The 71,643-nt window shown below is 47.1% G+C and overlaps 1 protein-coding gene and 1 pseudogene across 3 annotated transcripts; one reads left to right on the forward strand and one right to left on the reverse strand.

The window, feature by feature from the left end:
* Nucleotides 1-3,228: 3,228 nt before the first annotated feature.
* Nucleotides 3,229-4,255, forward strand: LOC129138239 (prothymosin alpha-like; annotated as a pseudogene).
* Nucleotides 4,256-14,820: 10,565 nt separating this feature from the next.
* On the reverse strand, nt 14,821-49,461 carry OVOL2 (ovo like zinc finger 2). 3 transcript variants are annotated; one of them, XM_009436858.4, is made up of 4 exons: nt 47,770-48,653; nt 46,891-47,111; nt 31,731-31,920; nt 14,821-15,510 (listed from the first exon to the last, which is right to left on the reverse strand). In XM_009436858.4, the coding sequence occupies exons 1-4, from the start codon at nt 47,867-47,869 to the stop codon at nt 15,194-15,196; spliced, it is 828 nt and encodes a 275-aa protein (XP_009435133.2). In that variant the 5' UTR covers nt 47,870-48,653; the 3' UTR covers nt 14,821-15,193. The 3 variants fall into 3 exon arrangements, with proteins under 3 accessions (XP_009435133.2, XP_016792988.1, XP_063659223.1); XM_016937499.3 differs by lacking the exons at nt 46,891-47,111; nt 47,770-48,653 and adding an exon at nt 49,124-49,461; XM_063803153.1 differs by lacking the exons at nt 46,891-47,111; nt 47,770-48,653 and adding an exon at nt 49,314-49,447.
* Between the last annotated feature and the right edge of the window lie 22,182 nt (nt 49,462-71,643).

Genomic DNA, 71,643 nt, shown 5'->3' on the forward strand with positions numbered 1-71,643 from the left:
ACTTGGGAGAGTGAGGCAGGAGAATGTTTTGAACCTGGGAGGTGGAGGTTGCAGTGAGCCAAGATTGCACCATCACACTCCAGCCTGGGCGACAGAGCCAGACTCTGTCAAAAAAAAAAAAAAAAAAAAAAAAAAAGGGAAGAAGAAAAGCAAAGGAAAGAAAATGCAATTTGAGTATTTGAGTTTGGGTGGCCAGGGAAGGTGTTCCAGTCATCTCACTGCATGCTAAGCCACCTCAAGACTAAGTGACTTGAAACAACAATCATTTGCTTATCTCTCATGATTCTGTGGACTAACTGGGCTCAGTTCAGCAGTTCTTTTGTTCTATGCAGATTTTCTCTGCAGCTACAGTCCACTGGCGCTTGGCCAGGCTGGAACGGCCGGGATGCCTCACTTACATGTTTGGTGTCCTGGCAGGGATGGCTGGGGGGATGGGCTCAGTGGGGGTGTTTGGTCAACTGGGGTCCCCTTCCAGGTAGTCTCAGCACCTTTCCCTCTCCACAAGGCCTGTCTATGTGGCCTCTCACATGGTCTCTCCATTTGGCCTTTCCAGCAAAGCAGCCAGACTTCTTTACATGACAGCTCGGGGCTCCTGAAATTCAGAAGCAGAAGCTGCCAGGCTGTGTCAAGGCTTAGGCCTGGAATTGGCAGGGCATCACACCTGCCACGTCCTGTTTAGTTGAAGCCAGGACCGGCTGAGATCCCATGTGGGAGGCGGCCACACAAGGGAAGGGGTGCTGGGAGGCCTGGCTCCTTGCGGGCTGGCCACCCATGCCTCCCTGACCATGCGCTGGCTAAGCAGAGACCAGGACAGAGGAAGGAGTGGGCCCTGCAGCGCTGAGGGGACACGCAAAGTCCCCGAGTCAGGGCTGTGCTGCAGGAGCAGCAAGGAAAGAAACAGGCCACTGTGGCGGGAGCTGAACAGCAGAGAGGAGAGATAAACGACGAGGTCAGGAGGCAGCCAGGGACCAGACTGTCCCGGCCACAGGCCACGGAGAGGGATTCAGGAGTTATTCCTAGTGGGATGAGAAGCACTGGACCTGCCTTGATCCATAACTGGTGGGTTCTGAAGCTGGGGACATCTCCGCCCCATCCCCACTGCTGGGTTCGCATGCTGCCCAGAACGGCCCTGTTTCAACTGCAGCCCCTGCTCTCAGCACCTTCCAGCTGCCTCTCTGCCTGATGGTCTCTCTGTGGCACTCGGCACCACTGCATGCCTGATATTTTACTGATGTCCCTATTGTCTTGTTTACCTTCTCACTCTAGAATGTAAACCTGAAACACGTCTGTTTCATCCGTAGGCCCACAACCATTAAATAGTATTTGTTGTACCAATGAACTAACCAGCCCATCTCTGTAACCCCAGTTGGTGCTAACACTATGTTGGGCCTCTAGCAAAAACTGCATGACTGAATTAATGCAACAACAACAACAACAAACACATATATATATATATATATATGTATATATATATATATATATATATTTTTTTTTTTTTTTTTTAAGAGACGGAGTCTCTCTTTGTCGCCCAGGCTGGAGTGCAGTGGCGTGATCTTGGCTCACCGCAAGCTCCATCTCCTGGATTCACGCCATTCTGCTGCCTCAGCCTCCCGAGTAGCTGGGACTACAGGTGCCTGCTACCACGCCCGGCTAATTTTTGTATTTTTAGTAGAGACAGGGTTTCACCATGTTAGCCAGGATGGTCTTGATCTCCTGACCTCATGGTCCGCCCCCCCTCGGCCTCCCAAAGTGCTGAGATTACAGGTGTGAGCCACCGTGCCCAGCCAAAAAAATAATTTTTATAGTTCCAGTCAACTTATCCAAAAGTTGCTTTCAAATAAGCAATTATCCAGGGAAAATGAAGAAGCAAAAAAAAGCCTTCAAAGTAGCCCATGCCATGACTGACAGTCACAGGACAGCCTCTCATTCACCTATGATCCTGGTGTACTTGGTAAGTCAGTTACCAAGCAGTCATAGCCTGGCGAGCCCTGGATTAAAGGAGGAGAGGCCTGGAACAAGAAGGAAAATGCCAGCTGTCAGTGAGGGGAGGACAGAAAACTCAAAACGCAAATGTGGTCGGGTCAGCAGGGCGATGTTTCAGAGCAGAGCCATCTAGGGCTGCATGGCAGGGACAAGCTGGCCCATGGGCCTCAGCAGCTCTCCAAGCTGTGCCAGCAAACCACCTGACAACAGGCGATATCTGTAACAATCCTTACAACACTTTTCTTTTTTTTTTTTTTTTTCAAGAAACAGGGTCTCATATGCTGCCCAGGCTAGACTTGAACTCCAGGGCTCAAGTGATCCTACAGCCTCAGCCTCCCAAGTAGCTGGGATTACAGGTTAGTGACAGGTGCCTGGCTAATTTTAAAACTATTTTGTAGAGACAGGGTCTTGCTATATTGCCCAGGCTGGTCTCAAATTCTTGGCCTCAAGCAATCCTCCTGCCTTGGCCTCCCAAAGTGCTGGGATTACTGGTGTGAACCACCACGCCGGTCTGGAGTCATTCTTGGCTCCTCTCTTTTTCTCAGTACTAGGGTGACTGTATAATTCATTATATAAACCTGAACTTCCCCAGACAAATAAGTTGTATGGTGTATCCATTAACCCACTCCAATCCATCAGCAAATCCAGTTAGCTCTATTATAAGAGACATATCCAGCATCCGGCCATTTCTCACCTCCTCCACTATCATCCTGGTCCAAGCATTCATCGTGTCCTGCCTTTATCTTTGCAATGGCCTCCTAGTTGATCCCCCACTTCTAGACTTGCCTTTTACCCCCAAATCTGTTTTCACAGCAGCCAGAGTAAGCCCGTTAAAAATAAGTGAGATCAGTTACTCCTCTGCTGAAAATACTCGGCAGTTCAGAGGAAAATCAAAAGTCTTTAAAATGGCCTACAGCAGCAATCTGTTTCCTGCAACCGCTCTGACCTCATTCACATGTTCCCCATCTCTTCTCACTCCACGTAAGCTACACCAGTTCTCGCGCTCTCCAGGTAAGTCAAGCACACTCCCACTTCAGCCTGGCCTTTGACTTTGCTCTTCCCTCTGCCTGGAATGCTTCCCACATAAGGACAGGGCTTCTTCTTTCACTCCTTTCTGGTCACAGGTCCCTGACTCCTGTATAAAAAAATGACATCACCCACTGGCTGCTCTGAAAAGCCATCTTTGCATTGTTCCTTGTCCGGCTCCTTGCTCGCCGCAGCTGCCTTTACCGCTGCGGACTCCGGACACTTTATCACCAGAGTCCCTGAACTGTCGCTTTCTTTTTAATCCCCTGCATCGGATCACTGGCGTGCCGGACCATGTCAGACGCAGCCATAGACACCAGCTCCGAAATCACCACCAAGGACTTAAAGAAGGAGGAAGCTGTGGAAGAAGCGGAAAATGGAAGAGACACCCCTGCTAATGGGAAGGCTAATGAGGAAAATGGGGAGCAGGAAGCTGACAGTGAAGTAGATGAGGAAGAGGAAGAAGGTGGGGAGGAAGACGAGGAGGAAGAAGAAGGCGATGGTGAGGAAGAGGATGGTGATGAAGACGAGGAAGCTGAGTCTGCAAGGTCAAGCGGGCAGCTGACGATGATGAGAGTGATGATGCCTATACCAAGAAGCAGAAGACCAACGAGGATGACTAGACAGCAGAAAAGGAAATGTTAGGAGAGTGACCTATTCACCCTCCACTTCCCATCTCAGAATCTACATGTGGTCACCTTTGAGTATTGAGGCCCGTTCACCCACCCACTGCGGGCAGTGCCACCCGCAGATGACACGGCCCACCCGCCCACCGAGGGCAGTGCCACCCGCAGATGACATGCGCTCTCCACCACCCAACCCAAACCATGAGAATTTGCAACAGGGGAGGAAAAAAGAACCAAAACTTCCCAAGGCCCTGCTTTTTTCCTTAAAAATAATTTAAAAAGGAAATTTGTATTTTTTAATTTACATTTTATATTTTTGTACATATTGTTAGGGTCAGCCATTTTTAATGATCTCAGATGACCAAACCAGCCTTCAGAGTGTTCTCTGTCCTGCTTCTAACTTCACTTGTGGTGTGACCATGTTCGTTATAATCTCAAAGGAGAAAAAAACCTTGTAAGACAAGCAAAAACGACAACAGAAAAACAATCTTATTCTGAGCATTCCAGTAACTTTTTTGTGTGTACGTACTTAGCTGTACTATAAGTTGTTGGTTTGTATGAGATGGTTAAAAGGGCCAAAGATAAAAGGTTTCTTTTTTTTCCTTTTCTGTCTATGAAGTTGCTGTTTATTTATTTATTTATTTTTGCCTATTTGAGGTATGTGTGAAACAATGTTGTCCAACAATAAACAGGAATTTTATTTTCCTGAGTTGTTCTAACAACAACAAAAATGACATCAGCTGGGCACGGTAGCCCATGCCTGTAATCACAGCACTTCGTGAGGCTGTGGCAAGAGGATTGCCTGAGGCCAAGAATTCAAGACCAGTCTGGACAACATATCAAGACCCCATCTCTCCAAAAAATACATACAAATTAGCTGGGCATGGTGGTGCATACCTGTAGTTCTAGCCACTCGGGAGGCTGAGGCAGGAGGATCCTTTGAGCCCAGGAGTTCAAAGCTGCGGTGAGCTACGTTTGCACCACTGCACTCCAGCCTGGGCAACAGACCAAGACCCTGTCTCAAAAAAATCAAAACAAATTGACACCGATCTCTATCAACATCACCTCCACCTCATCCCAGCTCTCCTTCTCTTACGTGGTAAATTAAATTTTCTAACAATGGCTACAGTTACGTATGTTCCCACAAGTTCTTCTAGAACCATTCCTCCCATCAAGAGAGTTTTCTTTTTTTTTTCTTTTTTTGAGACAGGGTCTCACTCTGTCACCCAGGCTGGAGTGCGGTGGTGCAATCTCATTTCACTGCAACCTCCATCTTCCGGTTCAAGCAATTCTCGTGCCTCAGCCTTCTGAGTAGCTGGGACTACAGGCACGTACCACCACACCCAGCTAAGTTTTGTATTTTTGGTAGAGATGGGGTTTCACCATGTTGGCCAGGCTGGTCTTGAATCCTGGCCTCAAGCCATCCACCTGCCTTGGCCTCCCAAAGTGCTGGGATTACAGGCATGAGCCACCACACCTGGCCAGGAGAGTTTTCTTTCTCTTGCCTTGAATATGAACCAGCCTTTAGTAACTGGCTTCTAATAAGCAAACTGTGACAGAAGCAACGCTGCAGGACTTTTGAGGCCCGCTCTTAATTTGTGACACAGCCTCCACCTGACTCTTCCTCTTAGGACCTTCTCCTTTGGAACCTACCATGTCCTTGGAGCCCAAACCAGCCCACACAGAGAGGAGACCATAAGGAGAGGTCCATGTGGAGAGGAATTGAGGCCCCTAGCCAACCACCAGCATGAACTACCAGGTTCACGAGAGAATGGGCCTTCAGATGAAGCCCAGGCCCCAGCCTTTGAGTCTTTCAGCTGAGGTCCCAGCCATGGTGGGGCAGGGAAAGCTGCTCCTGTTCCCCTATGCTAGGCCCTGTCCAAATCTTTGACCCACAGAATCCATAAGTTTGGGCCCATCTAGTTGCACAGTCATAGTAACCAGAACACCTCATTTAATTTTTCTCTATAGAGTCTAACATAATGTGTATTGACTTGCTTCTCTATTGTCTACCCACACCCCCCTCCAAGAGAACGTGAGTTCCTTGAAGGCAGAAACTTTTGTCTATTTTTTCTAGCCTCAGTATCTAGAAAAGTACCTAGCACACAGTGGGCACTTGAAAAATATTTGTTGAACAAATGAATTAAAGAAAACTGCTAATTAAAGAAAACTGCTCCTTACTATAATTCGCAACACCTTCTGCTGAGGCATGTGACCTTTTCCTGAAGAAAGTGTTCTCTGGTGTGTTTTGGACCAGCTCCCTGCTAAAAAATATCTCTTGTCAGCCATCTGGAAAATGATAAAGTTGGATCCATACCTCCCACTATACACCAGGAAATAGTCCAAGCGGATCAAAGATTTATACATGGTAAAATGAAGCCATTCAAGTCCTAGAAAAAAGCCCCGTAGCATTCTGGTGTCGCCTTGGAGTAGGAAAGCCTTTCTAGCTACGACTCAGTCTCCAGCAGCCATTAAAGAAAAAGATGGGCTGGGTGCAGTGGCTCACACCTGTCACCCCAGCCCTTTGAGAGGCCGAGGCAGGCCAATTGCTTGAGCTCAGGAGTTCGAGACCAACCTGGGCAACATAGCAAGACATCTCTACTCAAAGAAAAAAAAGAAAGAAAGGAAGAAAGAAAGAAAAAGACGGATCAACTCAAAGTATATAAAAATAAAAAACTTCTGCTTGGTCACAACAACAACAACAACAACAAAACAGAATGAGCAAAATCAGGCCGGGTGCGGTGGCTCACGCCTGTAATCCCAGCACTTTGGGAGGCCGAGGCGGGCGGATCACGAGGTCAGGAGTTTGAGACCAGCCTGGCCAACAGGGTGAAACTCTATCTCTACTAAAAATACAAAAATTAGCCAGGCGTGGTGGCGGGCACCTGTAATCCTAGCTACTTGGGAGACTGAGGCAGGAGAATTGCTTGAACCTGGGAGGCGGAGGTTGCAGTGAGCCGAGACCACGCCATTGCACTCCAGCCTGGGCGACAGAACGAGACTCCATCTCAAAAAAAAAACAAAAACAAAAACAGAAAAACCAAAGAAACAAAAAACTTCTGGAGATTAGGCAGAAAAAAAAGACCAAGCTAGGCAGAAACCCAGTGGGAAAATGGACATTCAGGCAGGCAGTTCACAGAAAAGGGGACTATAAAGTCAGCCCTCTGTATCCAAGAGTTCTACATTGTGGATTCAACCAACGACAGGTTGAAAATATTTGGGGTCAGGAGCAGTGGCTCATGCCTGTAATCCTAGCACTTTGGGAGGCCGAGGTCGGAGAACTGCTTGAGACCAGCCTGGGTAACATAGTGAGACCCTGTCTCTACAAAATATTAACTGGGCGTAATGGCACATGCTTGTAGTCCCAACTTCTCAGGAGGCTGAGGTAGGAGGATCACCTGAGCCTGGGAGGTCAAGGCTGCAGTGAGCCAAGATTATGCCACTACACTCCAGCCTGGACAACAGAATGAGATCCTGTCTCAAAAAAAAAAAAAAAAAAAAAAAAAAGGAAAAAACCTAATAAAAATAATATAAATAAAAAACAACAAAGCATAACTACTATTTATATAGCATTTACATAGTATTAGCTATTATAAGTAATGTAGAAATGATTTAAAGTATATGGAATGGCTGGAAGTGGTGGCTTATGCCTGTAATCCTAGCACTTTGGGAGGCCGGGGCGAGAGGATCACTTGAGTTCAGGAGTTTGAGACAAGCCTGGACCACATAGTGAGACCTCATCTTTAAAAATACACATATGTATGTGTGTGTGTGTGTGTGTGTGTGTGGTGTGTGTGTATCTATGTATGTCTATATCTATATCTATATCTATATCTATCTATCTATAATTAGGCCATATCTATCAACATTATAAAAACCAGCAACTTACATCATAATGGGCCAAACTTCCTGATATATTTTGAAAAGATCCCCAAAACTCCTAGAAGTTTTATATATATATATAATCTCCATATATATATATATAGATAGATAGATGTATATATATACACACACACATATATATATGGAAGGATGTGTGTAGGTTATATGCAAATACTATACCTTTTTTTTTTTTTTTGAGATGGGGTCTCACTCTGTCACCCAGGTTGGAGTACAGTGGAGCAATCTTGGCTCACTGCAACCTCTGCCTCCCAGGCTCAAGCGATCCTCCCACCTCAGCCTCCCGAGTAGCTGGGACTACAGGCCTGTGCCACCAGCCTGGAAAATTTTTTGTGTTTTTGGTAGAGGTAGGGTTTTCCCATGTTGCCCAGGCTGGTCTTGAACTCCTGAGCTCAAGTGATCTGCCCGCCTTGGCCTCCCAAAGTGCGGGGGTTACAGGTGTGAGCCACGGTGCCCAGCCAGTACTACACCATTTTACATCAGGGACTTGAACATCTGTGGATTTTGGTATCTGTAGCGGTCCTGGAACCAATCCCACGCACATAGACTGTACAAATGGCCCTTAATCATATGAAAAAACATTAACTCTCTCTCAAATATAACAAAAATATAAAATTATACTGAAAACCTATTTCTTCCATATCAGATTGGCAGACATCCCAAACCATAGCAAGACAACACTGGCAGGGTGGTGAGGTCACAGGCACTCTCACACATCACAAACAATACAACCTCTGGGTAGGGTAATTGGGCTGTATCTATCAACATTATAAAAACCAGTAGCTTACATCATAATGGGCCAAACTTCCTGATATATTTGGAAAAAACCCAAAACTCCTAGAAGTTAGGCAGAGAAAAAGACCAACACCCCAGTGGAAAAAGGGGCATTAAAGCAGTTCACAGAAGAAGGAACTACAAATGACCCTTAATTGTATGAAATTGTTAGCTCTAACCATTGCATTTCTGGGAATTTATCCCACAGATATATTTGCACCTATATGAAATGACATATGTATATTACTCATTGTAGCATTCTCCATAGTAGCAAAATATTGGAAATAATGTTACTACCTATCAATAGAAGACTGATAGCCTAAATTATGGCACATCCATATAATACAATACCAGATAGCTGTAAAGAAGAATGAAAACACTTTTTTTTTTTTTTTTTTGCGATGGAGTCCACTCTGTTGCCCAGGCTGGAGTGCAGTGTCACAGTCTTGGCTCACTCCAACCCCTGCCTCCCAGTTTCAAGCGATTCTCTTGCCTCAGCCTCCCAAGTAGCTGGGATTACAGGTACACACCACCATGCCCGGCTAATTTTTTTGTATGAGAACACTTTTTTGTACTATTTTGGAAAGAACCACTAGATGTACTGTTAAAAGAAAAATGCATATACACCTACTATGTACCCACAACACTTAAAATTTAAAATTAAAAAAAAGAAAAATGCAAAGTGCCAAACAGTATGTATAATATGCTATCTGCTAATTAAAATGCTAAAAGAAGAAGAAACAGTGGACAGCAAGAATACACACATTCATGTTTGCTTATATATGGGTAAAGAAACTCAGGAAAGTTACAGGAGGAGCTAATAACAGTGGTTAATTACAATGGTAGAGGAGAGGCTTGGCAGATAAGGGACTCGTTTGCAGATATGACTTTCCTTTGTGTACATTTCTATATATTATTTTACTTCTTCTGAAAATGCCACATAATTTGCAATAAATGATTCACTCCTTAGCTCCAAAAGCAAGTCCTTTATCAAAATGCAAATGTTCCAGAGGGATGTAGCCAGATTCTGTGGACCGCCGTCTTTTTCACCCCTAAGAATCCGTCGCTATGATTTCTCTTCCTCTGCTTGGAGACCTTTAGAGAGCCAGCCTGCAGCTGCTCAGAGCATTGACTACTAAACAGCTCACAGTTGCTATTGCTGAAAATGCCCGGTGGTTATGCCTTGCCTGACCAGGGGTAGCCCACAGCTGATGACGGGCCCCCTTGCCTCAAGGTGGGACAACTTCGGTGGTGCCATTCATATCCAGAGCTGCCTGGAATCAGGCCGAGGCTGGACATCAGCCGACCCCGCATCTTTGTGAGTTTCTTCCTCTGCTGTACCTCCCTCGCTTCCCTCGCCTCCTTCTTGGTTTCTCCTGAGAGCCTCCCTCAATAAATCACTTACCCCAGAATCCTTGTCTCAGACTCCGCTTCTAGGACCCAACTTAAGACATTCACAAAATAAATCACATTGATGGAAAACAGATCCCATTCTCCAAAATGAATAACCAGTAGGCACTTGTGACTAGCACAAGCATCAGCATATCCACATGGTGCTAAACTAACACCAACCCAAAGCAGATAGTGCTGGGTGGACTCGGTACAGGTTAATAGCTCATGGGTCTCCATCCCCAACACCTTCAGACCCAAGGCTCCAGGGCTGCCAGCCTGAGAACCCTAAGTCATGATTTTGGGCACTTTGGCTGGATTTCCTAGCAACTGGCTGAGAGCAGGACAGGTAAATAGAGTTGGGAGGAGGAAGCAAAAAAGGCTAGAGTGGACATCAGTTGACTTTGCCTGCCATGGTAGAGACTTTCAGTCATCCACCATAATCCATCCCCATTCTGCTGCACAGAAGTATTGTGGCTGAGACGCCTGCTTTTCTCCACCCCTCTAGTTAATGTGACTAAATTCTCCCTATGGAATGGGAATGGAAGGGCCATACCCAGGCCAGTGTCTTCAGGTAGGGGCTGTGACCCTTCCACACCTGTACCAGACACAATCATCATCTCACTGGGTTTTGCCAGCTTTCAGGTCTATGTGCTGAAAGCTGCTTACAGCTAACCTCTGCAGATTTTCCTGGCACAGGAGGCATGCTTGGCCAGTGCACAGGGCAAGTTGGAAGGGCCCTAATGTCAGCAGCCTTCAACCAATGATGGATGGAAAGTTGCAGACAGTGTCCTACGCATCTGCAGTGGGATAACTCTGAGACGTGTGCTGTACTGCCTCCTAGAGGGCCCAGGGTGATTAAGCACCAGTTACCCACAGCAGTAACTTCCTTGATTCTGTTCCCCACATGGGCACTTTTCTTCCTGTCACACCTCCCCAATCCCCTGCAGATACTTTCTGGGATTGCTTCCTAAACAATCCACTTGAACTTTTTTTTTTTTCTTTTTTTTGACATGGAGTCTTGCTCTTGTTGCCCAGGTTGGAGTGCAATGGCACGATCTTGGCTCACTGCAACTTCCGCTTCCTGGGTTCAAGCAATTCTCCTGCCTCAGCCTCCTGAGTAGCTGGGATTACAGGCGCCTGCCATCACGCCTGGCTAATTTTTGTATTTTCAGTAGAGACGGGGTTTCGCCATGTTGGCCACGCTGGTCTCAAACTCCTGACCTCGTGATCTGCCCGCCTCGGCCTCCCAAAGTGCTGGGATTACCGGCGTGAGCCACCGTGCCCAGCCCCACTTGAACTTTAATCCTTGCCTCGGAATTGGCTTCTGGGGAAACCAAAAATATATTAAAAAAAGAGAGACCAGGACCTTAAAAAGAGCCCAAGTTGTTGAGCTCCCTGCCAAGTCACCCCCAGGTATCTCTGCCCACCAGCTTGCATGAGCCAGATCCTCAGTGCAGGTTTTTCCAATCAGTCATTTGTTCTTCCACCCAACGCTCAAGATTTGCTTCTTCAAGACAACTCTCTGATCAGCTGAGACCCATAGACACCCAGCTTCTACCACACATATGATGGCATTATCCTAGGGCATGGCAGAGCAACGCAAGGGAAAACTCTGGGCCCCCAAGTGATGTCATGGAGGAGAACTCTCAACCCAGAACTACTACGTGAGAAACAACGCTCTCTCTTCTTTAAGCCATAGGTGTGTTGGGAATCTTTGTTACAGCAGCCATGCCTGATCTTTTGTTTTGTTTTGTTTTAGAGATGGAGTCTTGCTCTTTCGCCAGGCTGGAGTGCAGTGGTGCGATCTTGGCTCACCATGTTGGTCAGGCTGGTTTCAAATCCCTGACCTCAAGTGATCCTCCCACCTTGGCCTCCCAAAGTGCTGGGATTACAGGTGTGAGCCACCGCACCCGGCCCAGCCATGCCTTGTCTTAACTAGCACAGCCGCCCAACGTCCACTTCTTTTGGCCATGGTGTCCTGATTCTGCTGGAGAATCCCTTTCCCACTGCTCCCAGACCAGGGGTGTAGCTGACCTGCGCTCTCTCCACTCAATTCAGGGGAGGGAGGGGTTTAGGCCTGGGCTAAGAGAGCTGCACATTTCCCAGGGCACAGTGATTAGTTGAGGGTGGGTCCCAGAGCCAAATCTGCCCAAGATCTTAGCCTGAAAGAGAAGCCCTCCTGCTGAGTGACTGCACTGTGAGGCAGAAGTCCAGAGCTGTGGGTGGCCATCCAGCCTCCATTTGCGCCTGCCTGAGAAAGAAGCCACCATGGGGGAAATCGAGCTAAAAGACGGAGAGGGAGGTAAGAGAGGATGACATCACATAAGCACCAGATCTGGCCACCCCTGAAACTGGAACAACCCTAAGCTTTTCAGCTACTACATTCCCTTTTCTGCTGAAGTTGTTTTACACTGGGTTTCTGTCTCTTGCAACCAAGAGCTCTGTTAAATAAAAACCTGACCCTAAGGAGGACGTTAGCTGGTTCACAATTCCCTGCGCAAAACAGGCACAGGTCAGCTGCCCCAGCCTGTCGTTTGGATATTCCTTTCTAAGAACGCTCACTTTTGTTGTCTACATGACCCAGATAACCAAGGAGAAAGCAAATCAACCGCCTTCCAGCGGCGCCTTCCTTGGCAGCAAGTGCTAAGAGAGAACACAATGTGAGTACTCTGCCCTCTGGAGTCAGGGTTGATCCTCAGCACTTGATGTCCTGGGAGGCTGCACCTGTGACACTTGAGTGCCAGGTTCAACCCCTACTGCTGCTGCTGCTGCCTGAATGGGGCCATTTAGACTGTTGAGTGCTACAGCCTCAGCCCAGGAACCCGGAGCTTCAGATGAGGCAGAGCAGGGCCCCAGGGTCCCTGAAACTTGCCAGTTCAAACAGCGGAGGGGTGAGGACTCCCCAGTCAGCCCTGGTCTCATACCTGCCTCTGCATGGTCCCAGTCCAGCCTGAGGCCTTTGCTTTCTTTTTTGAAGGGAAGGTGAGGAGAGAGGGGGAAAATAGAGGTGTTCTGACTAGACTTAGGATTCCTGGCCTCTGCCTCTGACCGCCAGAGGACAGCCTCTGCAGTTGTCTCATCTACTCATGGAAACAGGCCTGTGACCCCAGGGGTGCTCTGAGGATTCTTCCAGAAAACATCTGCCCAGCGAGGACTACCTAGCTCACTGCCCAAAAAGGGTTCATTTCCTTTCCTTCTGAAACAAAAGCGCTTAATTGGAAGAGAAGCGTTGACTCAAGCTATAGGATATGCCACTTAAAATGTCCAGATCTTGGCACAAGGCCTGGCGCACAGTGTGGGAGAGAAGGAGAGAAGAAGGTGGAAGGAAAGGAGGGAGGGGAAAGGGAAGGGAGGAAGCAGGGAGAGAGAAAATAAGACAAGGGCCTCCTCATCTGGATGCTTCCCTAGACCAAGAAGTGGCCCAGGTGGTGCCCAGGGGACAGGGAGTGGGCAATAAAAGACAATGGGGTGTAGGTGATAGGGTGTAGGTGATCAGGGTATAGGTGATCAGGATGTAGGTGATGGGGTGTAGATGACTGGAGTATAGATGATCGAGGTGTAGGTGATGGGGTATAGATGATCGGGGTGTAGGTGATGGGGTATAGATGATTGAGGTATAGGTGATGGGGGTCAAGGTGATCAAGGTGTAGGTGATGGGGTGTTGGTGATTGGGGTGTAGGTGATCAGGGTGTAAGTGATGAGGCATACGTGATGCGGTGTAGGTGATCAGGGTATAGGTGATGAGGTGTAGGTGATGGAGTGTAGGTGATGGAGTGTAGATGACTGAGGTGTAGGTGATGGGGTATAGGTGATTGGGGTGTAGGCAATGGGGTGTAGGTGATCAGGGTCAAGGTGATAGAGGTGTAGGTGATGGGGTGTTGGTGATTGGGGTGTAGGTGATCAGGGTGTAGGTGATGGGGTATAGGTGATTGGGGTATAGGCAATGGGGTGTAGGTGATTGGGGTCAAGGTGATAGAGGTGTAGGTGATGGGGTGTTGGTGATTGGGGTGTAGGTGACCAGGGTGTAGGTGATCAGGGTGTAGGTGATCGGGGTGTAGGTGATGGGATGTAGGTGATCAGGGTCAAGGTGATTGAGGTGTAGGTGATGGGATGTTGGCAACCAGGGTGCAGGTGATCAGGATGTAGGTGATGGGGTGTAGATGATCAGGGTGTAGGTGATGGGCTGTTGCTGACCAGGGTGTAGGTGATCAGGGTGTAGGTGATACGAACTTCCTACTCAATTCAGGCAACAGCTCCCAGCCTGAGGCAAATACCCCCCGAGGCAGTCAGGGTCTCACCTCCCATGGCTCTGACGCAGGCCTCCAAGGTGAGGAGATGGAGGTAGCAGAGGTCACTGCACTCAGCTGTCACACACCCTGAGGGAACTCCTGGCACTGTTATCCCACCTGCAAGTGAGGAGCCAGCATTTCTCATGCTCCAGGGTTGGCCCCAGAGCCCATTCAAGGGAGGGAGAAGAGCCTTCGGCCAGCGCATCCTAACTGCAGAAAGCCAAGACCTCTGCAGAAAAAGAGACCAGGCCCATAAAAAGACATCCATGAGTTGAGTTCCCTGCCATGCTACCCCCCAGGCATCTCTGCCCACCAGCCTGCATGAGCCAGCCCCTCAGTGCAGGTTTTTCCAATTGGCCGTTTGTTCTTCCACCCAACACTCAAGATTTGCTTCTCAGCCTGGACAACATAGCAAAACCCCATCTCTACAAAAAATACAAAAATTAGCTGGGCATAGTGGCACACACCTATAGTCCCAGCTACTCGGGAGGCTGAAGTGGGAAGATTACCTGAGCCTGGGAGGTCAAGGTTGCAGTGAGCCATGATCATGCCACTGTACTCCAGCCTGGGTGACAGAGTGAGAACTTGTCTCAAAAACAAAAAAAGAGAGGAAGATCTGCTTCTTCAAACCCACACAACTAATATAAAGTAATCAACCTCCCCACCTCAATAACCTGAAGTTAAACATCACACAATAAGCCCTGAACAGAGAGCTGTAGGTCAATGTTCCATTTTGCTTTTAAAAGCTTCACAAGAACATTTCATTTATTAAAATAGTTTCTGTAAACTCTTTCAGAATAACAAAATTCACTTGCCTTGCTTAAACAGCATTTCAAGTAGAAGTATTTTTATTTCAAGGCACCATAAAATGATGATCTCTCTAAGAAATACCTCTCCTTCCGTGTGTGAAAATCCTTGGGGGAAAAAAAAATCCCACACGGTGTTCTTGGCCATCAGGATCATGAAAATAAACTTTGGTGAATGTGAGCAACTGTGCCAGACAGGACACAGGTTACAGGGCCTGACGTCACTACGGTAACTGACAATCTTGGAATGGACCCTACTGCTGATGTTTCAAAAGGACACAGAGGTGAACTGGTCACTTCTAATTAAGAACAGCCAGTGGGGTGGGGGACGCTGAAAACCAAAAATCCACGTAGACATATGTGGCAGTGTGAACATCTGTCCTCCCCTTCCTTCTCCTCACTTCCTCTCCTCCTCCTCACTCAGGCTGGTATTCTCCTGGTGTGTGGATGTCAGCTTGCCCTGCAGAAGGGCTGCCAGTTTTTTAGATGTCTTTTTGAGAAACGAGCTGCCCGGATGGGCACTGTTCACGTGCAGGTACAGGTCCTCCTGGGTGGGGCCCGTGTAGCCGCAATCCTCGCAGACATAGAGCTTGTCCCGCCGTTGCTTATAGGCGTACTGCTGCTGCACCCCGTGGATTTTCTTCAGGTGGGACTCCAGAGAGCAGCGCTGGGTGAAGGCTTTATTGCAGACATTGCATTTGTAGGGACGAATGCCTGCAAGGATGAGGGACAGACACAGCATCGGTTGGTCATGGCCAAGCCAGAACCACCCAACTATGAAGCCAGTAAAAGTCATCCTGACCAAGGATTCATGGCAGCATGAGGACAATGGTTACAGCAGGAGAGAAAACTGTCTACAAAAAATCATAGCATCCACCTGAGCAAACCTAACACAAACAGATGCCAACATAGAAAACAAACAAACAAACAAACAAAACCACCACCTGCTTTAGGGAGGAAGATTTTTATTCTTCCAACTCACATACCTTAATGTTTTCATATTATTGTGAGCAAAGTAAACTTTTAAAAAAAAATTAATTCGGGCCAGGTGCAGTGGCTCACGCCTGTAATCCCAGCACTTTGGGAGGCCGAGGCAGGCGGATGACTTGAGGTCAGGAGTTCGAGACCAGCCTGACCAACATGGTGAAACCCCGTCTCTACTGAAAATACAAAAAACTAGCCAGGCAAGGTGGCGCGCACCCATAGTCCCAGCAACTCGGGAGGCTGAGGAAGGAGAATCACTGGAACCCAGGAGGTGGAGGTTGTAGCGAGCTGAGATCGAGCCACTGCACTCCAGTCTGGGCAACAGAGTGAGACTCCATTAAAAAAAACTTAATTTGAGTTTTCCCAGAAACAGAGCCTGGGACAAAGATTCCAGTACAAGTAGTTTATTTGAGAGGTGATCCTGGGAAGAACCTATAGGGCAACGAAGATGTGAGGCAGGGAGGGGTAGGATCCAGTAGAGGGGAAGCTACCCAGCCAGTTACACGGTGGACAATCAGGGTCCAGTCCTCTGTGCAACGCAAGGAGACAGTGTGGCACACACCTTGGTGTCATCCCACCCCTCCAGGAGCTGAGGTCAGTCACTGACTGCCGGCTGCTCCTGGGTGGTTTTGATTCTCCATCCCCAGCACTTCTGCCTGCCTTGTGCAGACAGACTGGGCTCCAGCAGGAAACCCCTCAGGCAGAGGTGCAGGGGTGGGCAGTTGCCACTTGGACAGGTGTGCCCAGAAGTGGCAGATGCCCAGGCCACTGGCAGGACACTAAGGCATTTGTGGCAGTTATGAAAATCATTTCCAAACAAGATCTCATGCTGGCATTAGAACTGGGCTAACACTGGACCTGCCTTCTAGCTGAGATATCACAGGTACAATATAGAGCAGGGAGCTCAGCCTCATCAAAGCACTGCCGCTCCTACCTCCATGATTGGTACTCACCCTGATGTGTATGGCAGAATGTCAGATAAAGAATATAAACATGGACTCTGTGTGTGTGCAACAGACTATTTAGATGAGCTTGGACAGTACAGTATTTTACATACTTGCCAGAGCCTCAGAATCACCTGGAGAGCTTTTGAAAATCTTAACTCACTTCTCCTAAGACCAACTCAGTGGGTCTGGGGTAGGAATCAGGAATCTATTTTTTTTTTTTTTTTTTGAGACGGAGTCTGGCTCTGTCACCCAGGTTGGAGTGCAGTGGCGCAATCTCAGCTCACTGCAAGCTCCACCTCTCAGGTTCACGCCATTCTCCTGCCTCAGCCTCCCGAGTACCTGGAACTACAGGCACCCGCCACCACGCCCAGCTAATTTTTTGTATCTTTAGTAGAGACGGGGTTTCACCATGTTAGCCAGGATGGTCTCGATCTCCTGACCTTGTGATCTGCCCGCCTCGGCCTCCCAAGGTGCTGGGATTACAGGCGTGAGCCACCGCGCCGGGCCCAGGAATCTATTTTTAACAAACGTCGCTGGATATTCCAGTGTTCAACTTGGCTTTCAAGAGCCACAGATTAGGGTCTTTAAGATTCTGGTTGTGGTCTTGCCTGAGGTCAGGTAAGGTAGTGACAGGGCAGAGCACACCCAGCTCAGTACCCTACACTGGCGAAGGTCACCCCTTGAGCCAGTGGCTGAATAGGAGGCTCACACTCAAAAAGAAGGTTGGGACTTAAAGGTGGAACAACAGACACTGGGGACTACCAGAGGGCGGACAGAGGGAGGGGCCAAGGGCTGACAAACTCCCCATTGGGTACTACGCGCACTACCTGGGTGACGGGATCATCTGGACCTCAAATCTCAGCATCATGCAATGTACCCATATAAACAAACCTGCACATGCACCCCCTGAATCTAAAATCAAAGTTGAATTTTTTTTTTTTAAGGTTGAGACTGATATGTGACAGAAGCAAGCACACTAAGCAGAATCTCACATGACAGATTCTAGGAAATTCCCGTAGGTCATATCAGCAAGTTTTATTGGGCTTTAAGAAACGAATTGGCTGGGTGCTGCACAGTGACTCACACCTGTGATCCTAGCACTTTGGGAGGCTGACGTGGGCGGATCACCTGAGGTCAGGAGTTTGAGACCAGCCTGGCCAACATGGCGAAACCCCGTCTCTACTAAAGATACAAAAATTAGCTGGCCATCGTGGCACATGCCTGTAATCCCAGCTACTGGAGAGGCTGAGGCAGGAGAATTGCTTGAACCCAGGAGGCAGAAGTTGCAGTGAGTCGAGATTGTGCCACTGCACTCTAGCCTGCGCAACAGAGTGAGACTCCGTCTCCAAAAAAAAAAAAATAAGTAAGTAAATAAATAAATAAATGAAATTAAGAAATCACCATAGTAAGTTTTTTTTTTTTTTTTTTTTTTTGAGACTGAGACTCGCTCTGTCGCCCAGGCTGGAATGCAGTGGCACTATCTCGGCTCACTGCAAGCTCCGCCTCCTGGGTTCACGGCATTCTCCGGCCTCAGCCTCCTGAGTAGCTGGGACTACAGGCGCTCGCCACCACGCCCGGCTAGTATTTTGTATTTTTAGTAGAGACGGGGTTTCACCGTGTTAGCCAGAATGGTCTCGATCTCCCGACCTCGTGATCCTCCCATCTCGGCCTCCCAAAGTACTGGGATTACAGGCGTGAGCCACTGCGCCCGGCTGTAAGGTCTAACTTAGGCTCTCAAAGAGAGGTTATGGCTGTGAAGGAGACACACGTCACAAAAGCATGGAAGCTGAGAGAGGGTGAATATGGTACTGGGGGTGCATGGAGCATGAAGAGGCCACTGCCACAGCCACGAGACCATCCTAGAGCCTAGAGACAGGAGGGATGCCACCTGGAGAAACCCGCAGACCCTGTACAGATTCCCGGGCCTGCCTCAGGGACCCCAGGCACTAGGTCAGGGGCTGGGACTAGGAAGCTGTAGTTTTATTTTTAATATTTTATTTTATTTTTTTGAGACTGAGTCTTGCTCTATCACTCAGGCTGAAGTGCAGTGGCATAATCTTGGCTCACTGCAACCTCCGCTTCCCTAGTTCAAGCAATTCTCCTGCCTCAGCCTCCCAAGTAGCTGCGACTACAGGTGCCCGCCACCACAGCCGTCTAATTTTTCTGTTTTTGTAGAGAAGGGGTTTCACTGTGTTGGCCAGGCTGGTGTCAAACTCCCGATCTCAGGTGATCCACCTGCCTTGGCCTCTCAAAGTGCTGGGATTACAGGCATGAACCACCGCGCCTGGCCCTAATAGTTACCTTTTATTAAAATATAAAAAATAGGCTGGGTGCGGTGGCTCACGCTTGTAATCCTAGCATTTTGGGAGGCCGGGCTGGGTGGATCGCCTGAGGTTGGGAGTTCGAGACCTGCCTGGCCAATACAGTGAAACCCCGTCTCTAGTAAAAATACAAAAATTAGCCTGGTGTGGTGGCCCACATCTGTAATCTCAGCTACCTGGGAGAATGAGGCACGAAAATTGCTTGAACCCAGCAGGCAGAGGTTGCAGTGAGCTGAGATAGTGCCACCGCACTCCAGCCTGGGCAATAGAGCGAGACCCTGTCTCAAATAAATACATAAATAAATAAACAAAATAAATAACAAAAGGTTACTATTAATAGTTGTTTAAATTTAAAAGTAATATACCCCCAGTTTTATGGTGAAAAACAGCAGTAAATTAAAAAAATAAAACAGAAAAGATCCCTTTGTCACCCCATGCACCTCTCCTTCCCTAGTCCTAACTCGCAAGTTTCTTGTGATCCTTCACGTTTTCTACAAATTATATATATGTACATTTTCATTTTATTTTATTTTATGAGAAGGAGTCTCACTCTGTCTCCCAGGCTGCAGTGCAGTGGCACAATCTCGGCTCACTGCAACCTCTGCCTCCTGGGTTCAAGCGAGTATCCTGCCTCAGCCTCCCGAGTAGCTGGGAGCACAGGTGCCTGCTACAATGTCCAGCTAACTTTTGTATTTTTTTAGTAGAGACCGGGTTTCACCATGTTGACCAGGCTGATCTTGAACTCCTGACCTCAGAAGATCCACCTGCCTCGGCCTCCCAAAGTGCTGGGATTACAGGCATGAGCCACCACGCCCGGCCTACATATGTATTTTAAGATTAATAAATATATGTCATCTCTAGGTATTGCCTGAGCAGGAGAATTTGTTAAAGCTTCCCCAGGAGGCTCTAGTGTGCAGCCAAGTATGAAAACGAGAGTTCTAAATAAATGCACATTCACATTGGCATATGCACGGATGTACATGTTTCCGAAACATAAACCTGGGGTTCTGGAGAGACGGTCTGGAGGGTGGTGAAGGCTTACACTTGCCATTGCGTCCCTGTCTGTACTACTTCCCATCTCCAACCACCTGCCAGTATTAATAATAATAATTTTCGTACTAACTGTGGTTCCTTCTGGGCAGTGTAATGACAATGAATCTCCCACCTTTTCTCTTAAAACTATTCCAGGATGGGTGCATGGCTCACACCTGTAATCCCAGCACTTTGGGAGGCCAAGGCAGGAGGATCTCTTGAGTCCAGGAGTTCGAGACTAGCCTGGCGAACATGGGGAGATCCCTGTCTTTACAAAAAAGTAAAAAATTAGCTGGGCATGGTGGCATGCCCCTGTGGTCCCAGCTACTCAGGAGGCTAAGGTGGGAGAGATCACTGGAACCCAGGAATTCAAGGCTACAGTGAGCCATGATCGCACCACTGCACTCCAGCCTGGGCCAGAGTGAGACCCTGTCTCAGAAAAACAAAAAACAAACAAACAAACCCTCACCAATCAAGGTTAAGAAAGTTTTAAGGCAATATTTTAAAAATCAAACAATCGAATGAATGGATGAACTCTGTTGGTTCCAGGAAAGAAAGGCCACATCTTTGGGACTAGTTTTCCACATAGGCAAGGACTACAGACTCCTCTCCTAAGGAATGCGCCCGCTCTAGCTTTCATGTTTGCACTGTAATGCAGACTTTGTGTTTTCCCAGCTTTCTGGGCCCATGCAGCAGCGAGCAGCTGGCTCCCACTACCCAGTAGATCAAGCGGCAAACCCGATTTCCAACCTTCAGCTCATCAGAGCAGAAATCCACCCAGAGATTAGTTGCTCCTTTCACTAGTTAGTAGAAATAACCGACTACTGTTTTAAAACATCCAAACTAAAAATATGGGGAAGCTGGCACACTTACATCAGGCTTTAACCTGGATGCAACAAACTCCTGGAGGTTCCCATCCTCAAAGGTGATCTGCCCCCGAGGAGAGGCCAGCCAGGCCACCACTCAGCCCCATGTGCACAGGGCCACATCTCCTTCCTCTCTTCAGTCAACACAGCCTCTGAGCATCTTCTATGAGCAGAGTACCCAGCAAGGCCTGGATAGCAAAGGCTAGAAGATTCCAAAGCCCTGCATCATGCAAACAACAGAGATGATGGCAGTGGGGGCTTTTTTTCCAGGGAGGGGGTAGAATTAGAGCCTGGCTTGGAAGAGGAGTGACTCGCAGACGGAGATGGAAAGGAGACATAGGCCCAGAAAGCTCCAGTTATGGCACTTCTGACTTCTGCCAAATGCACTGCTCTGTGCCCCAGCACTTCTGCTTCCCCATTTTCTAGTGTAAACGCCACCATTCACCCCGCATTCACTGGTGCAGGCACTGCCATGCGGCAGCCCCTTGGTGACCCTTTCTAGGCTTGGGAACAAGCACCTCCCTCCCAGAGCACCCCCATCACCCACACATTCAGGGGGACGTAGGTGGCCAGAGAGGAGCCCTGGGCAAGAGGGACTGATGCCAAGGCCCCTCCCACCACTGAGGCTCACCCATCTTGGTGCTCTCACGCAAAGGCCAACCGTGCCTGTGTCTAAAGCAGGACATGGGAACTGAAGAGCACCACCCATGCACTAGACGTCATTAACCTACTGACACCCACACGACTGTGAGTCCAAGGCCACTGAAGAGCCAGGCTGCGGATCTGCTGCTCATTAACTGAAACGGGGGCGGCTGCTCCAGCCCGAAAGGCCGTTTCCTCACCTGTCACAGGGGTGTCATAGCTCTTGCATGGCTGCTGTGAGGATTAGCCGAGATAGACTAAGTTCTCAATGGGATACAGCTCAACATAATGCAGATAAGCCTCATTCATAAGCTGGCTGCTGACCAGCCTGGCCAATATGGTGAAACCCCACCTCTACTAAAAAATACAAAAAAATTTAGCCGGGCATGGTGGCGAGTGCCTGTAATCCCAGCTACTCGGGAGGCCAGGGCAGGAGAATCGCTGGAATCCAGGAGGCAGAGGTTGCAGTGAGCTGAGATGGCGCCACTGCACTCCAACCTGGGTAACAGAGTGAGACTCTATCTCAGAAAAAAAACAAAACAAAAACATAAGCTGGCTGCTGGGCACATGAGTATTTCGCAGATTTGTCTTTAAACTGTACCTATATGTATACTTTTGTATGTTACTTATTTCACAACAAAAGGAAAGGATAATTTTTTAAAATGTGGCTGGTGGAGGAGAGGGGGGACTGCTTTCGCCGTCTGCCCTTTTGAATTTTGTACCATCAGCCTGTCCTACCTAGTCCAAAAAATATTGTTTATTGGGTTATCAAAAAGGGTTTGTTGTTTTCCATTTTTTTACCCCTAATAGCAAATCAAGCTTCGTGCCATGCATCCTCAAGGAAAATTCTTCACTTTGGAACTTTCTAGTTGCTTTCCTTGCTATAGCTCAACTGCTCCTTTACTGAACTTTAGCCGAAGGTGAACTTCAGCGAGAAGATTTTTACAGGCATGCTTGTGGGAGTGGACATTTACGGCAGCCTCCCCGGAAGGCAATTTGGCAATGGCCATAAAAAAAAATCACAGTGTATCTACCCTTTGGCCCAGCAATTTCACATCAGGGAAATTATCCTACAGGAAGACTCACACAGGGAGGCGAAGGATATACAAGATATACTCATGGTAGGATTGCCTGAAATGAAAGAAAGGAAAGAAGGAAGGAAAGAAGACAGGAAGGAAGGGAAGAAGAAGGGAAGGAAAGAAGAGAGAGAGAGAGAAAGAAAGAGAAAGAAAGAAAGGAAAGGAAAGGGAAGGAAAGAGAGAGAGAGAGAAAGAGAGAAAGAAAGAAAGGAAAGAAAAGAAAAGAAAAAAGAAGGAAGGGAGGGAGGAAGGAAGGAAATCTGCAAATGGAAGCAAATGTCATCAATTGAGGAATAGGAAAAGCACAGTCCCTCGATATTGGAAATTTTGTCATGATTTCTTTTATTATTATTATTATTATTATTATTATTATTTTGAGATGGAGTCTCACTCTGTTGCCCAGGCTGGGGTGCAGTGGCACCATCTCAGCTCACTGCAGCCTCTGCCTCTCGAGTTCAAGCGATTCTCCTACCTCAGCCTCCTGAGTAGCTGGGATTACAGGCGCCAGCCACCATGCCCAGCTAAGTTTTGTGTTTTTAGTAGAGACAGGGTTTCACCATGCTGGCCAGGCCGGTCTCAAACTCCTGACCTCAAGTGATCAGCCTGCCTCGGCCTCCCAAAGTGCGGGGATTACAGGTGTGAGCCACCGCGCCTGGCTCCAAGATATATATTATGTGAAAAAGCAATATACATTAAAAACTTTTGGGAAAAAAATTAAATGGTGGAACTGGGGCTTGGCATGTGAAGGGAGTTTACATTTTTTTCTTTCCTTTTATCTCCTAATGAACATATTACCTTTTTAGCTAAAAAGTAAATTAAGATAAAATACAAATTAAAAATAAAACAATGAAGCGAGGGTTTGTTAACTGGACCAGGCAATTCCGCATGACAGCATTCAGGCCACTAGGGGTGGAGGTGACTTGACTCTTTCTTCTCCGTTTGCCCCACTCCAAACATCTCCCAATCTGCATTTTTCCCAATCTAGTCAATTCTTCCCTTTGGGCTCCAAACAAAGACACCATTGTTTACTCTTCTTTAATCAAGATGGGATTTGTGTGCCTTCTCCTCCCTCTGAATGTAGGCCCCGATGGAAGATAAGGACAGGAGGCGCCCTAGAGGGTGGGGCCGGTGCCCCCTCCCCACCTCCCTGACCTCAGAATTGGAATTCCTCGGCTTCACCCTGTGGAACTCAGCAGCTTCCCCAGGAATGGCATGAGCCCTGAACTGCCTCCTTTATTCCAGCCAGCGTTGTTAAGTTATAACCAGCACGGGTTTATGACCTCCCTGGGCCACGTGGCTCCCTGCAAAGCCTTAGCTGGGAGCCCCACGGATGTGTGTGCCCTTCTCACCTGTTTATGGCCCTTTACGCTGTCTTCTCTGCAGCTTTTTATATTGTCTGAAATCTTTTACAGAATACTTAGTCATTTTACAAATGAGCAAAATAAAACACTTTCCATAAACGCGGGACTTAAATGATGGGCCTGGCACATCGGGCACTTCCGAAGCAATAGTCTGCATTTCCTGCATGCTCGCTCCTGGGGACTCTGGCACTGCCAGTCCACTGACCACCCTTTGAGTAGGGAGGGTGTGGACACTCAGTGCAGAGTCTTGTGCTTGCAAGGGCTGGTTATTATTTTTTCCTCTAAAATACAGATCTCCTCCCTCTCCTCCCAAACCAAATCATTTACTTCAACAGAGAACCATTCTTAGGAAGCATCCTAGCCTGTTCAACCTAAAACACTTAAATAAATCCAAAAGAATATCCTATAAATACTATATATATCCTATAAATATAAAGGCCCATGTTTTTCACAGGCTATGAACTGAATACACATTCATTTCCTGGAAGCTCATGTCCCCTCTCTCTATTTTGAGCTGGTCAGCAGGCAGAATTTCCCATGTTGGCCTCAGTGATCCTGTCAACTTCACTGAAGTACAGCAACTCCCTCAATTATATAGTGGCTGCTGCTGGCTTCCCATCCAGACCGCTTTTCTGGGTCAGTGCATGTCCCCAGCTGTCGTGTGGCTTCTGGCTGTCCCCTTCTTTAAGGAATCAGCACTGGGCAAGTGACCTTCCAGATGCTCCCTGACCTCGCCCAGGGCAGACACAGCCCTCAGCCAACATCAGACTGAAATGGGGGTAAAAAAGTCCCTGCCCCCACCTTGCCTGTAGCAGATCCATCCTGGAGTCCATTCACACTCCTGATCCCCCCTGGGATGAGGTCGAGGCTGCACTCCAGCTAACAGCAAAACCCATGCTCATCCTCTGCCCTCACAGGCTCCTCTTGACAGCCCTCCCTCAATAAACCATTTGATGGGAAGCCGCTTCCAAACCCCACCTAAGATAATTTGGATTGAAAATAGCCACTTGTTTTCACAAAATATTACAGAGTTTTTCTGCACAGGTCAGTTTCTCTCTTCCAGTCTTCAGTAGGACACCATTTAGCTAACACTCCCTTCCCCTCTTTCTCTCTCTCTCTCTCTCTCTCACACACACACACCCCTCCGATTTACCTTTCTTGGGTGAACTCACAGCCAAAAAAGAAGTCCTAATCTTTTCTTTCGTCTACTTGGATATTAATGTAAGACATCTTCAGGTTCAAGTTTCCCTGGATCTTTTCCAAGATATTTCTTTGTGTTTTGAGTCTTTCCTTAGATATCCTGTTTGCTCAGTAGTTGCAGGGGATTGGAAGAGATGGGGGAGTCGGGGGTGGTGCAGATTAACCCTGATTCTCTAGCTCACTGTCTTTGCCCACCTCATCAATATTATAGCTACAATTCTCCAACAAAGGGTCCTGGGCCCTGGGTCCTGGGTCCTGGGTCCAGGCCATGGCCTGGTCTAATTGGACTGCAAACAAACATACCCCTCATTTAACTATCTGTCGTATTTATGTTAAGTGTCTATATCTTTGTTTCTGGCCTAAATACAACATTTACTTATAAGAACCAATAGCAAAAATACAACACTCACAGCTCAATCAAAGGCAAGACCAGGCCAGGCGGGTGCAGTGGCTCACGCCTGTAATCCTGGAACTTTGGAAGGGTAAGGCAGGCTGATCATCTGAGGTCAGGAAGTCGAGACCAGTCTGGCCAACATAGTGAAACCCCATCTCTACTAAAAATACAAAAATTAGCCAGGCGTGGTGGCATGTGCCTATAATCCCAGCTATAGCTACCTGGGAGGCTGAGGCAAGAGAATTGCTGGAACCCAGGAGGCAGAGGCTGCAGTGAGCCAAGATGGGAGCCACTGTACTCCAGCCTGGGCAACAGAGCAAGACTCCATCTAAAACAAAACAAACAAGCAAACAACAAAGGTAAGACCAAATTCCCACTGAATTCCAGTAAGGTCTTTTGGAGCTGGTGAAGTTTGTTCACATGAACTAAAACATCATCTGAGAAACCCACATTTTTGCACTTTGTACCAACTGTCTCTTTTGGACAGAGCTAAAGAGATGGCTCGGCAAGCCCGTTCCTCTGAGCTTGCCACCAGCTGATGTGTCAGGAAGCCCCCGGCTGCTCTTTCTGGTCTTTTATTACATGGAGACACACCTTCATCAGAAAATAGGTCAGGATGGGGTAAATAGGTCTAAAACATTTCCATAGTTCCATTTGTTCATCCCTTTAAGTGTCAAAATGATGATTAAAATTTTTAACGGTTATCTTAGTGCCATCCAATAGAAATTAAAATGCAAGCTGCTTTATAAGTTAACGTTTTGTAGAAGCCTCAAACAGGTAGGAAGAAACAGGTGAAATGAATTTTAATGCTATATTTTGTTTAACTCATTATGCCCAAAATACTACCATTTCAATGTAAAATCCATATTAAACATTGAGATTTTTGGCCAAGTGCAGTGCCTCATGTCTGTAATCCCAGCACTTTGGGAGGCCGAGGCGGGCAGATCACCTGAGGTCAGGAGTTCGAAACCAGCCTGACCGACATGGAGAAACTCCATCTCTACTAAAAATACAAAGTTAGCCAGGCATGGTGGCGCATCCCTGTAATCCCAGCTACTCAGGAGGCTGAGGCAGGAGAATCACTTGAACCCGGGAGGCAGAGGTTGCAGTGAGCCAAGATCAAGCCATTGCACTTCAGCCTCGGCGACAAGAGCAAAACTCCATCTCAAAAAAGAAAAAAACAAAAAAATTGAGATTTTTACACCTTCTTTTTTTGCATTACAACTTGAAACTTAGTGTCTCTTTTGCCTGTACAACACATCTCAATCTGGACCAGCCCCTCCTCTGAGACTCGGGAGCCACACACAGCCAGCGGCCGCCGGACCAGCCAGCGCACCTCTAGGTTTTTCACTCCTAGCTGCCTCCTAAGCCCTAGCCTTTCCCCTAAGGCGATAACTGCGAAGCCCTTTGGGAAAACGTCAGGTGGAAGGTATTTTCATTCACTAACTTACGTGATTTTCAGCACCCCCACAGGAGTCACTAGAAGAGTAGGAGATGGAGAAAATCTGAGAACATCAGGTTGGGAGTCCGAGGGGGTACAGGCACCCCCTTTCTTGCTTCCTCTGTGGGCAGAGGACATCTTGGCACCACTGAACTCACACGCTCACAGGCTCCTCTACAACCTACTAAACCCCAAGCTGAAGTGTGCAGTTTGTGCTACTAATAGGTCTGAGTTTCCCTTTATCTCACCTTCCTCTAGAAGCAAGCAGGCTTCTAGAAACTGCAACAGGGCAGGCTGGTGAGGCCCCTGCCTCAGGGGGAATGCTGAGGAAGGCACTGGGAGGCAAAGAGGGCAGAGAAGGAGACCCTACAGAGGATAAAAGACCATGAACTTCAGGGCCAGCCAGTTCTGGTTCCCAGCTCCACCACTGATGGGTTGTGTGAGCTCCCTGAGCCTGGTTTCCTCCTCTGCAAAAGGTGGAGAACAACAGCACTGACTGCTTTGGGTAATTTGAGATGACAGGATAAAGGCTGGAGGCCTGGCATGAAGGAGAGTGACTGTGTGTGGCTTACTTCTGCCTGCAGGAGCTGTGTTATTCTCTGAAGGGTCTCCCAGTCTCTGCCGAGCCACCCTCCTCACTTGCTAAATCTTCTGCCTCCCAGGGCGGATGCCCCACTCATATCCCCTTAGCAGATCGCCAGGCATCTCAGATGGTTCCTGCATCTCTCTGCCTAAGGATGCTCTCCAGGCCTGCAAAGGGCTGGGGTGGGCAGTGGGTAGGGAGAACTGCCCAGGAGTCAGGAGGTCCAGGATGGAACCCAAAGAGGGATGGGGGTTGATTGAGCAACCTGGGGTGCATTCTATATGGTTCTTCAGAAGATCTCCAGCGGGATTGAGCCTCCGTTGCCCATAGTGATAACCCACTCATTATTATTGAGCTCTAATTGGCTGTCTTCCCTCCTGACCTCCCCTCCCTCCTCTACTGTGTTTTCTGGGATCACCTCCCAAATACATTGCTCACATCCAAATCCTTGTGTCAGCGTCTGCTTCTCGGGCAACCCAAACTAAGACACTCCTCATCAGCAACGCTCTTCCTCCTTCTGTCCTGCTGTAGAAAGCTTGCTCATCCTTCAACGCCCAGCTGAGAGACTACCTTTTCTAAGAAGCCTCCCTGACATGCAGTTAGAAACAAGGCACCTCCCAGGACTTCCCTTTGGCATGTGCCACTTTTTCTTCTGTCTGGCATATCGGCTGTTTCACTTGTCTCACAGTCAGATGTCTGAGTTATTCCTCCCTATGTTGGCTGAGAGCTCCATGAGCACAGAGGTGAATCCTAGGGCCTGTTACACATCAGGTCCTCAGGAAGCCTCTGCCAACTGTTGCAATTTTACTACTAATAATAGCTAATATTTACTATGCACTTACAATATAAGAAGCACTTTTATGTAATTCTGGCCCCAAAACCTCACAACCATCACTTTAAGTGGCAAGTATTAAAATGATCACACCCATTCTAGAGATGGAAAAATTAAGGTGAAAGACGAATAATTTAGAACAAGTCTCACAGTCAGCTAACTCAGATCAGGAGTTCTTAACTACTATGTGACCGCCTCAACTTGTAAACTCTTCTCTGAGAAGCTGTCAGTCCCTAATATTTCCCTTAGTCTCCAGCAATGGAGAATTAACTCAATCACAGGGGAGGCAACGCCATCAGCTCAGTGTTTACTCCAGCTGAAGGTACCAACAGCCAGCCATGCTTCCTGGGCCCCCTGCGTTGTGTCCTAGAAGCCAGGGTGGGGGAGTGACCACAGAGTCCATCCAGGCAGGGAATGCCCTCAAGGACATCCTCAGAGATGATGTCCTTGAGACACCCTCAAGGAGGGGCTGAGACACCCTCCAGGGCCACCAATGGCCAGCGACTTCAGGAGTGGTCCCGATTTCCTGCCACTGGGGTCAGGAGGAAAGCCCAGCTTTGCTGCTGCTGGATGCGTCCCTTGACAACCTCGAGACCTCCCCTAGGCCTCTTATAAGACCCCCTACTGCCCTATGGATCCTCCACCTCTCCCTAAGCATTCTCCTCACCCCCACCCAATGGCCAGCTTAGACTCACAGAGGTCAAACTTTTATTGATTCACTGGTGCTAGGAAAAGCAGCCATATAACCAGACCCAAAGAGCACACTATGGGATTCCATTTACATCAAGCTCAAAAACAGGCAACAGTAACTTAAGCTGTTAGAATTTGCAACAGTGGTTTTCCTTGGAGAGAAAAAGGCAGACTGGGAGGGGTAGTGACTTCTAGTGGCTGGAAATATTCTGTTTCTTGGTCTGACTGCTAGTCGCATGAGTGTGTTCACTGTAAAACTTCCTAAATTCGCTGAGGTCGGCACTTAGGATCTGTGCACTTTTCTAGATGTATGTTACACTAAAATGAAAAGTCTCTTTAGAAAAAATTTTTGGCTGGGTGTGGTGGCTTATGCCTGTAATTCCAGCATTTTGGGAGGCCAAGGCGGGTGGATGGCTTGAGCCCAGGAGTTTGAGACCAGCCTGGGCAACATGACGAAATCCCATCTCTACAAAAAATACAAAATACAAAAAAAATTAGCTGGGAGTGGTGGCATGCACCTATAGTCCCAGCTACTAGGGGTGCTGAAGTGGGAGTATCAGTTGAGCCCAGGAGTTGGTGGCTGCACTCCAGCCTGGGTGAGAGAGCAAGAGGCTGTCTCAAAAAAAAAAAAAAAAAAGAAAGAAAGAAAGAAAGAAAGAAAGAAAGAAAGAAAAGAAAAAGTTTTAAAAAAGGAAAACAGAAAAGAACTATGTTAGGATTCCAGCCACTCTCTAAGGTGACAGAAACTCTTTCCAGACCAGGGAGGCAGCTCACGGCCAGTCCTCTAAGAGCAAACACGCATGATATGAACTAGAAAATAGGATGCAGAGGCCTAAGAAGGAACCTGTATGAGGGCTGAGTAGCTGGGAGCCCCATCTGGAGGGAGGAAAAAGTGTCTTCCCTTCCCTACCAAAATACCAACGATGGAAAGGGCTCGGGGACTATAGATAGCAAACCCTTTTTTTTTCCCCTTGAGACTGGGTCTTGCTCTCTTGTCCAGGCTGGAGTGCAGTGGCACAATCATAGCTCACTGCAGCCTCAAACTCCTATGTTCAAGCGATCCTCCAGCCTCAGTCTCCCAAGTAGCTAGGACTATAGGCATGCACCACCACGCCTGGCTAATTTTTAAATTTTCTTGGGGAGACAGTCTTTCGATGTTGCCCAGGCTGGTCTCCAACTCTTGGCCTCAAGCAATCCTCCCACCTCGGGCTCCTTAAGTGCAAGGATTACGAGCAGGAGCCACTGCACCCAGCCTGCAGATAGTAAATTCTATAAGTCTGTTGGGAGGGTGGGTGGTAACCTGGATAGGGTTGAATGGGTTAAGATGGGATGGGATAGGATGAGCTGAAATGGGTTGGAGTGAGATGGGCTGATCTGAGGTGGGCTGTGATAGGATGTGATGGGATAGGACGTGATGGGCTGGGATGGGCTGAGATAGGATGGGGATTTGAAGATGGGACCGACATTGTAAAGGCCTTTACAAGAAGCCCATCAAGATGAGAGATGAGTCTGGATTTCATTCTGTTCAGAGTTGGAGATTTCTTAGCAGGGAAGTAGAGTCCTTAGAATTCTCCTGGAGGGATCACTCTGGCAGAGGTGTGGACAATGGAGCTCAGGCGGGAAAGCATGGAGGCCAGGTGTTTCTCAGATAGAAGCAGTGAGGCCGAGACAAGAGGCCAAGGGCACCCCCAGGACTCTGTGAAGAACTGGAACTGGGGAGAACCTGGATTCCCACTTCCTAAGTCAGAAAACTGAGGCAGGTCCCAGAAGAGGAAGATGCTTGCCTGCCAGGCTCCAGTACGAGGCTCGGGTCAGCTCTAAAGGCAATGAGCTCCTTTTTGTGTCTCAGGAGGAACACGATGCTATCCAGAGACAGGCTTATGTCCCAAGAGAGAAGTATAAAATACTCATTGTGGGGCCACAAGAACCACATTCCAGCAGCCAGAACCAAGGGGCTGAGCTGTGGCAGGCCCCGCGTGTGTGCCATGCATCATGATTCTCAGAATACTTCCAGCCAGGGATCCGTTTTGAGCCTCGCTAGAACTCACATCGATATCTCCATTTTACAGGGGTGAAAGGCAGGCTACCAAAGGTGGCTCACCTGGCCCAAGGTGACACAGCCGGCAGGTGGCAGAGTCAGGAGGTGAACCCAGAAGGGCTGGCCCTAACGCCCCATCATCTTGTGATCTTTCTTTTTTTTTCTTTTTTTGAGATGGAGTCTTGCAATGTCACCCAGGCTGGAGTGCAGTGGCGTGATCTTGGCTCACTGCAACCTCCGCCTCCCAGGTTCAAGCGATTCTCCTGCCTCAGCCTCCCAAGTAGCTGGGATTACAGGCGCCCACCACCATGCCCAGCTAATTTTTTTGTATTTTTAGTAGAGACAGGGTTTCACTATGTTGGCCAGGCTGGTCTCAAACTCCTAACCTTGTGATCCGCATCTTGTGATCTTTCTAGAAACACAGCATTGTTCCACGGTCTCAACCTGGTTTTTTGGTGGGAAAGAAACAGGAGCTCTTGGCCAGAATAACAAAACAGAGAACAAAGCATGCACTCCCTGCTCACCTGTGTGTGTGCGGACGTGCCTCTTCAGGTCGAAGGTGTCGTTGAAGCCCTTGCCGCAGAAGGTGCACAGGTGTCTTTTCACCTGGTTGTGGCACTTGAGGTGACGGTTCAGCATGCGCTGCAGACGGAAGCCCTTGCCACACAGGTCACAGCTGTGAACCACCGAGTCGCTGCATGTGCCTGTGGTGAACTGGGGGCAGAGAGAGGCCATGAGGGTCCCCGGGCAGGCAGCACATCCAGTAGGCTCACCCAAGAGACCCACCTCCCTGTGTCTTGAGGCTGCCCTGTCTGCGGCTTCTGCCCCTAAAATTTTCAAGCAGGTTTTGGCTTTGGGAAAGGTGAAGTAACAACTGGCAGTTCCTCCCACCCTTTTTTTTTTTCTTTTTGAGATGGAGTCTTACTTTTTTGCCCAGGCTGGAGTGCAGTGGCTCGATCTCAGCTCACCGTAACCTCCACCTCTTGGGTTCAGGTAATTCTCCTGCCTCAGCTTCCCAAGTAGCTGGGACTACAGGGGCACATACAACCACGCCTGGCTAATTTTTGTATTTTTAGTAGAGACAGGGTTTCACCATGTTGGCCAGGCTGGTCTCAAACTCCTGACCTCAAGTGATCCATCCGCCTCAGCCTCCCAAAGTGCTGGGATTACAGGCATGAGCCACCGCACCCAGCCAGTTGCTCCCACTTTTTATTCTCCCCTTCTTCCTTAGAACAAACCTCTGACTTCTAGCTGGGCATACTGTCTTACAGCATCCTACAGGCATGTGATGGGGTATGAATGTTAGGCCCCTCCAAATGTCTTGTTGAAATGTGATCCCCAGTGTTGGAGGTGGGGCCTCGTGGGAGGTTACAGGGGCAGATCCCTCATGAATGGCCTGGTGCCGTCCCCGTAGTAAAGAGCGAGTTCTTACTCTCATCAGTTCATGGGAGAGCTGGTTGTTTAAAAGAGCCTGGTGGCCATGCGTAATCTCATGCCTGTAATCTCATGCGTAATCTCATGCGTAATCTCATGCCTGTAATCCCAGCACTTTGAGAGGCTGAGGTGGGTGGATCACCTGAGGTCGGGAATTTGAGACCAGCCTGACCAACGTGGAGAAACCCCATCTCTACTAAAAATACAAAATTAGCCAGGCGTGGTGGTGCATGCCTGTAATCCCAGCTACTCGGGAGGCAGAGGCAGGAGAATCACTTGAACCCAGGAGGCAAAGGTTGCGGTGAGCCAAGATCGGGCCATTGCATCCAGCCTGGGCAACAAGAGCAAAACTCCGTCTCAAAAAAAAAAAAAAAAAAATAGCCCGGCACTTCCTCCCCTCTCTCTTGCTTCCTCCCTCACCATATGACACGCTTGTTCCCCTTCCGCCTTCTATGAGTGGAAGCTTCCTGAGGGCCTCACCAGAAGAAGACACCAGCCCTATGCTTCTTGTATAGCCTGCAGAACCATGAGCCATAAACCTCTTCTCTATAAATTAGCCAGTCTCAGGTATTCTTTATGGCAACGCAAAATGGACTAAGACAGCATGGCCATGGACTACCTGGCCAATGAAATAGAAATCTCCTTGAAGGGGAGCAAACGGTGCCTTCTTCCTCCTCCACTCCTTCCTGCTTACTAGAGCACCAACAGTCACCTTGGACCATGAGGTGGGAGGAGCAGAAAGGAGTCTGAGTCCTCATGACATCATGGAGCCTGGTATGTTATATTACAGACAGTACCCAAAGAGAGCCACACTCAATTCTGTCCTCCTTGTGCCTGCATCCTGCTCCATTTATCAAGAGATGGAGACTGTTTTCCCTCCCCTTGAATCTGGGCAGGGCTTATGACCAGTTGGATCAACAGAATGCAATGAAGATGTGTCAGTTCCAGGTTTTAAGAGACCTTGTAGCTTCCATTTCTTCCCTCTTATAAGCCAGCTGCCACATAAGAAGTCTGAGGCTACCATGCTGTGAGGAAGCCCAAGCTAGCCATGTGGACAGCCAAAGGCCACATGGGGGAGCACGGAGGAGCCAGATATGAATAAAGCCTGATTGGACTCTCCATCCCAACTCAGGGCTGCCACCAGCTGAATGAGTCGCCCCCACTAACACTACCCAGAGTAGAACTGCCTAGCAGAGCCATGCCTACGGCTTTTGTCTTGACCCACGAAATCATAAACGCATAAAATTATCATTTTGTAAAGCGGCTTGGTCAGTACCCGCAGCTTTGTTATCAGCAAAACCACAACCAGACCTGGGTCTGGACTCCCTGCCCAGTGCTTTCTACCACCTTCGCTGCTGCTAAGGAAGAACATAGAATCTACATCTGGGTGATAAAAATGATGTGTTCAATTTTAGTATCTGATTTGGTAACTTTTGAACATGTGATATGAATGTTACCAAATCAGATCCTTTAGAAGATGGATCCCATTGCTCTGCCAAAATTCATCACTAGCAAGAAGACTGGTCCTTTCCTGGCTCCACACTCTCCCAGCTTCAAATACTCTCCTCTTTCATCCACCCTGGGTATTGCCCTCCCAGGACTCAAGGGAGCTCAGTTGCTCCCTTGCCGATGCAGCCTTCTCCAAATACTGCAGCCCATGACTAAACTGCTCACTGTCCCACTTAAACCAGTGCCTCTCAGACTCCAGCATACCTATGCCTCCCCTGGGGTCTTGTTAAAATGCAGGTTCTGATTCAGGAGGTCTGGTAGGGTCTGATGTGCTGCATTTCTAACCAGAGCCCAGGAGATGCCACTGCAGCTGATGCACACGCCACACTAGCCCTGAGAAGTCATGCTATATTCCATCTCATTCCCAAGTTTCACTATGCACACAGTTCATCTTGTTTTCTCAACTCAACACTTTGAGGATGGTCAGCAAGCATTCGGTCCCATTCCTGCCTCCCTACCCACTGTTCCAAGACTAGTCTAGGGCCAGTGCACAATCAGTATGTGCTGACCGGCAGCTGGGAGCAGGTGGCAGGATGCAGAGAGTCTCAAGGGAGGCACAAGACCCCAGAACAGGGTATTCCAGTCAGCCTCCTCCACTAGTTCATTTTCCTTTGCTTGGAGCTTAATTTGCCCCAGCTAACATTGATAAGTCCCTGATCTGTGACAAGCCCTGTGCTTAGAGCTGGAGGCAATACAGTTAGAGATGGCTTAATCCCCAGTCCCTAGGAAGCTGCCGAGTCTAGTGGGGGTGCAGGCAAGTCAACAGCCATTGACATCTGAGAGGCCCAGGGGTCCGAGGGGGCACCTACCCCAGACCTACAGCACCAGGGAAGATGCTTCCAGAGGAAGTGAGCTCCTCAGTCAGGCAAAGATGAGGAAGAAAAGGGGCGCACAGCAAAGAACATTCCAGGAGAGGACGATGGGAAAGAGGGAACTGTGTGTGGTTCAGCATGGCTAGCCTGAGCCTGGGAGAGCAGTTAATGAAGAGAGCAGTGGTAGCTGAGAAGAACAAGATCCCCTTAGGAGTCTACTTTGAGGGTCCTACTGGAGCTGGAATGTAGTCAAAGGGCAAGAGGGAGCCACTGGAAGACAAAGGGGGAACATCACAGGGGCTGAGTTCGATGACCCAGTTGGGTGGCTGTCCTGGATCCTCATCAACTACCTCACTCCCCAGAACTGCAGCTGCCCACCTCTACCCAAGGCTTTCCTATCACCCACGCAGATCAGTCCCCATCCTGCTTACTTCCACCCTTGAAGGGATTTGAAAAGACTAAATATGCTCCACTAAGTACTTTGAGCTTCTAAAGACCAAGTGTGCACAAGGACATGAGTGGTAGTGAGGGGCTAATGAAATAGAACAAAGACAATTACCCTGGTAATTCCAGTTAAAATTAGAAAAAACCTGCAACTGTCTTTTGAAAGTCTTGTAGAATGTGCCTAAGGACTCACCAACCATAGTTCAAACATGAATTCTTGTTTAATCTTTTTGACAAATTCCTATTTTTAAAATGCTCTGAATGCAATACAGATGCCTTCTATTGCAGTCTAGAATGAAAATCTCAAATCGTCGGTATTATTTTGTTTGAAAAGAATAAGATCTTGAAGGGCACAGGGAAGGGAGATCAGTGACAATTTAAGGGAGTACAGGGCCAGTAGATCATCTGATCAAGACATAGAAAGTGTGTTATTTATTTTTGTTTGTTTTTAATTTTTTTTAGAGATAGAATCTCACTATGTTGACCAGACAGATCTTCAACTCTTATCCTCAAGGGATCCCCCTGCCTCAGCCTCCCAAAGTGCTGGGATTACAGGCGTGAGCCACAATGACTTGCCAGGAAGCTTTATAAAACAGGGGAGAAAATAGGAGTGGAGAGAAGGGGTTGGAGACTGAGGGCACACCTAATTCTCAAGGGGACGTTTCCTCTGGTTTTCTTAGAGCAAAAATGGAAATTCTCCACATATCCCTCAGCAAAGGCAATTTTTCCATTTCTCCCCATTTCACAGCATGGAAAGCTGAGTCACCAAGAAGTGGCTCAGGTAGGGAATTCATCCTGTGGCACACCCTCCAATCCATTAAGTGCTGCTTACCACCCTTATGACCAATCCAGCCATCAGATATTAACAAATTACACTCAAAGTCTTCAGGAGCCTTGTTGAAAGAAGATGTAAGGTTATTTAATGGCAAAAAATCATGGCTGACAAAGCTAGCTTCTGCCAGACTATTTCACTTCTCAGAAAGGAAGGGATCTTTGTAAATTCCTAAACATGAAATTTATCCCTAAAAGTATATTTAATATGCCTTGTGCCTTGAAATTTGGTTTGTAATAGCAAAGGACTGGAAACTAAATACATGTCTATCAATAGGAACTTGTTTAAAAACGGTGGCAGAACCTTACAATTAATGCACTGGACAAAGGTAAGAGGCTAGAAGCAGTTCAAGTGTCACCTGCCAGCCATGTGAGTGAGCCCTTGTGGATGTCCATCCCAGTCAAACCCCCAGAAGACTCCAGCCTCAGCCGCCATCTGACTGCAACCACAAGGCAAGAACTGCCCTGCTAAGCCCAGTCATCCCACAGAGGTGGATGATACAACACTACATCATTTCATCTATTAAATTTGGAGATTCTTGTGAAGCAGAAATAGGTTAACTGGAACAGTAATAAACGTATCATTCTCTCCAGACGCCAGACCTGCCACATTTCTAAGTGTCTCTCCCAGGACTGCATGGTACAGAAGACATATCTGACTCCTGGACTGATGTCTCATGGGGCAGAGGACCAGTTGACCCTGCCTGGATCAGGATCACAGCTCTGCTCACTGGAGCACCTTTATTTTGTTTACATAGGTTTACACCTAACACTGTACCTCCTAAAAGTTAAAAAAGAGTTAATCGATCTTACCTTGTTCCTCTACAAGTAGTAGACTAAACTTAATTACATCTTAGTCATGTTAGTTACAAAACAATAGTGGAATAGAGAGACAATAAATCTGAAGGATCAAAAAAAAAAAACCTAGATCTGGCTAGGGGTGTGATATGGAATGTCATTTAACATCCCTATGTCACAATTTCCCCACATGTAAAACAATAAAATGGTATTAGATGATCTCTTCAGCAGTATAAGAAGCTAAGAGCAGGGTCTGTTTTCCAGTTTCCTCAATTCCTTCAATTCCTGTTCCACCACTTAGTTTGTGGCAAGTTACCTAACTTAGTTGTAGGCAAGTTACCTAACTTCTCTAAGCCTTCATTTCATCACCTGTAAAATGTGAATAATAATATTTGCATTGGCAGGCGTGGTGGCTCACACCTGTAATCCCAGCACTTCAGGAGGCCAAGGTGGGTGGATCACCTGAGGTCAGGAGTTCGAGACCAGCCTGACCAATATGATGAAACCCCGTCTCTACTAAAAATACAAAAATTAGCTGGGCATGGTGGCTACTCATAATCCCAGCTACTCGGGAGGCTGAGACAAGAGAATCGTTTGAACCCGGGAGGCGGAGGTTGCAGTGAGCCGAAATTGTGCCATTGCACTCCAGCCTGGGCAACAAGACTGTAACTCTGTCTCAAAATAAATAAATATAAATAAATATAATAATAATATCTGTCTCTTAGAAATAAATGAAATTGGCAGGGCACAGTGGCTCACACCTGTAATCCTAGTACTTTGGGAGGCCAAGGCCGGTGGATCATCTGAGGTCAGGAGTTCGAGACCAGCCTGACCAACATGGTGAAACCCCACCTCTATTAAAAATACAAAAATTAGCCAGGCATGGTGGTAGGTGCCTATAATCCCAACTACTTGGAAGGCTGAGGCAGGAGAATCACTTGAACCCGGGAGGCGGAGGTTGCAGTGAGCTGAGATTGCGCCATTGCACTCCGGCCCGGGCGACAGAGTGAGACTCCGTCTCAAAAAAAAAAAAAAAAAAAAAAGAAAAGAAAGAAATGAAGAAATTAAATTTTAATTTAATTAACCTGGTGCTTTGTAAGTCCTATTATAGTTAGACCAACTCCAAAATTCTGTGGTCCTAAACAAAAGGTAATTGGTCAAAATTTCTTGTTTCTCGGCCAGGTACGGTGGCTCCTGCCTGTAATCCCAGCACTTCGGGAGGCTGAGCGGGGCAGATCACCTGAGGTCAGGAGTTCGAGACCAGCCTGGCCAACATGGTGAAACTCCGTCTCTACTAAAAATACAAAAATTAGCCGGGTGTGGTGGTGCACGCCTATAGTCCCAGCTACTCAGGAGGCTGAGGCACGAGAATCACTTGAACCCGGGAGGCGGAGTTTGCAGCGAGCCAAGATCATGCCACTGCATTCCAGCCTCAGCCATAGAGCAAGACTGTCTCAAAAGAAGAAAAAAAAAATTTGTTTCCCAATTTGCTTTTGAATTTTTCTCTCTTTGATGGAAGAAAAAGGGAACTAAAAAAAACAAAAAAACCAAAACGAAACTAAAAAGGGAGCCACTAGCTCCCAGTCCTTCATCTGCAACTCTGTAATTCAAAAAGCTCTGAGAAACAGCTGGGTATAGTGGCTCATGCCTGTAATCCCAGCACTCTGAGGGGTGTAGGCAGGAGGATCAGTTGAGGTCAGGAGTTCAAGATCAGCCTGGCCAACATGGTAAAACCCTGACTCTACTAAAATACAAAAATTAGCTGGGCATGGTGATGCACACCTGTAATCCCAGCTACTCAGGAGGCTGAGGTGGGGGGCGGCGGTTACAGTAAGCCGAGATAGCACCACTGCATTCCAGCCCGAGTGACAGAGAGAGACCCTGTCTCAAAAAATAAAATAAAATAAAACAAAACATATGACAAAAAGCTCTGACAACCAACATTCTCTCCTATCTCCCGTGACAGTGAAATCTGACCTCAGCTGATGTAAAAATATGTGCAGACTTTATCCCATTTAGTGTCAATATTCACATTTTAATATGGAAATTATTAATATATTTAATTATAAGGTACTGCTCCAAGCCTGCCAGGGGTGGTTTTTACACCATGCTACCTTCTGGAAAAGCTTAATCGTCTCACCCTTAATCCAAAATTAACACTTTGCAAAAGGCTTATTAATGAGGTGGGGAAACTACCACACAGGGAGGGAAATGACCTTGGTCTTGAAATTAATTCTGGGCACGAAGACGAAGAGACAATGAACAGCTCTCCAACCCCATGGCCTGGCGCTTTTCTGAGCACTGTCCTGTTTTCTGCAGGATCTCGGCTTTCATTTCAAAAAATGTGCAAAATTCTCCTCAAGTTCTTCTTCTAGAAAACAGGACTCAGCGGCAGAACAAACCAATCATTGTCTCTGCACTGCTGAAAACTGCAGGAACATCCAGGGAGTCAGGGCCTTCGGCTGGCCCTCTGACCAGCTTCAAAGCTGGCTCAGATCATTCACCTGTCAAACTTCTAAAGGTGAAAACAACGACAAAAAAAGAACAACTTTTATTTTCTGTTGATGTTTCTAGCAGACAAGTTCATTTAGTTAATGGTCTTGTTTCCTATGGGAGGATATTCTGAGTCCAAGGCTACCTTCTGGTGGCCATTTGGACCAGATTTCCACCGACACGGTGCGATGCTTGAATGCTAAAAGCATGCTAAGCATATTTCCCCAATTCGTTTGGCATTCAGATTCCCCCCCGATCCTATGTACCATTTCCTTAGACTTCACAACTCCCCTACATGGCAGAATGGAGAGCCTTCTCAAATGCAGAGAAGATGAAGGGAATATATATCTTTATAAACCCAAAGAAGAAACTGAGGCCCAAAGAGATATGACTTGCCCACGGCCACATGACTTGTAGTGGCCCACCCTGAGAATTTTGAATGTGGTCCGTCATCTGCAAAACTTGTGCCTACAGTTCCCTCAGGACAGGCCCACAGGTCTGTGGGGCAGGAGGAGGGGGCATGAACCCCATTGTTTGTCTCATATCATCATGAGTCCTTAATGTCAGACTATCAACACTAAGGGCTAAAGCATCAAAGCCACACGTTGACTACGGCTGACATACTGGACAGTACAGTTGTCCCACAATGCAATGGAACAATGCTGAAAGGTTGAGGATCCTTGGGTTGAGTTTTGCCACTAACAACTTTGAGGAACTCAACAAAAACTTGCTGGGCTTAATTTTTCTCACCCTGAAAGTAAGGAGATTTGGGGCCATACATGCTTTAAAGGTTCCTGTAGTCGATCCTATGGAAGGACTCAGTATCTATCCCAACTCCTTTTGGTGGGCCTTCCTGCACTGCCGAAGCTAGAGAAGTGAAAACCACGCTTCCCTGACTCCCTTGCCATGAGGATTTGGGAAGTAACTTGGGTTTAACCAGTTACATGCACTATCAGGAGATCTGAATTCAGCCCCGAGTTAACTGGGCAGAGGCAGGCAAGAGGCAATTGTTTTACACTTTGCCATGGCAGATGCAGGGACGGGCAGCCATCGAGGTGGCAGCTTCCTGATTGGGCAGCAGCTGCAGCTCCTAGGTGGCCCAGTTCTCCTCTGTGGCTCTGAGTCATTCCTAGGAGCTCCGCTTGGTCCTTCTTTAGTCCATTTAATACCTTTCTCTGCTTAAACTAGCTATAGTGGATTCTGATGTTCGTAACTAAGCCTATGTAGTCCTTTCCAACAATAAAAACCTACTTCACCTATATTCAAGTTTAACACCAGGCAATTAATACACATTGTTCTCACATTCCTCCTTTTCCCCCTTTTAATTAATTTAACCTTCATCAAGAATCCATTCCAAGCATTTTTCCAGTATCCCTTTTCTTCCTGCTTTCTGTGTTTTCCTTCAAATGCTATCACTCATGTCTGGGAACTGTTGACTTCTTCCCCTGCCTATATTCTTGTTCTATGTTCACTTATGTCCTTCTATGACCCAGGCACTACTGCACTGGTTGCTGGGGAATACAAGCCCAGTAGGAAGTGTTCCCTGGCTCTGATGGATCTAGAGTGGAAAAGAGAAGTCAGTTGGCCAAATGTGCAGCCAGGAAAATGGGCAGCAGGTTACAGTGGAGCAGGGGGAGGAGTATTCAAGTCTGTCTTGGGAGACAAAAAACAAGAGGAAAGGAGTCAGGGATGGAGCTTATATTCCCTTCCAAATATCAAATGAATTGGTTTTTAAAAACGGCTTGAATCCATAATTTACAACAAAATGAATGAAATAACAGATTGAGACCCAGGCTCAGCAGCGTGTGCCTGTAGTCCTAGCACTTTGGGAGGCTGAGACAGGAGGATCGTTTCAGCCCAGGAGTTTGAGACCAGCCTGGGCAACATAGTGAGGCCCTGTCTCAAAAGGAAAAATAAATAAAGAGAAAGAAAAGAAAGAACTAATCAGCCATCAATGGAGAATTCTGGTTAACAACTGATTATCTTCATTTACAAATAAAGGTAAATAAAGCGAATCCAGCATTATTCTGCCTTTCATAAATGAACTGTGCCACTGGAAAACCAAGCAGTAGATGAGGCAAAGTGTATCTCTATAGAAATACATCAGTTAATAAACAGAGGACAGAATTAGATTATTGCTGTTTTAGAACACCTAATAAGCCAAAATATTTAGGTCCTGAGCATCAACAGCTGCTAACATCAGAAAAAGAGAGATAACCAAATATTCAGTGCCTCTGATGAAGACAGATGCCCCCCACTGTGACATATTCTAGCTGAAATAAAATAGAGCTGACCAAGCAGGGAGAGTTGCATTATCCAATAGAACTTTCTGTGGTGACAGAAAAATTATATTCTGTACTGTCCAGTACATTAGCCTCTGGTCACACATGGCTACTAGCATTTGAAATGTCGCTAGTAGGACTGAAGAACTTAACTGTTATTTTGAGACGGGGTCTCGCTCTGTTGTCCAGGCTGGAGTGCAGTGGTGCAATCTTGGCTCACTGCAACCTCCACCTCCTGGGTTCAAGTGATTCTCCTGCCTCAGCATCCTGAGTAGCCTGAATTACAGGTGCATGCCACCAAGCCCTACTAATTTTTTTTTGTATTTTTTTTTAATAGAGTCGGGGTTTCAACATGTTGGCCAGGCTGGTCTTGAACTCCTGACCTCAGGTGATCCGCCCGCCTCAGCCTCCCAAAGTGCTGGGATTACAGGCATGAGCCACGGCGCCTGGTCTAATTGTTAATTCTTAATTGACTATGGCTGTGATAGTCACATGTGATACTGGATGCTGCAGCTGCAGATCCAACTATCCGTTTAGAGAAAACCTAGGGGACTGAGAAACATTAGGCACATGGTGATGCGCTCAGCAAAATCCAGACTGTTGGGGACTCTACAAAACAAATCACCCATTTCTTCAACAATTAACTTGATGGAGGGAAAATGCATGAAATTAAAAGAGGCTCAAAAGACATGCCAATCAATTACAATGTGTGGACATTATGTGGACCTGATTAAGCAAACTGGAGGGGAAAAGTATGAATTTATGAGACAATTAGTAATGTGAACACAATTGGTAATGTGGGTGTGATCATGAATTTTGGTCTTTATCCACTAAACGCACATTCTGAACTATTTATGGTTGAAATGGTATGATGTCCTAGATTTGCTTCAGAATCATGCATGGGGCAAGGGGTGGGAGTGTGGCTGGGCAGGACTGGCCATGGGTTAATGGTTGTTGGGGCTGGGTGGCAGATACGTATGACTATGCCTTTGAGATTGTAAATAATACAAAGTGATGGGGGTATGGGGACTACTCCGTAAACACACATCTGCACCACTACAAGACTCGATAGAGAGCCGGGTAAAAGGCCAAGCATACTTTTGAAAGAATCTAAACTTAATTTATTTTGAAGAACCCATGGGAGAGGACAAAAAGAAAGAACAGAATAGGAAAGGGTGAGAGGACAAATTCACTTGGTACTCCATACTTGGACCTGGGTCCTACCAGCCAGAGAACCACATATAAATACTATCAGCCAACTGGGTTAACTTCAGAGTTACTTACTTTCTAATAAGCCTCCAAAGGACAATGGTGATTAGTATTTCCTGGGTTTCTCTACCCCGCAGCTGAAGACCTGCAGATGGATCCAGCACAAAAGGGACCTGCCATGCACACTCTCTGGAATGTACATCATCTTCTCACCCTTATTTGTTTGGCAAATTACAGAATTCTCAGTAGTAAAGAGACAATTTCACAATCTGCCCTGAGGCACACCGTCAAAAGGCAGGTAGGCTGGGAAGGGCCAGCCACATTTCCTAATCTGCACCTCGGACTCCTTTTCCAGATCCACCCATCAACACGATCAGGTTAGTGAATCCCATGTCCTTACAGCCAACAAAATGTTGGGCATTAAAACTTGCTGTATGTCACTGTCAGCTAACTTCCTCTTGGGCAGTTTACACATGCACAGAAAGCTAAACACTTTACACCCACTATCTCATTTAATCTCTGCAAGTCTTCTAGGAGGCTGATTCTTTGAGTCCTCCACTTTACAGATCAAGGAACTGAGGCTCAGAAGAGATAATGTATCCATGAACACAGCCCTTAAGAGGGACCCAAATGGCAGGGCGCGGTGGCTCACACCTGTAATCCCAGCACTTTGGGAGGCCAAGGTGGGCGGATCACCTGAGGTCAGGAGTTCAAGACCAGCCTGGACAACATGGCGAAACTTCGTCTCTATTAAAAATACAAAAATCAGCCAGGCTTTGTGGTAGGTGCCTGTAATCCCAGCTACTTGGGAGGCCGAGGCAGGAGAATCACTTGAACCTGGGAGGCAGAGTTTGCAGTGAGCTGAGATTGCGCAACTGCACTCCAGCTCCAGGCGACACAGCGAGACTCTGTCTCAAAAAAAAAAAAAAAAAAAAAAAGAGGAACCCGATTGATGTTTTCCTTCTTACATCATCCAGAGCTTCTCCTCTGCCCAGCAGGAGCACCCATACTTCTTGGCTTGGCCCCTTCACCATCTCACCCTGTCCTGGTTACATTTCCAGCTCTTTACCGCCAACTCTCTCCCTGACCCCAGCAAGCCCTGTTTCCTATCTTCAGCCACCAGAGCTTCGTCCTTTCTATGCTCCAGCTGCGGGACTCAGCCCACACTGCCCTCAGGCCCACCCGCCTCCCTTCTCCCCAGCCTTCAAATCCACATCAGGACACTTTCCCCACTCAAATCGGTCACGTCTTTGTTTGGAATTCTGGTTTCACATTCACTGTCCTGCAGCAGAGTTAATAATGTTTGTGTCTCCCTATTAACCTGAATACTATCTATGGTTATTGGGCACATACCATGTTCTACCCTCCACTCATTTATCCTCACAATGCTATCAAGTAGGTATCATTATCATCTTACAGATAAGGAAACCGAGGCTCAGAGGGGTGAGCCACTTGCTCAAGGTCCACAGCTAAGAAGTGACAAAGCCAGAGCTTATATGATTAACCGCTACTGCCAGATGATTCTGGAAGGAACACCAGGGTGGGAGCATTTTTACCTCCTGCTGCCTTGCACACCCCAGGTGTTAGATGGGCAGAGTGTTGCTTCTCTGTGCCAGGCAATAGCTCAAACCTGCCCTTCTTGTGGTCCTGGGAGCCCACTGCCTAAGAAACTAATTCTTGGCTGGACGCGGTGGCTCACGCCTGTAATCCCAGCACTTTGGGAGGCTGAGGCAGGCGGATCACCTGAGGCCGGGAGTTCAAGACCAGCCTGACTAACATGGAGAAAGCCTGTCTCTACTAAAATTACAAAATTAGCTGGCGATGGTGGCGTATGCCTGTAATCCCAGCTGCTCGGAAGGCTGAGGCAGGAGAATCACTTGAACCCGGGAGGCAGAGGTTGCAGTGAGCTAAGATCCAGCCATTGCACTCAGCTAAGATCCAGCCATTGCACTCCAGCCTGGGCAACAACAGCGAAACTCCATCTCAAAAAAAAAAAAAAAAAGAAAAGAAAAGAAAAGAAAAGAAACTAATTCTTAAGAGAAACTGTGAGTTCAGCATGCCTTGGAAAGAACTTTATAATTATACGACATGCTAAGTCACAGGCAATTTGGTCAGTCATTTGAAAACTGCCAATGCCATGGCAGATAATAATTCTGGAGGCTTGGAGCATATTAACACCAAAATGTTTCCTTTTTGGGGGTAGAGGCAGAAAGAAGGACCCTAAACATCCCCAGTAAATAAAAACTCCCCTGGAAACTATGGAAAGAAGACTCTTAACGGTTCAGGAGTGAACTGTGCCTCCCGCCCCCCTTCCCCCAGCGCACAGGCAACTAATCTAGGAAATAAGATTGGGTTACGTCTTCCTTTAATCCAGGATTCCAACGGCCCTGTGTGCCTGAGGCAGAAGAGATTGCCTAAAATATTTGTTAAGAGACTGGATGAGAATCTGTCACTTTCTCTCCAGGGGAATCTGGGCAATTGGGGGACAGAGGGGCAAACTAGCTGCAGAGGCTCCCAAAACAACGTTGCAATTGTCCTTCCAGCCTGGTGATAAATATGCAAGTGGGGCACTTTGTAGAATCTCCCGAAGGGCAGAGCTACCAGCCTCAGGCAAATTGTTCCCTCCCACTTAACCCCACCTGGCCCGGAAGAGCCTCAGGCCAGCTGACTTTGAACCTCACCCTCACACTTACCGCTAAGCTGCCGGCCCGCACGGTTTCGGCAGCTTCTTCTTTAAAGAGGTCTTTCCTTTGGATCCCAGCTGAAGCCTCAAACCTCAGTTCAAAACCAAATGCACCTCAGCCCACCCCGGAGTGAAACCCTGGGAATACGCAATGTGCATAGGGGACCTCTCCCAGGAAAATGAGGGGTGCTTTCTCAATCCACAGCAAAGCCCAGGCTCTCCCTCCCCACCGCCCTCTACTCCCGGTCCGGGTGGCAGGAGGGCACCGGAGAGCCCTGGAATTACCGCCTGCACCGGGGGTCTAGGGGGTGCACAGTGTAGCACTGCGGCCCACCAGGCTAGAAAGAGGGGCCAAGTGATCATAAACCACCACCTCCTAGCTCCAGCTGGCTGAGTCAGTGGAATGGGATTCCTAAACCTTGGTGGGTAGCGGATACCTTTGAGCAGATCATCATGGAAGTTCTGCCCGAAAGCGCAGGTGGGCGTCCAGAATGTTCGAGGGGGCCCCGAGGCGCGACCATAGATGGGAGGAAACACTCCAATCCACTGGGGTAGGGGCGCTGGAGAAATCTGTAGTTGAACCCTTTTACCCATCAATTTAATTCAAGATTGGAAAGATGACAGATCTAAAGTGCCGTGCACAAGCCTCCTGTCTGACAGACACTGGGAACCGTTCATGTTGGGAGAGGCCCACTATGTGTCAAGCTGCCGCCCAGGTCCAGAACATAAGCATGGGGGGTGAACTCTCAGAATCGCGGCGCCAGGAACTGCGTCCCAGAGGGTGGAATTTCTGAGAGCGCTGAGGCTTCCTTTCCAACCTCAGGAACTCCGACGGCCTTGGTTATTCTACAGGCCTAGCGCACAGAACGGGCTGCTGGCGGAAGGCAGTGATGCCTGTGCCTTTTCGGCAGTTCCAGAGGCAGCACTCGGCATCAGGCGGGGCCACCGGGAGGACGGAGCCCACTCCGGGAACTGGCCGCCCCTGCGCAGCAGCTACCCTGCGGGCGGGAGGACGCGCCGAGGCGCCCTGGCCGCCGCCCAAGGGCAGGTGCAGGAGCGGCGCGGCGGGCGCGCTCGGGGCGCGGGTGCCGGGTTGCGCGGGCGGGCGCGGCAGGGAGGGGCGCCGGCCTCGGGAGCCCGACGCCAGGGCGTGGTGCAGGTGGCGGCGGGGGCAGAGTCGACACAGTACCTTGATTTTCGATCTGGCGACCGGGCGCTGCTTGGTCGCCAGGTGTCCATCGGGGCCCTCGGCGTCGCCGGGCTCGGGGGTTTCGCTCTCGGGGGCGTGCGGGGACGAGCTGCTCTCTGCTCCTCCAGGCTCCCCCGCGCTGCTGCTGCCGCTGCCGCTGCTGCTGCCGCCGTCGCTGCGGCAGTCCTCGGGGGGGTCGTGGAGCAGGCGGCCCAGGCCCACTGTGGAGGGAGGGGCCGCGCCCCGACACACACACTCGGCGTCAACCCGCACGCCCGCGGCAGTTTGACCTGCGGGCGGTGCTGCCGCCGCCCCGCCCCGGACCTGGGCACCTCGCCAAGTGGGCAACGTCGCGGGGGTGGCCAGTAAGCCCCGAATCGGCCCACAGAGCTAGCTTGGGGTGCTCGGAGCCTCTTTCCGGTCCCAGCCCCCGCGCCCACGAGGAACCGGGCGGCCACGCGCGGCGGAGGACCCCGCGCGCCAAGTTTCCTCTCAGGGCGGGGGAGGCGGGTCTGACCTCTCCCCAGCTAGCCCCAGAAGGGTTGGCGGGCCTTTGTGCACCCCCATGAGGACGTGAGATTGGGGGTAGCCTCTGCTGGCTTTCAATCCCTTTCCTGGGCCACCTCGGCCCGCGCTGCAGCCAACGGTCCCGCCGCCGGGCAATTAGAGGCTCCCACTACGGGGAAGGGGGGGGCCTAGAGTCTGGGGCATCCCAGTCCCTCATTGCCTGCCCTAACCCGCCTAGAAGACCCCCGCGTGCCCCCCGGAAGAGGGGGATGAGGTGGGGAGCCCGCCCCTGCCGATGAGCAGAGAAGACCCGCCACCCCTTCCCCCACCCCGGGAGCCCAGCGCCCAGGCCCGGCCCCCGCGCGCGCTCACCTGGGATGTAGGTGTCTGCCCTTTTCTCATCCGGGAGCTCATCCCAGCTGCGGACCGAGACCCCCAGGCTCCTCCTCTTCACCAGGAAGACTTTGGGCATGGTGGGGTCCCCTCTCCCGACTGCGGCCCCCTCCTCCCGGCTGCTCCCCGCTAGGGGCAACGGCGGCGGCTCCGTCCACGGCTCCCGGCGGCCAGAGCCCACCTTCCCGCCTCGCCTGCCCTCTTCCTCCACCCCCCGCCGCGGCGCGGCCCAGGCCTCTCCCCCGCACGCCTGGCGACTCCCAGCCTCCCGGCTCGGCGACACCTATGCCTTAAATCGCGAGTGAGACCACGCCGGGGAAAAAGTTTCATAAGGTGGAATAGAAAAGGCACCAGGAAACTTGGGACTGAGCATGCGCCCTGCAACATAACGGTGTCAACAAGCTCGCTACCTGTCCGACCGGTTCCGGCGGCCGGGGCTGCCTGTTCCAGCCCTTCCTTAGGCATGAATGTTTGCAAAAGAATTTAAAGTCTGTTCTTCCCCCTCCTCTTTTTAAGAAAGGAAGAACATTTTTTAATCAACCCCCGCCCCATTCCCCCATCACCTGCACCTCGAGGCGAGCTCTTCGAGGTAAACCCCAGGTTCGCCTCCCAGGGCACCCCTCCGGTGAGTTGGGGCCTCCCAGGAGTTGCCCCCCTCCCCCGCCCGGTGGATTTGTCTTCGACGAGCCAGAAAATGGCTCAGTTCCCCTGGACCTTGTGGAGCCTTCCTGAGGCTTGATGAAATCTGGGCGGTCAGAAGGCGGAGGCGGCGGGAGACTTCCAAGGATTCTGATTATTAATAATGGGGGGTGGGGGCTTAGGGGCTTAAGCTATCCATCAACTACAACACCCCCCCCCGCATAAGCAGTAAAAATAAATTTAAAAATTCGGCATCTTTAGACCACGTTATTTTTCTGACTAGTATCATACAATCTAAGAAAAACAAGCCTTGCCCCGCCAAAGCAGCTTCTCCTCACAAGACGTTGCACCCCCCGAGAGCCCCCTCACCCCAAGTAAACACACAATAGAAACAAAATCCAGGAGCATATTATGCAAATGCAGCTTCAAAACAAGCCCCCAGTCCTCGCCCACTCCCACCGTTGCCTCTCCTAACCACCCGATCCCCAAATTCTGAGACTGGGAAATACCTTTCCAGGAAGCTAGCATAGTGAACATTGGCTACATCTTCTCGCCGCCCCTACCGGGGAGGTAGGAAAGCTTTGCATTTATTATTATATCTGTTTGTTCCTATCAACCTTTATGCCTGGGGGAGAGGGAGAGAAGGAGGGGGAGTTGGTAAAATATGCCAAGTTTGTAAAGCAGTTGTGCTCACGTTGCGGGGCGCGCTGCCCTTCCCAAGGCCTTGTTCGGGTGCGCCCAGGACAACCGGCACAGCCTCTTGTGTCGCTGCCGTCGCCCTCCTCCAGGAGGTCGTCAGACGTGTGCCAGCTGCCGGGTGCTGCGGGGGCGCGTCTGGTCAGGGATGCCCTGGAGCCCACGGCTCACCCAACAGCCAGCCTCACCTGTCTGTAACCTGACCCTCCGCGCTCCCAGCCTACAGGGCCCGGGAATCAACACAGCGGTTTTCCCTGTTCCCTTCCGCCCTGAATGGCCCTTGGGGACACAACCGCCTGGTAACGGATTTCTCGGCGCTACTGGCGGACTCGCGCGGCGCAGGGAGCCGGGGCGCAGCTCTGCCGCGGCTGCGGGCGGGACCGGTGCGCGGCGCCTCTAGGTCTGCCCTCAAGGAGTCACCCTCTCTGGACTGAACTCTGAACTCCAGCTTTTCTCTAAGAAAAACCAGCTGAGAACGAAAAAGACTTTGATCCCGGTGAGCGGGAGGAGGAGGAGGAGGAAGACATTTCTGTAGCGGTGCAGGAAAACAAGGCTTCTTGTCTATGAGGCTGATGGGGCAGCTTCCGGGAGACTCTGCAGATGTATTTTTATCCGCCAACAAACGGGATTTGCTAGAAAGAAGGAGCTTGGGTGAATGGAAGAGTAAAAATAAAGTACAACTATGAAGTTACAGAATTATTCCCAGTCTTTAAAAATCTTCAAAACTTCACTTCGTTCAGAACTCCCAATTATACAGAAGAGGCTGTCAACTCCATTAACAAAGCTTTTTTTTTTCCTTTCACTGGATTTCAAACCAGTGAGTGCCTTGACTACTTTGCCTATTTGTATTATTTTTAAAGATTATAGGATGATGAGGTATAAGGCTAGAAACCTCCAAAGCAATGCAACCTTTATAGGTTTGGGGATGAAGACTTAACAGGATAACAACCCTTTAATTCTATGGTCGTTGGATGCACACCTACTGTATTTGCTGGGTGCTTCCTGAGGAGAAAGGAATTTAATGTGTTTTATTTCTCTCTTTTTTCTTGATCAGACGTGATAGGGGTCTATCAAAATTATTAACATATACAAAGAACCAGCTTTTATCTTGGTTGACTTGTCTCCATTGTAAGGTCGGTTTTCTAAGTATTATGAGAGGAGTTGACAGAGTATCCCAGAAAGCAGGATAAGAAATGAACCCAATTCTCCTTTTCTTGCGCTACTATTATATGCTTATACACTGTTGGTGAGAATGCAAATTAATTCAGCCCCTGTGGAAAGCAGTTTGGAGATTTCTCAAAGAACTAAGAATAGAATTACCACTGGACCCACCAATCCAATTACTGGGTATACAACCAAAGGAAAACAAATCGCTTTACCAATAAACACTTGTGTGTTTATTGCAGCACTATTCACAGTAGGAAAGACATAGTATCAACCCAGGTGCCCATCGATGGTGGACTGAATAAAGAAAATATGGTACATATACACCATGGAATACTATGCTGCCACAAAAAAGAATGAAATCACATCTTTGCAGCAACATGGATGCAGCTGGAGGCCATTATCTGGGCAAATTAACTCAGAAACAGAAAATCTAATACTGTAGGTTCTCAATTAGAAGTGGAAGCTAAACATTGGGTACACACAGATTCAAAGATGGGAACAGTTAACACGGGGGATTTCAAAAGTGGGGAGGGAGAGAGGGGGAAAGGCTTGAGAAACTACCTATCAGGTACTATGTTCACTATTTGTTTTTATTTTCATTTTATTTTTGAGACAGAGTTTCCCTCTGTCCCCAGGCTGGAGTGCAATGGTGAGATCTCAGCTCACTGCAACATCTGCCTCCTGGGCTCAAGCAATTCCCATGCCTCAGTCTCCCAAGTAGCCAGGACTACGGGCATGCACCACCACACCTGGCTAATTTTTGTATTTTTGGTAGAGACGGGGTTTCACCACGTTAGCCAGGCTGGCCTCGAACTCCCGAGCTCAAGTGATCCGCCCCCTTCGCCCTCCAAAGTGTTGGGATTATAGACGTGAGCCACCACAACCGGCCTGTGTTCACTATTTGGGAGATAGGATCATTGGAAGCCCACACTTCAGCATCATGCAATTTACCCATGTAACAAACCTGCACATGTACCCCCAAATCTAAAATTAAAAAAGAAAAGAAAAAGTAAATAATGCTTTAAAGCTTTTTCACATTATTTCCTAAATACCTTTATTTACATTCATTTGGTAATATTATTTGTCCCATTTTTTAAGAAGGAGGGAAAATAGGCTATGAGAAACTAAGTACCATTCAAGTTCTGCTGGGCACTGTGGCTCATGTCTGTAATCCTGGCACTTTAGGAGGCCAAGGCAGGCGGATCACCTGAGGTCAGGAGTTCCAGACCAGCCTGGCCAACATGGTGAAACCCCATCTCTACTAAAAATACAAAAATTTGCTGGGCATGGTGGTGCACACCTGTAATCCCAGCTACTCAGGAGGCTGAGGCAGAAGAATCACTTGTACCTAGGAAGTGGAGGTTGCAGTGAGCCAAGATTGCCCCACTACACCCCAGCCTGGGTGATGGAGCAAGACTCTGTCTAAAAAAAGTCTCGCTGTGTTGCCCAGGCTGGAGTGCGATGGCGAGATCTCAGCTCACTGCAACCTCTGCCTCCTGGATTCAAGCGATTCTCCTGCCTCAGCCTCCCGAGTAGATGGGATTACAGGCGCCTGACACCACGCCTGGCTAATTTTTGTATTTTTAGTAGAGATGGGGTTTCACCATGTTGGCCAGGCTGGTCTCGAACTCCTGACCTTATGATCCACCTGCCTCAGCATCCCGAAGTGCTGGGATTACAGGTGTGAGTCACTGTTCCCAGCCCAATTATTCTTCATATGCACATCCTCATATCTCATTTGCAACAAAGTCAGTTTAACTTATTTATTAAATAACAAACGATCTGCATAAGTTAAAAATATATAAAAGTAGACATTTATATCTGAGCCTCTTATTACATTAAGTACAAAATATACTTTTGATTGTCTTGTCAAACTGTAGAGATGTGTTGCTGAGATAGTGCAGGTACGTTTGGTAGAGTTGAGTGAATTCTGGGTGTAGCTACTGGCCTTGAAATAGATTCATTTCCATTCCTTCCACCTGGGATTGTGGCCTCTGCCTTATTTGGACGGAGCCCTCAGTATGAAAGCAATTTATCTGGCTCATATTACACAATGTGTTAAATACCTTGTTACCTCTTTAAATATAGACATTTTGGTCATAGTCAAAGTTGAATACTCAGAACTTAAAAACACACACAAGATGTTAATAAAAACAATTTCAATTTTAAAAAAAGAAGAAATGAATCCAATTCTTTACAAATCTCAAGACTGAAGTTGGAAGAGACAGGAGACATAATGTGGTCCATACCCCGCCCAATATTGGGGGTGAGGGGTCTGTACAGCATCCTTGGTAGGTATGTATCTAGCCCTGCTTGAATACTTCTAGTGTTGGGAAGCTCACTGTCTCAAAAAGCAACCTATTCTCTGGTTAGACAACAATGATGCTAGAAAGCTTTTCTTTCTGCTTGTGGAAATCTGCTTTCCTGCCCTTCCATCTCCCCTTTTATTCTATCATCCAGGGCTGCTCAGACTCCTCCTGTACTCCCTCCCCCTGGTAGTTCTTCAAATTCTTGAAAGCAGCCATCTGCACCCTCACTTAAGACTTCTTTTCTCCAGTAATATATAGTCAGGTTGAAAGGAGGCAGGTACAAACCTGCTCAGTGGCATCCCTGGAGCACACAGCAATAAGGAGAGGGTAAGATGTTGTTGAGAAAATATTCCTAAGGAAACTTTATTTTAACTTTTTTTTTTTTTTTTAGACAGAGTTTCGCTCTTGTTCCCCAGGCTAGAGTACAATGGCACGATCTCGGCTCACTGCAACCTCTGCCACCCAATTTCAAGCGATTCTCCTGCCTCAGCCTCCCGAGTAGCTGGAATTACAGGCATGCACCACCATGCCCGGCTAATTTTTTGTATTTTTAGTAGAGACGGGGTTTCTCCATGTTGGTCAGGCTGATCTTGAACTCCCTACCTTAGATGATCCGCCCACCTCGGCCTCCCAAAGTGCTGGGATTACAAGCGTGAGCCACCGCGCCCCCCACCTAAACTTTTAATTGAAGTATAGTACAGTATTAGGAAAATGATATATTTTTACCCACTGAACTCACCAGTGGAAAAAGCACCCAAGTACAAGCCAAGGGTGCCTGCTCTCACCACCCCACTCACATTAGATTGCTTCCTTGCAGGTACAGCAAGGCAAAAAAGAAGAAATAAGAGTATAAGGATTATAAGGGAAAACAACAAAACTACTATTGTTTGTAGTCAGCATCATTGTCTACGGAAAACCCAAAAGAATCTATAGATAAATTATTAGAATTAATAAAAGACTTTAGCAAGGTTGCAGTGTAGAAAATCTGAGTGTGGGCTGGGCACAGTGGCTCATGCCTGTAATTCCAGCACTTTGGGAGGCCAAGGTGGGCAATCACGAGGTCAAGAGATTGAGACCATCCAGGCCAATACGGTGAAACCCCGTCTCTACTAAAAAAATACAAAAATTAGCTGGGCATGGTGGCGCATGCCTGTAGTCCCAGCTACTCGGGAGGCTGAGGCAGGAGAATCACTCGAACCCAGGAGGTGGAGGTTGCAGTGAGCCGAGATCGCACCACTGCACTCCAGCCTGGCGATAGAGCGAGACTCGGTCTCAAAAAAAAAAAAAAAAAAAAAGAATCTGAGTGTGTAAGGTTTGAGTGTCAATTAAATTTCTACATGCCAGCAACTGTCAGAAAAATAAAAAGTCTAATGAAAAATGATTTAAAACACAACAAAAATACAAAGTCCCTTGCAATTGATTTTTTGAAAATATTGTGCAAGCTCTTTGTATATAAAATTAGAAAACTTTATTGGTAGCCGGGCATGGCGGTGTGCACCTGTAGTCCCAGAGACTCAGGAGGCTGAGGTGGGAGGATCACCTGAGCCCGGGACGTGGCAGTTGCAGTGATCCTATATGGCACCACTGCACTCCAGCCTGGGCCACAAAAAAGAAGACCCTGACTAAAAAACAAACAAACAACAACAACAAAAAACTTTATTGGAAGACATTAAAGAAGACACTAATCAATGGAAAGTTTTACTATATTAATGGATTGGAAGATTCAGAATCAAAGAGGCCAAAAATCTCCAAATTCATCTATAGATATAATACAATTTTAAAAAATACTTGACAGTCTTTTTGTGGGACATGATAAATTTCTTTCAAAATTTATGTGAAAGAAGAGTCGAAACACTCCTGAAGGACAAGGTGTGTAGGCTTGATCAATCAGATATCAATAGTAATTAAAATGATGTGGCTTTCATTCACAGAGGGACCACTGGTACCTGAGAGAGAGCCTGGAAACAGCCCCACACATGTGTGTGCATTGATTTATGAGAGAGGGTATGCAGTGCAGCAGGGAAAGATGTCATATTCAATACATGGAATTGGAACAAGTGCTTATCCGTTTGGTAAAAATAAAGGAAACTGAATAACACACATATCAGTTTCTGGTGGATTAAACATTTAGATGTGTGTGAATACATATAGATGTATATGTATATAGACAATGTAGAGGAATATGTTTATGACCACAGGATAAGAAAGAATTTCTTAAATAAGACCCAAAAAATAAACCACAAAAGAAAAAGGGTTTCCACCTTGAAGAACTGTGAACTTAAAAAAGAAAAGAAAAAGGTTGAGGCTGGGCACGGTGGCTCACGCCTGTAATCCCAGCACTTTGGGAGGCCAAGGCGGGCAGATCATGAGGTCAGGAGATCGAGACCATCCTGGCCAACATGGTGAAACCCCCGTCTCTACTAAAAATACAAAAAGTTAGCTGGGTGTGGTGGCGCGCGCCAGTAGTCCCAGCTACTCAGAAGGCTGAGGCAAGAGAATTGCTTGAACCCAGGAGGTGGAGGCTGCAGTGAGCCGAGATAATGTCACTGCACCCCAGCCTAGGCGACAGAGCTATACTCTGTCTCAAAAGAAAAGAAAAGAAAAAGTTGATAAATTTAATTGTAGACAAATTAAGAATGTCTTTATCAAAACACACAATAAGGAGAATGATATGCTAAACAATAAGCTGAGAAAACTTTTTCAACACATTTCTCTTACAAATGATTAGAATCCAGAATATGTAAAGAACTGTTATGAATCAATTTTTTAAAAAAAGACAAACTCAATAGAAAAATGACAAAAGACATGAATGGGCATTCCCAGGAAAACATGAATATATAAACATATATATAAAAGATGCACAATCTCATTCATAAACAATAAAATGCAAATTAAAATGACAATGAAATACTGTTTTACATCAGACTGACAAAATCTAGAAGTCTGAAAATACCTAGTATTGGTGAGGGCACCAAGCAATAGGTTTGACTTTATTTAGTAAAATTGAGCCAGAAATTCCAGTCCACATTTTTAATCTAGAAAAAGTCATCCATTAGTGAACCAAGAGACACAGGCAAGAATATTCATAATATCATCATTCATAATATTCCAAAAAATAAAAACTCAACCTAAAAATAAAAGACACAACCCAAATATCTGTCAATAACTAATTGGATGAATAATTTGTGATAAATTAATGCAAGAAAAATAAATGGCCCCACAGCCACACACATCAATAAAGCCACACAATCAAAAATATAGTTGAATGAAAAAAGTAAATTACAAAAAAATTATAATATTCAAATTATTTTTTAAACACATAAAAGTGAACAATAGGCTATTTAGGAATACAAACATATGTGTTAAAACCATTAAGCAACAGGCCAAGTGCGGTGGCTCAGGCCTCTAATACCAGCACGTTGGGAGGCCAAGGCGGGCAGATCCCTTGAGGTCAGGAGTTCAAGACCAGCCTGGCCAACATGGTGAAACCCGATTTCTACAAAAATACAAAAATTAGCCAGGCATGATGGCACACACCTGTAATCCCAGCTATTCGGGAGGCTCAGGCAAGAGAATTGCTTGAACCCAGGAGGCAGAGGTTGCAGTGAACCAAGATCCCACCACTGCACTCCAGCCTGTGCAACAGAGCAAGACTCCATCTCAAAAAAAAAAAGCAAAACTACAACAACAATAAAGCATTAGGCAACAATCGACAATTATGGAAGAATATCAAAAGAATTATGCTGAATGAAAAAAGCCAATCTCGAAGTTTACGTATTTTATGATTCCATTTATATAACATTCTTGAAATGACAAAATTACAAAAATGGAGAAAAGATTAGTGGTTGCTAGGAGTTAAGGATTTGTAAAAGGAAGACAAAAAATATCCTTGTGGCATTGGAACTGTGCAGTATCTTGACTGTGGTGGTTGATGTACAAGCCTACATTTGTCATGAAATTGTATAGAACTAAATACACACACACACACGCACACACACACACAAATGAGTACAGGTAAAACGGGGTAAATCTGAATAAAAGCTGTGGATTGCTTCAATGTCAATATCCTGCTTGTGATATCATACTTTAGTTCTGTAAGATTTACGGTTGGAGGAGACAGGAAAAGGTCACACAACTGCCTATGAATTTGTAGTATCTCAAAATTAATAATTTAAATCATCATTAGTTACAGTAAGAAAATGACTAATAACAAAAGTCAGGATAGTAGCGACCACCAGGGGGAGAGGAAAGGGTATACACAAGGAGTGTCCCAACACAAAGAAAAGATAAATGTTTGAGGTGATGAATTTCCCAATTATCCTAATTTGATCATCACACATTGTATATATCTATCAAAATATCACAGGTATCCTCAAAATATGTACGACTATCATATGTCAATAAAAAAATTCAACAAAATTGCCAGGTGTGGTGACTTACGCTTGTAATCCCAGCACTTTGGGAGGTCAAGGCGGGTGGACTACTTGAGGCCAGGAGTTCACCAATGTGGTGAAAGCCTGTCTCTACTAAAAAAAATTAAAAATAAATTCAACAAAGCTCACTGACTCGTTGAGACGACTCTGGCCGTGTTGACTGCTGACGCTGTGCTCCAGCCTTCTCAGTTAGGGGGCCTAAGATCTCTTTGGTACCTGGGTTGCCTGGTAAGAGCCAGACTTGGCAGCAACCCCTCTTTCTAGGCTGAACCTTGAGTCCCATTGCTTTTTGGTAGATCTAATGGATTACTGCTCTGCAGCCAGTTCTTCATGTGTTACCTGTTAGGCCAGTTCTGGGGGAGGCATCCTCGTCTTTCTTTGCCATAGAACAAACACCAGTCAGTCTTGCAAAGCCTTTCTTTCACTTTCAAGTGAGATTAAGTTAATTCCAATTTGGTTAAAAACTTCCTAAAGGAGATAATTTAGTCTACTGATTTGATACAGGTAAATGGACTTTAAACTTTCTTTAAAGTAAAGAAGTTGGTAGGTACAGTTAGATTATAGTCTTGAGGTTTGTGTGAAACCAGTGTCACCATATTTTGATTTCTTTGATCAGTTCAGGGCCTGAAAAGTCTGCGGTGGGGGAGGCGAAAGAATTCAAAATTTTCTGTATGAAAGCATTTTTCACCAAAATGAGCCTCATCCCTTTATGCAAAACACACACACTGAAGGAAATAGGGAAACAGTCTTTTTATTTTATTTATTTATTTTTTGAGATGGAGTCTCATTCTGTTGCCCAGGCTGGAGTGCAGTGGTGCCATCTTGGCTCACTGCAACCTCTGTCTCCCGGATTCAAGCGATTCTCCTGCTTCTGCCTCCCAAGTAGCTGGGACTATAGGTACACACCACCACGCCCAGCTAATTTTTGTATTTTTAGTAGAGATGGAGTTTCACCATATTGGCCAGGCTGGTCTCAAACTCCTGAGTTCAAGTGATCTGCCCGCCTCAGTCTCCCAGAATGTTGGGATTACAGGCGTGAGCCACCATGCCTGGCTGAAAGTGCCTTTTCATTTCTCCTTACCATGTATAAGTTCAGTCATTGTCTTGAACACTGTCTCAAATACTTGTTTTTTGTTGTGGATAGAATCTTCTCTGAATAAGAAGCTGAACTTTCCATAGAGAGGCCCTGGAGTCTAAAATTATCAGAACCATTAATTTATTTGTGTCTTCTATTATGATCTCTTGTTTTGACAATAAGAACCCTTATTACTTTCTCAAAAAAAAAATCAACAAAAATCCCAAAGAAAGACAAAGACAGGCTGGGTTTTCAAGAAAGTTCAACAAAAATCCCAAGGAAAGACAAAGAGAGGCTGTGGTTTCAGGCTAGTAATGTTGGATTTCTAAACCAGGAAAGTAAGAACAATTATTATTATTATTATTATTTTGAGATGGAGTTTTGCTCTTGTTGCCCAGGCTGGAGTGTAATGGTGTGATCTCAGCTCACTGCAACCTCTGTCTCCCACGTTCAAGCGATTCTCCTATCTCAGCTTCCCAAGTAGCTGGGATTACAGGCTAATTTTTTGTATTTTTAGTAGAGACGGGGGTTTCACCAGGTTGGTCAGGCTGGTCTCAAACTCCTGACCTCAGGTGATCCATCCACCTCAGCCTCCCAAAGTGCTGGGATTACTGGCATGAGCCACTGTGCCCAGCCAGAATAATTATTATTATTTCACTGTGTATATATATAATATACACTCTTGTCTGTAAAATATATTTTACGACAATTTTTATTGAGGTATAATTGACAAAAATTGTATATATTCAAGGTATAGGTGGTGTTTTGCTATACATATACATTGTGAAATGATTACTTTAGTCAAGCTAATTAACATATTCATCACCTCACAGAGGTACATGTGTATGTATATATGTGTGTGGTGAGAATACTTAAGATCTCCTCCATTAGCAAATTTCAAGTATACAATACAGTATTATTTACTATAGTCACTATGCTGTACATTAGATCTCTAGAGCTTATTCATCTAATTACTGAAAGTTTGTAACCTTTGGCCAACATCACCCCTTTTCCCCTACCCCATCCCCCGGTAACCACCCTTCTACTTTCTCCTTCTATGAATTTGACTTTTTAAGATTCCACATGTAAGTGAGATTATGCAATATCTGTACTTCTTGTCCTCCAGGTTCATCCATGTTGTAGAAAATGGCAGAATTTCCTTCTTTTTTAAGGCTGAATAACATCCCATTATATATGCATATTTTATATATATTTTACATTTATATATTATATATTAACAAGCCACAAAAGAAAGGTATATATCCAAAGGAATTATACATTATATATAATAAATAAAATATAGCCAAGAGTGGTGGCTCATGCCTGTAATCCCAGCTACTCGGGAGGCTGAGGCAGGAGAATGGCTTGAACCTGGGAGGCAGAGGTTGCAGTAAGTGGAGATCACTCCATTGCACTCCAGGCTGGGAGATAGAGTGAGACTCCATCTCAAAAAAAATTAATTAATTAAAAAAATATATATATACACTATATAATATATACACATGTTCTTTATCCATTCATCTGTGGATGAACACTTCAGTCGTTTCCATATCTTGGCTACTGTGAATAATGTTGCAGTGAACACAGGAGTGGGGATATCTCTTTGAGATACTGATTTCATTTCCTTTGGATATATATCCAGAAGTAAGATTGCTGGATCATATGGTAGTTCTATTTTTATTTTTTTGAGAAACCTCCCTACTATTTTCCACAGTGGCTGTACCAATTTACATTCCCACCAACAATTTCTGAGGGTTCCCTTTTCTCCACATCCTTGCCAACACTTGTTATTTTTTGCCTTTTTGATAATAGTCACCCTAACAGTTGTGAGGTGATATCTCATGGTGGTTTTGATTTGCATTTCCCTGCTGATTAGTGATATTGACTACATTTTCATGTACCTGTCAAGCCAGTTTGTATGTCTTCTTTGGAAAAATGTCTATTAATGTCCTTTGCCCATTTTTAAATTGGGTTATTTGGGGGTTTTTTTGTTATTGAGTTGCATGACTTCCTTATTTATTTGGGGTATACTCTTATTGAATATATGATTTGCAAACATTTTCTCCTATTCCATGGGTTGCTTTCTCCTTTTGTTGATTGTCACAATAATTTTTTTTTTTTTTTTTGAGACAAGGTCTCACTCTGTTGCCCAGGCTGGAGTGCAATGGCATGATCTTGCCTCACTGCAACTTCCACCTCCAAGGTTCAAGAGATGCTCCTGCCTCAGGCTCCCAAGTAGCTGGGATTACAGGCACCTGCCACCACACCGGGTTAATTTTTGTATTTTTAATAGAGACAGGGTTTCACTATTTTGGCCAGGCTGGTCTCGAACTCCTGACCTCAGGTGATCCACCCAGCTCAGCCTCCCAAAGTGCTGGGATTATAGGCGTGAGCCACTGCGCCCGGCCGTCACAATAATTTTTAAAAGAGAAAACCTAATCAGTCAGAATAGTGGGCATGTGTCATGCTTATAGGAACCTGCTGCACACCTTTATGCTTGGGCAATTTCCCACTTATGAGTTAACTTCCTCACAACAGAGTCTGCAAATTACTTTCCCAGACTCCATGCTACTGAGTGCAAGCGTGTGACCCAGGTTCTATGGCTGGGATTTTCCCAAAGACTCCAGTTAAAAACAAACAACATAAACAACATGAACCAAGACGAGCTGCCAGTGTCTGCTGGGGCAAGGCTCACGGAGAGAGACCTCCGAAGCTTGGAGGGTGCTGTGGCCAGCTTCCTGGTGGTCGAGCCCTGTACTCAGCGAGAATGGTAGTTAGTTACTCAGGCATCCTGGCCAGAGATGGCTGAAACAGACACCCTCGCAGGAGTGGCCTGCACTTTAATTTGAGCATCGATTCAGGACGCTTCCTTCCAAGATGGAGTCTCCATCTCCCGAGATTCCATGAGCTACCTAGCAGTGTTTAACACACTCCTTTTCTGATTCAGCTGGCTACAGTGGGTTCTGCTGCCACATCCTGGGTCATCGATTCTGCCATTGGTGTCCTAGGACAGCCTTAAGACCTTCAGCTGTCTTCTGATCGAGGACAAGATCATGGTGTCTCATCGTCCCCACCCCACTGTAATTCAAAATAAAAACAATGCTAAACCACAAAATATGTACTTGTCTTTTTTTTTTTTTTAGATGGAGTCTCACTCTTGTCACCCAGCCTGGAGGGCAATGGTGCGATCTCAGCTCACTGCAACCTCCACCTCCTGAGTTCAAGCAATTCTCCTGCTTCAGTCTCCCCTATTACAGGCATGTGCCACCACGCCTGGCTAATTTTTGTATTTTTAGTAGAGACAGAGTTTCACCATGTTGGCCAGGCTGGTCTCGAACTCCTGACCTTAGGTGATCTGCCCGCCTCAGCCTCCCAAAGTGCTGGGATTACAGATGTGAGCCACCGCGCCCAGCCTATGCTTATCTTAAATCTCTACTTTCTAGGCTATTTTGCAAGGTTCCGGTTAGACTCGTCAAAGCAGAATCTCTCTCTTTGTCTCTCTCTCTTTCTCAGCCCCTCTCCTTTGTCCTCCTGCTTTTCTGGTGTCCTAAATTTATTCCTAATCTGCCTCTAGTCCTGCACTGTCCAAATAGGAACTGCAGTTGGTTACATGTGGCTACTGGCTATTGAGCACTTGACAGGTGGGTAGTCTGAAATGAGATGTGCTATAAGGGTAAAATACACACCAGATTCCAAGTATTTAATATGAAAAAAATAATGTAAAACATTAACTGTTTGCATATTCATTTACATGTTGAAATGATAGTGTTTTGGATATATCAGGGTAAATAAAATATATTATTAAAATCAATGTTAAACTTTTATTTATTTTAAATTTTTTTAAGAGATGGGAATCTCACTATGTTGCCCAGGTTGGAGTCCAGTGGCTATTCACAGGCACAATCACAGCTCACTGCAGCCTCGAGCTCCTAGGCTCAAGGGATCCTCTTGTTTCAGCCTCTCTAGTAGCTGGGACTACAGGGCCATGCCACCATGTGTGGCTCTTTAAAAAACTTTTTATGTGGATACTAGGAAATTTCATATTACACCTGTGGTTCACATAGTCCCTTCCTCCCTCCCTCCCTTCCTCCCTCCCTCCCTTCTTTCCTTCCTTCCTCCCTCCCTTCCTTCCTTCCTTCCTTCCTCCCTCCCTTCCTCCCTCCCTCCCTTCCTTCCTTCCTCCCTCCCTCCCCTCCTCCCTCCCTCCCTCCCTTCCTTCCTTCTTTTCTTTTCTTTTCTCTTCCCTTCCTCCCTCCCTCCCTCCCTTCCTTCCTTCCCTCCTTCTTCCTTTCTTTTGAGATGGAGTCTCATGCTGTCACCCAGGCTGGAGTGCAGTGGTGCAATCTCAGCTCACTGCAACCTCTGCTTCCTGGGTTCCAGTGATTCTCCTGCCTCAGCCTCCCAGTTAGCTGGGATTACAGGCGCCCTCCACCAAGGCTAATTTTTTGTATTTTTAGTAGAGACAGGGTTTCACCATGTCGGCCAGGCTGCTCTCAAACTCCTAACCTCATCATCCACCCGCCTTGGTCTCCGGAAGTGCTGAGGTTACAGGTGTGAGCCACTGCGCCTGGCTGTTCACATTGTATTTCTACTGGACAGTGGTTCTAGACTATTTAGACTGACATGAAGAGCCTGTATTGTTCTGGAAGGCTCACTTCAGGTAGTCCTCCAATGTTCCTGATCAGCATTCGATTGAGTGGGGGATGAGAAGGAGATTGCATTGAAAGGCCAGTGATTTGGCTTTGAAACCTGGCTCTGCTACTGATAAGCTCTAGGGATATAGTGGCTCAGTCAGTCTGAAAGCCTCAAAAGCAGGGAAGCTGACAGTGCAGCCTTCAGTCTATGGCCAAAGGCCCGAGAGCCCCTGGCAAATCACTGGTGCGTGCCCAAGAGTTCAAAGGCGGAGGAACCTGGAGTCTGATGTCCAAGGGCAGGAGGAGTGGAAGGGAGGATCCAGCACGGGGAGGAAGATGAAAGCCAGAAGCCTCAGCAAGCCAGCTCATCCCACCTTCCTCCACCTGCTTTGTTTTAGCCCTGCTGGCAGCCCATTAGATGGTGCCCACCCATGCTGACGGTGAGTTCTTCCTCTCCCAGTCAGCTGACTCAATGTCAGTCTCCTCTGGCAACACCCTCACAGACACACCCAGAAACAGTACTTTACCAGCCATCTAGGCATCCTTCAATCCAGTCAAGCCAACACCTGATATCAACCATCACACTAGGAAAATCAAATGGGATCATATTTGTGTATGTGCTTGTATGAAGAATTATGCTACTGTTCAGATAACAAGGCTGGGCACAGTGGCTCACGCCTGTAATCCCAACACTTTGGGAGGCCAAGGCAGTTGGATCATTTGAGGTCAGGAGTTCAAGACCAGCTTGGCCAACATGGTGAGACCCAGTCTCTACTAAAAATACAAAAATTAGCCAGGTGTGGTGGTGTGGTGGCACACGCCTGTAATCCCATCTACTCGGGGGGCTGAGGTAGGAGAATCACTTGAACCTAGGAGGTGAAGGTTGCAGTGAGCTGAGATTGCACCATTGCAACAAGCCTCCATCTCCAAAAAAAAAAAAAAGACAATGACCAATGTTAATTAAGTGCCCCTGTGACCTACCTACTAGGTAATATGCTCTGGGCATATTGTTCCTGAAGCAGCCGTTGTGGGAGAGAAATACTCTTTTCATGCCCATTTCACAAGTGAGAAAACCAAGGCTTAGAAAGGTCAAGAGCCCCTACTTTTAAGCCCCTCATTAGAGATATACAAATTTTATTTATTTATTTATTTATTTTGAGACAGAGTCTCACTCTGCCACCCAGGCTGTAGTGCAATGGCATGATCTCGGCTCACCGCAACCTCTGCCTCCCGGGTTCAAGTGATTCTCCCACCTCAGCCTCCCCAATAACTGGGATTACAGATTCAGGCCACTATGCCTGGCTAACTTTTGTATTTTTAGTAGAGATGGGGTTTCACCGTGTTGGCCAGGCTGGTCTCGAACTCCTGAGCTCAAGTGATCCTCCCTCCTCAGCTTCCCAAAGTGCTGGGATTACACACATGAGCCACCACGCCCAGCCAATACACAGGATTCTAAGAATGTGCATTCTGAGTTTAGCAGGGACTGGCAGCGTGTCCATCAGGGCCCCCAGTCATGCCAAGTGGGGGACCCCCTTGCCTGAGGCTCCTCAGTCTGTAAACACACTTGGAATTTTCCAAGAACAAGATATCAGTGTCTTCTCCACACCAATGAGCTCTGCATGCTCTGGGCACAATTGTTTCTAGGGAAGGGTGGGAAAGGAAGGGTCTACCAGCTTGAAGTTTACCTGAGGAAGATATCTGGTGTTTTCCCATCCCTCCAGCATTCATCCTTCATCTTCCAGTAACTGAACTCTCATTTTCTTGGGAAATTGCTTCTTCCCTATTCTCATGCTGTTCTGGACAGGCCAGTTCCACCCCTCCTAGCAGAGGTGGGAATTTAACCCAGCTAATTAGAACCCTCCACCATCTTGGCCATGGCGACTGTTTCAAGGACAGATGTGACATCCAGACAGAGCCAGCTCTGTAGGTGAGCTGCTGTGGAGACTCCCATCCCTCCGAGGTTGAGGAGAGGATGTGATATAAGCTTAGGGTTGGCAGCCATCTCTGCCACCAGCAGCTGCCTGCAGATGACGCCAACAGAGGAAAGTGGAGAGTGCAAGGCTGGGTCCATAAGACTGTGTTGGATCCTGTTATTTCTCTGCTCTCCTAGTGACTCATGGAAAACACAGTGTGTCCTTTCCCAACAAACCACAAGTTGGTTCTCCAAAGGCCACCAGGCCACAATAATGTTTTAGCTCACCCTCATGAGGCAGAGGGTATGGTTCTGTAGATTGAAGATATACATGTAAAACAACAGATCATTTGGGGCACCATAAAAATACAAATGTAAATAGATGGCTTGGGAGTGAGTTGATTGTCATTATAAGAATTATTGGCCGGGCGTGGTGGCTCAGGCTTGTAATCCCAGCACTTTGGGAGGCTGAGGCGGGTGGATCACCTGAGGTCAGGAGTTCAAGACTAGCCAGGCCAACATGGTGAAAACCCCATCTCTACTAAAAATACAAAAATTAGCCAGGCATGGTGGCACATGCCTGTAATCCTAGCTACTTGGGAGGCTGAGGTGGGAGAATTGCTTGAACCTGGGAGGCGGAGGTTGCAGTGAGCCAAGATCGCTCCATTGCACTCCAGCCTGGGCAACAGAGCAAGACTCCATCTCAAACAAAGAAAAAAAAAAAGAATTATTAGCCGGGCGCAGTGGCTCACACCTGTAATCCTAGCACTTTGGGAGACTGAGGCGGGTGGATCACAAAGTCAGGAGTTCAAGATCATCCTGGCCAACATGGTGAAACCCTGTCTCTACTAAAAATACAAAAATTAGCTGGGCGTCATGGCATATACCTCTAATCTCAGCTACTCGGGAGGCTGAGGCAGGAGAATCACCTGAACCCAGGAGGCGGAGGTTGTGGTGAGCCGAGATTGCGCCACTGCACTCCAGCCTGGGAGACACAGGGAGACTCCATCTCAAAAAAAAAAAAAAAAGAAGAAAAGAATTATTTAAGATGTAGGGCTCCAGGTGCACAAACTCAAGTGTGTGGATAATGTCACGTGATTTTGTTTTCTTCACTTTGACTCCAAGCCTCCATCCCGTTGTGGTGGGTTTGCCATGCAGCCACCTTCTTCCCTCTCCACTTTGGATTCTGTTCCCAAGGAGGGGAATGGGGGTCCTCACTGCTCTCTGGATCCCAAGCCTCTGTCCTCCTCCCTAGCTTGAGCAACCTCCTTCTGTCCTTCCATGGTCCTGTGTCCACACACCTCTCTTCCCCACTCATGAATTTAGCTTGCTTTGAAGACTGCAAGAGAAGCGCCTTCAAAAGACCCTGCTCTCTCCACACAGACCCCCAAAGACAAGAAAGCATGAAGAACAGCTACCTGATTGGTGCTGATGGAGGAAAACTTACTACTAGAACAAAACACAAATTAATATTTCAATAGTTTTCCTGCCACAAGGTTTCCTCAACAATTAACTCATCTTTACTGCCTTTCAACCATGTGTATGGCTATATGTCTGTTTGAGGAGCATTTACTAGTCTATGGTAAATGTTAACATGGAACCCCCAAATGAGAAAATTATTCTCTCTTTAATTCTCTGTTGATAGTTCTGATTCGATTCAGGGGAAAGTCTTAGTTTGATGTGAATACGGTTGTTTTTTGTGGTTTATTTATTTATTTATTTATTTATTTATTGAGACAGGGCCTTGCTCTGTCACCCAGGCTGAAAGGCAGTGGCATGAGCACGGCTCACTACAGTCTCAACCTTCTGGGCTCAAGTGACCCTCCTGCCTCAGCCTCCCAAGTAGCTGGGACCACAGGTGCACGCCACCACGCCTGGCTAATTTTTGTATTTTTAGTAGAGACAGGGCTTCACCATGTTGCCCAGGCTGGTCTTGAACTCCTGAGCTCAAGCAATCCATCCACCCCTACCTCCTGAAATGTTGGGATTACAGGCATGAGTCATTGCGCCCAGCTGTGAATAGGTCTTTAACACCTTCCTAACACTGGCTAAACTCCCTTTAAAGAGCAATCCAATCTCGGACTTTGATCCTCTGGCAAGTAAGCAATGAGTAACTGGCTAAAATTTAATAACATTATTTTGTTGGTCTATATCTATGCATTTTCAGCTTCCCCTCTATTTATGGCAAGTGATTTTGGCTTCCTATCTCCAGTAGTGATATAGAATTCCTCCTTAAATACATTTATTTAATGAAAAGTTAAGTGTAAATAGATTGTCTAAGAAGCAGATGCCAAGAAGGGATTAAACATGCAAGAAATGTACTAGGGGGAATGTCTGTGAGAGAAATGAGGAGGGAGCCAGAAGAAGGTTTTGTGAGTGGTCAGACTGGGATTCAGAGCTGACCCCAGGGAGCAGCGAAGAGCAGGAAGGAAGGGAGTCTGGGTGGCAGCATCTTAGTCTGCAGGGCAGTTTTAAGACAGGTTCATCAAGGCCTTTGAGGAGTCCTCAGCCGGCCATCTGTCAGAGGATCCCATAATGGGCCTACCTTACTACCCTACTGTGCTCAGGCACTGGCTGGAGCAGCCCATGGAAAGCACAGCCTCACCCCCAATGCAGTGAGGCAGTTCAGAGTGCAATGGCCAAGGCCCTGAGTCCATTGCATTTCCTGCAGTCAGAGATGTGAGTGGCACATTCTCACAGCCACCATGTGATGGAATGGGAGTTACATCCATGGAGCTAAAATCCTACAGATGGTGTCAGAAAAAGGATTTGGGGGCAACACTCTTGTAAAGGAAGACGGCTTTTTCTGTGAGAGAGGCTGATCCTCTTCCGCCTTGCTCACTCCCACTGTGGTAGGCTGAAAAATGCATTCTCTCCTGGCACAAGATATCCATTCACTGATTCCTGGAAACTGTGAATATTACCTTATTTGGAACAAGGGTCTTTGCAGATGTCATTGGATTAAGGATTTTGAGATGAGGAGATTATCCTGGATCATCTGGGAGGGGATGCCCTAAATGCCAATATAAATATCCTTATAAGAGAGAGACCAGGTATATCTATACAATGGAATACTATTTAGCAATTAAAAAGAACAAAATTCTGTCATTTGTGGCAACTTAGTAAGCTTGGAGGACATTATGTTAAGTGAAATAAGCCAGGCTGGGTGTGGTGGCTCACACCTGTAATCCCAGCACTTTTAGAGGCTGAGGCTGGCAGATCACCTGAGGGCGGGAGTTTAAGACCAGCCTGGCCAACGTGGTGAAACCCTGTCTCTACTAAAAATACAAAAATTAGCCAGGCATGGTGGTGGGCGCCTGTAATCCCAGCTACTCAGGAGGCTGAGTCAGAAGAATTGCTTGAACCCGGGAGGTGGAGGTTGCAGTGAGCCGAGACTGTGCCATCACACTCCAGTCTGGGCGACAAGAGTGAAACTGTGGCTCAAAAAAAAGCAAAATAATCCAGGCACCGAAAGATAAATACTCCATATTCTCACTCATGTGTGGAGGCTTAAAAAGTTGATCTCCTAGAAGTAGAGAGTAGATCAATAGCTACTAGATGCTGGGAAGCAGAGGATGGGGGAGATGACTAGAGGCTGGTTGCTGAATACAAAACTACAGCTAGATAAGAGGAATAAGTTCCAATGTTCTACAGCACTATAGAGTGACTATAATAAACAATAATTTATCGTATATTTTCAAATAGCTAGAAAAGTGGATTTTAAATGTTCCCAATATAGAGACATGATAAATGAGATGACGAACATGCCAATTACCTGATACAAGCGTTACACATTATATACTGTATTGAAACATCGCATTAGGTGGGTGCGGTGGCTCACGCCTGTAATCACAACATTTTAGGAGGCCAAGGCAGGAGGATTGCTTGAGCCCAGGAGTTTGAGACCAGCCTGGGCAAGATGGCGAAACCCCATCTCTACCAAAAATACAAAAATTATCAGGGCATGGTGGTGTGCACCTGTAGTACTAGCTACTTGGGAGGCTGAGGTGTAATAATGAGAGGCTTATAATGAGGGGGAAATACCTCCTATTGTTTAAGCCAGTGCTGCTTCTTGCAGCCAAATGAGTATCTAACACATTCATATTTTGATAAACTCTGATCTAAAGGATGTTGGCAGAGAGAGAGAGCGAGTGAAAGAGAGGAGAGAGCTGGGCACAGTGGTTCACGCCTGTAATCCCAGCACTTTGGGAGGCTGAGGCGGGTGGATCACGAGGTGAGGAGATCGAGACCATCCTGGCTAACACAGTGAAACCCCGTCTCTACTAAAAATATAAAAAAAATTAGCTGGGCGTGGTGGCGGGCGCCTGTAGCCCCAATTACTTGGGAGGCTGAGGCAGGAGAATAGCGTGAACCCAGGAAGCAGAGCTTGCAGTGAGATGAGATTGTGCCACCGCACTCCAGCCTGGGTGACAGAGTGAGACTCCATCTCAAAAAAAAAAAAAAAAAAAAGAAAGAGAGGAGAGAGAGAGAGAGAGGTTTTTACAATAGAAGGTGGGGTTTATTTCAAGGCTGAATGACTTTGAGACTTTTCCCCTGGTACTTCACTGTCCCCTCCTTTTGAACTTTGGCAGTTTCTGTGACAGCTTTGACCAATTGAATATAGTAAAAGCGATGCTGTGCCACGTTGTGGTCTATAAAAAATCAGAAGTTTCTGCCTCCTGTCTCCCTGAGTGCTCACTCTGGGGGAAGCCAGTTGTCATATAAGAGGTCAAAGTATCCTGAAAGGAAGCGCAAGCCAGCTGCAGGGAGAGGTCTCATGGAGACAGTGACACCTGACCAGCTCTAGCTGCTCCAGCCACCCTAGTCTAGGGCCAGGGATGTAAGTGAAGATGACATAAGCCTCTGGCACCATCTGCCTGTAACTGCATGAGGCAAGTGACAGCTGCCCAGCTGAGACCATTCACCCCCAGAACCAGGAAAGATCATCATAAATAGTGTTTTAGGCCCATAAGTTTTGGGGTAGATTGTTACACAGGAATCGATACTCAGGACAGAGAAACACAGTTATTATCATCATTTTACAAATGGGAAGATGGAGGCTTAGAGAGGCTCTCCAATAAGAACATCAAGCCAGAGTGTGGCCGGCTGACATGTGAGTCCTGTGCTGTCCGATTCCAGCTGTCCTGGTTTGGAGAGCGTTTGGAAAGGAAGGTGTGGTGAGGGAGTTGAGATTAGAAAAGGGTCCCCTGGGCCGGGCACGGTGGCTTATGCCTGTAATCCCAGTACTTGGGGAGGCCAAGGCGGGTGGACCATCCGAGGTCAGGAGTTCAAGACCAGCCTGACTAACATGGGGAAACCCTGTGTCTACAAAAATACAAAAATTAGCCAGGCATGATTGCAGATGCCGGAGGCTGAGGCACAAAAATCGTTTGAACCTGGGAGGCGAAGGTTGCAGTGAGCTGAGATTGCGCCATTGCATTCCAGCCTGGGTGACAGAGCAAGACTCCGTCTCAAAAAAAAAAAAAAAAGAAAAGTGTCCCCTGGCTTAGAGGTTCTGGAGACCTTAGTTCTGGTGGAGGCACTCAAGACTGCAGTGGCTAAAGCCACGAATGGAAGGTAAGGACATGAAGAAGTGGCAGAGATCATTCCTTCAGGAAGGTTGGTTGTGAAAGGAAGGAGCGAGGCAGGCTACCATCTGGATATAGTATCTAGTGTAGGAAGTGTTATTTCTATTTAACCTTTTTATTATGAAAAATTTCAAATATACATAAAGTAGAATAGTATAATGAAGCCCCAGGTACCCATCCACCAGCTATGATAATCAGCAAATAACTCCATCCATTGGGATTACCCTGAAGTATATCCCAGGTACATAACTTTATCTGTTACTATTTCAGTTTGTATTCTAAAAATATATAGCCACAGTATGATTATTGTTGATGTGTGTCATGAATCTCTTTTAGGTTCCTCCTCCATCTCTATTTTTCCCTTGCAACTTATTTGTTGAAGAAAGCAGGTTGTTCAAGACCAGTCTGGCCAACAAGGTGAAACCCTGTCTCTACTAAAAATACAAAAAACATTAGCTGGGCATGGTGGTATGCGCCTGTAATCCCAGCTACTCAGGAGGCTGAGGCAGGAGAATCCTTGAACCTGGGAGGCCAAGGTTGCAGTGGGCCGAGGTCGCGCCACTGCACTCCAGCCTGGGCAACAGAGTGAGACTCCATCCAAAAAAGAAAGGAAGGAAAGGAAAGGGAAGGGGAGGGGAGGGGAGGGGAGGGGAGGGGAGGGAAGGAAGGAAGGAACAAAGAAAGCAGGTTGTTTTTTCAGAAGAATTTTCCAGTCTGGATTTTACTGATTCTATACCTCAGATGCTAACATATTCCTTAGTCCCTTGTGTTTTCCAAAATTGACTTTTTTTTTTTTTTTTTTTTTTGAGATGGAGTCTCACTCTTGTTGCCCAGGCTGGAGTGCAATGGCGTGATCTCGGCTCACCGCAACCTCCGCCTCCCGGGTTCAAGCGATTCTCCTGCCTCAGCTTCCAGAGTAGCTGGGATTACAGGCATGCACTGACATGCCGGCTAATTTTTGTATTTTTCTAGAGACAGGGTTTCTCTATGTTGGTCAGTTTGCTCTCAAACTCCCGACCTCAGGTGATCTGCCTGCCTTGGTCTCCCAAAGTACTGGGATTACAGGCGTGAGCCACCACACCTGGCCAGAATTTATAGATTGTTGATCCTCTAATTCTATCATTCCTTCTTCACTAGCTGGAATACTTGCATAAAAAGAAACTTCCCCCTTATCAACAATTTAATCCCTGAGATAGAGTTTATAGAAAAAGTGAAGATAAAAGTAAGATAATCTTACATGAGATAGATCCCTTGCAACTTCACTGTTCTTTCCTAGTGTAGGTTTTCCAGCCCAGCATTATAATCTCTCCTTCCCCAATGCCCTTGCTGCTCTGGGCCTCTCTACTTTTGTCCTGCTTGTCTGGAAAAACCTCACCCTGAGGGCCTATATCTCTCACCTT

The sequence above is a fragment of the Pan troglodytes genome, chromosome 21 (assembly GCF_028858775.2).
Source record: "Pan troglodytes isolate AG18354 chromosome 21, NHGRI_mPanTro3-v2.0_pri, whole genome shotgun sequence".
In the NCBI taxonomy this organism is placed as follows: Eukaryota; Metazoa; Chordata; class Mammalia; order Primates; family Hominidae; genus Pan; species Pan troglodytes.

Coding starts and splice junctions, on each gene's coding strand:
- OVOL2 (XM_009436858.4), bottom strand. CDS start 47,869: ATGCCCAAAGTCTTCCTGGTGAAGAGGAGGAGCCTGGGGGTCTCGGTC. Junction 47,112..47,769: donor GGCAGACACCTACATCCCAG/GTGAGCGCGCGC, acceptor CTCCCTCCACAG/TGGGCCTGGGCCGCCTGCTC. Junction 31,921..46,890: donor TCGCCAGATCGAAAATCAAG/GTACTGTGTCGA, acceptor CTCTGCCCCCAG/TTCACCACAGGCACATGCAG.